Source organism: Humulus lupulus, chromosome 2, assembly GCF_963169125.1.
Source record: "Humulus lupulus chromosome 2, drHumLupu1.1, whole genome shotgun sequence".
In the NCBI taxonomy this organism is placed as follows: domain Eukaryota; kingdom Viridiplantae; phylum Streptophyta; class Magnoliopsida; order Rosales; family Cannabaceae; genus Humulus; species Humulus lupulus.
Window position 1 is genome coordinate 64,129,688 of NC_084794.1, and position 72,089 is coordinate 64,201,776.

Consider the following 72,089-nt stretch of genomic DNA (forward strand, 5'->3'; position numbering starts at 1 on the left):
TTTATCTGTTTTGTTATTTTTGTGTGTTTGTTTTTATGTTTACTTTTGTGTCTTACATTTTTTGTTAAGCATTTCTTGCTCTCTTGACAATGCACCATGATGAGGTACGGCCATTCTAAACTCTAATCTCTTGTAAATTTTAATTTATATTTATATTTTAACACATTGAGGACAATGCTTAAATTAAGTTTGGGGGTAGCGAGTTCAATGGTTGTTTACCATTCATTATGTTGAATATGAGGGTAGAAGTGTGTTAAGTTTGTTTTGAAAAAAAAAATTAAATATTTATATATATATATTGTTTATTGTGTTTTGTAAAAAAAAATTATTAAATATAAAAAAAAAATTGGTGATATTTTTCATTTTCAATGATAAAAATCTTGATTGAGTTTGAGTTTAATTCTCTTAACAATATGAATAATTTTTAAGCTTTGTCTTTAATTATTTGATCAATTTTGCTTGTAACAAAAATTACATTTTTCATAACAAGAACACTCTTATTTCCTATAAGTTTAAGTGAAAAATAATTAATGAAAACCAGTTTTTAAAAGTGAAATTGACAATTTAATTAATTACATAAGCTTAATTTTTATTCATAATAATTTTTTAGATTTATTTTCATTGTGCAATTTTTGAGAAAATCCTTTTTATATCACCAATAAAAAAAATGTTTGTTTTAATTTTTCTTTTGCTTGAGGACTAGCAAAACTTTAAGTTTGGGGGTGTGATAACTCTACAAAATAAAATTATTTTATCATATTTTATATACTAATTGTTGCTTAGTTCTTGAGTTTTTAATTGATTTGCTAAGTTATTAAGTAATTTTGAATTTATTGTGTTTATTTTGATTTTATAGATCTTTGTGTATTTTTATAGTTATTTTGTTGTATAATATTGTAGTTAATTATTTGAATTATTGTTGTTTAATTTGAGGTAAAAAAAGGTTGTATTATTGAACTTAAATGTTAAAGTTAAATTAAGTTTTAATTAATATTTTCTTTGAAATAATATAATTTATTTTATAATTGAAAATATTTTATTATGATTTAATTTATGTTTATTTTGTAGGGAGTATGTTGTATTATTGGTGTTTGAAAAGCCAAGAAAAATGAAGAAAACGTGTGACATTTTCAAGAAAGAAAGACAAAAAAATGGCATTTTTCCTAGGCCCAAGGAGGCCTGCCTAGCCATTCAGCCCACTGAAGCTCCTCTTGCCAGACCAGGCCCAAGCCACCAGCCCACCTTCAGTTTCCCCTGCCTATCTTCGGCCCAAACTCGGCCCAGCAACCGCCTGACCCAAAACGCCCAAGCCCACGCCCAGCCAGCTACCTCCCCAAGCTTCCTTGCTTCAGCCAGGCCCATGCCAACCAAAGCCCATCACGCCTGGCACCTCACCAGCCCACACGAAGCCCAATCCAACCACTGCCCTCTTCAGCCAGTTCGGCCCAACATCACAGCAGCCACCCAAACCACTGCCAACAGCCACAGCCCCTTCTTGAGCCCATAAATTGCCCAATGTCCCCTTGTCCTCTTTATCTAAAAATGTCATATTTTTACCCAAATTTTTCCACAAATTTTACTCCAAAATCATCATTACACCTTAAAATTTACTCCTATTTGCCATATTATTATTAGTTTAATTAATTTAAATTGATTATTTTAATACTCTCATTTTAGCTTTAAATAGGGAATTTTCAAGACCAATTTGGGGGCTTAATTTTTGGTTACCATCTTCTTTCTACCATTTTCTCTCTATCATTCTCTCTTCCATTTTTGGTTTTTCAAGAGCATTTTCAAGTATGTATTTTATTTATTTTGTAATTTCTATTCTAGTTATGTGCTTCTAATCTTTTTCATAAGATCATGATGAAGCAACTTGTAACTAGATAATATTTATGTTGTATGTTGATTTCCCTTGTAATGCAACAAAGTTTATGGGTTTTTCTTCTTCATATATGTCTTTCATCTTTAATGTCTCATATTTTGGATTGTTAGATAATATGCACTTTGTTCTTCATTGTGCAAAACATAATATTCTTTGTGTAAGATGTGTCATTAAATTGTACACATCCAATACTTAGAACAAAAAAATTATGTTTTGCCTTATAAATAATGTTATTTGATTTTTTTTTTTCATTAAGTTGATTCACATTAAATACTTTGAAATTTTATTTTTTGAAAAGTGAAGAAAAATCCTATCTTTTTAGAAGTAATTTGTGCTTAAAATTATAAATCTATTTGGAAAATGATAGTTTAACTTATTTTAACTATCACTAAAACTTGGGAATCAATGTACTTATAAATATTATTGAACTTACATTTTGTGGATTCTAGTATCTTAATAATCTTTCCTTTACAATTTATTTTCAAATCATAATTGGTTTACTTTGTATTCTCTTAAATAACTTTATTTTAAATCTTTTATTTTATGTTCAAGACATTAAATCTCATCAATCCTTGGAGCTAGGTTAGAATTTATTAATTTTGATTTAAAATAGTTTTCTTTTTTATTTTAGACAACTCCTTTGAGTTCAATCTCGTGCTTACACGAACACTATATTTCATATACAATTCGTGCGCTTGCGAGTTATAAATTTTTAAAACATACTTGTTTTGGGTCCATCAGGTGTAAAACCCAAGTTTGTGACTCCATAGTCACCCATCTAATTAGGGTGCAAAAACCCAAGTTTGTGACTCCATAGTCACTCATCTGATTAGTGCAAAAACCCAAGTTTGTGACTCCATAGTCACTCATCTGATCAGGGTGCAAAGCTCAAGTTTGTGACTCCATAGTCACTCATCTAATTAGCACAATCATTTACTTGGACTTATTTGCATGCATGAATAGGACTATTATTGCTAGGCATGCTATTATGATTTAGTGACATGTTATTACTTGTTCATGAGCATATTGAGTTTTCTTGCTGAGCTTCAGCTCACGGGTGCTATGTGGTGCAGGTAAAGACAAAAGAAAGCTGGATCATCCTTGAGTTGAAGAGCTTAGGTGACGATGTGTACATATGCGGTTGCTCGACCGCCACGGCCGAGGGTTTAAAGAAGAACTAGGGTTAAACCCTATTTTGCCGCTTAGGTCGGCTGGTTGTAAATATTTTATTGTAATTGACCTTTAAAATATATTTTCGGGATCCCAATGTATAAAGTAAATGTTTTAGTGAAACGTTGTACCTTTGACCAAAATTTTTAACCATAAATCGTTAATCATACTTAGTTACACGATTATAGCCAAAAGACTCGGTTAGCGAGTTTATCACTGTTTAAAATGCACACCGTAATGGTCTCTGGGTAGTAGTGCGTTACAGTTATATAATAGGAAATACCATACCACCAAACATAACAACAAGAGAAATAATTTCAGGAAAAATTATACTAGGTGTTATTGATTGGGTTGTTAAACAGTTTGGGTTGGTAGGGACGACACAGAACCATAAGCAATCGACCACAAAGGATGTTTTATCTTCATTGGCTAACAGGGGTTGAAATGTAGGACATAGTCGGGAGAAACTCCTCTGAGTCGAATGGACATCATAAGTGAAGAATAAGATCATTTAATGGATACCCTACTGAGGAAAGACAAGGAGATGATGAGAGAGTAATTTGTCGATGATTGTTGACAACGACTTATATGTTGAATAAGGTCTCTTTCTTAATGGAGTTGATAACCAGAAAGATCATAATTGTCATAATGTGAATGGATAAAGTGAGTGAGCAGACATATGAAGCTTGTGACATAATGACTAAAGTCAAGATTGATTTACACAAGGTGAAAGAGGAACTAGAGGGTGGGGATGAGTCTTATAAAGTTATAGTTAAGCATATGAATGATAGGAACATGTTGTAATTAGTGATGCACATGGGGTAGGGAATTGGCGAGGAGTGTTCCTCCCGTCCTCGTCCCCGTCCCCGTCCCCATTTATAATTTTAATCCCCGTCCCCGCCCTATCCTCACTTATTCCCCGTCAGGGATAGGGTGGGGAATCCCCTATTGGGGCAGGGAATCCCCACGGGAAACCCATTTATTTAAAAAAATTAATTTTAGATTAAAATTAAAAAAACAGTAAATTATATATAAATCAAAATATTATACAATATTTATGATTTAAAATACTAAACATGATCTCAAATGAAATTTAAAATATTAAAAAAGTTACTAATATATTAAAATAACACATAAATAAAGATATCAAATATTAGGAAAAATATATAATAATTTAAACGAGTCCCCGTCGGGGCAGGAAGTGTCATCCTCGCCTCCGCCTCATTAAACATTTGGAAATTGCAAATTATCTTCGTCCCCGCCCTATACCCCATTTAGACAGGGATTCCCCGCCCCATTAGGAGCGAGTCCCACAAAGAGTTTAGTGAACCGCTTTGATACCAATTGAAATTCCGTTTTTTATGATTACCAACTTAATTATTTAGATTAAATAATTAATTGTTAAACTGTTACAGAAATGTTTAAACAGATACCAAAACTGTTTGAACAGAAACCAGATATGTTTAAACAGTTTGTGACCAGAAGATAAAAACGAACATAAAGTAAAGAACACACGAATTTTTACGTGGTATCAGCAATCTTTGCAGATTGCTACTAGTCCACGAGGCCACGCCCAGAGAATGAAATTTATTAGAAGAATATCTAAATGATTACAAAACCAAATTGACTTATACAAATAAAGACTCCCTCTTGAATTTGTCGCAACTGTTGTAATCTAAACTTCTAATCAAATTTCTGAAGTGCTAAGATCTTGAACTCCCTTCAAAACATAACACTTGCACTTTTCCTCCCGAAAAGTGACTCACGAACAAGACTTCTCCCGAAGCTTGATGACAAAAGTCCAAGTGTGTTCAACCTGCACAATTAACACAAAGAAAACAATACAGAAGTACACTGTAATAAACCACTAAGAACTTGCTGGACTCAAGTTCTTCACATAATAAAAAGTCTCTCTAAAACTTGAAAAATATTTGGAAAATAATATACCAAGAGAGATAATCAAAAACCAACGACTTAAGGATGATTATATACTGTTTAGAATCCCTTTAGGTCGTGGAAAACAAATCAGAAATCAAACAGCCCATAAATGGAAAATCTTCCAAAACAGGAAAGTCAGAATCTGTTCAAACAGACTGACAATCCGTTCAAACAAAGTCATTGAACCTGGACAGTTTTTCAACCCAGTTTCCTTAAATAAATAAGGAAACAATATATCCTTTATGATTGCAAGCTGTACACGATTTCTGGGCAACCAAATCAGATAAACAAAATAAATACTAATAATTTCCATTTCAAGAAAAAGATATTCTTTTATAGGAAAATATATATTTATTTTATTAACACATAAATAAAAAATCTGAATATAGAAAGACATATTTCACCAAAACAAGTAACTACCCATTTTCGAAATTCACCACAAAATATTACAAAAGAGGAAACTACTAATTTCGAAAATACCCTTTTAATTAATTTTGTCATTATTGTCAAAAATGCCAATAAAGGATTTTACAATTAATGTATTTATTTGTATTTATTTCAAATTTAAATGATTGATTGTAACTTCCCAAAATAAGAGGAAGATATTCTGTCAACCAGGTCTATAAATAGCATGGGGAATTTCATTTGTAATCACGTAAAAATTGTACTAGAGAATACTCTGCCAAATTGCTTCCTGAAAAAAGCTTTGAGAGTATTGAGAGAAATAATATTGACTCGTAGACTAGACAAATTTTAACTGTTGAACCATGTAAAAAGCTTGTGAATTCTTTTATTTTTTCCTACAACATTGTTTAGTGCTCTTCATATCTAAGTTGACGAAAAACGGTATGGGGAATTTCATTTGTAGTCACGTAAAAATTGTACTAGAGAATACTCTGCCAAATTGCTTCCTGAAAAAAGCTTTGAGAGTATTGAGAGAAATAATATTGACTCGTAGACTAGACAAATTTTAACTGTTGAACCACGTAAAAAGCTTGTGAATTCTTTTATTTTTTCTACAACATTGTTTAGTGCTCTTCATATCTAAGTTGACGAAAAACGACGTCAACAATAGTACTTTTAAAAAGTTGTGCCAACTAGTGAGATTAAAAATATATAATTAATTGATTAGTTTCAATGTTTAATATATATATATTTAAATTTAGCTATATAACTTTAATAAGATGTAATTAATTAGTTATTTGTTTATAAGTAAAAATTTGAGTACTTATTTTGTTGCTATCAATTTTTTAAGGGAATTTTACAATTATATACTTAGAATCTAAAATATTTACAAAAATACATTAAACCAAATTATTTACACAAATACCGATGTCACGTCAGCATAGTATACCGGATTTTGAAAAAAAAAATTGGGAAATTCTGCTTCCCAAATTTTTTTGTTTTTTCTAGGTTGTAAAAAGTTACCTTTTGGTTGCTTGCGAAAGCAATAAGATACTAATTTGTCACTTTTTTTATTTAAAGTTTTATTTTTATATCATATTATTTCAGTACATTTTAGTTACCTCAAAAACCATTTGTAAACATCTTAATATACCAATTAGTTATTTTTATGTTATATTATGATATCTTATTATTTAAGATACATTTTGGTAACCTTCAAGCATATTTCAGAAACTAATGAGTTGTCATATAGTATAATAAGTTACCATATAGTTCATTAATAAAAATTAATTTAGTATACTACACAGTAATTTTTAAATAAAAACTTTTAATAGATTTTTTTAGTCACTCATGTAATTTACATGTCTTATTATTTAAGATATTTTTATGTTACCTTCAAGTCTATTTTAGAAACTAATTAATTATCATATAATCTAAAAAGTTACTCATATAATTCCAAGTTACCATGAATAGTTAATTACAAAATGTAACTATTTAGTAAATTGCATAGTTACTTTTAAAAGCTAAATTTTTGTTGCTTCTAAAATCATTTAAGATACCAATAGGTGACTATTTGATATATGACTAAATTTTTTGGTATGCCATAAATTTAAAGCAACCATCAAACTTAGCGAGTTACAAAAAAAAATATTTGTATGTTCTATTTAAAAGTTACCAAATAATATGCTAAAATATCTAATTTAAAAAAGTTACTTGAAATGTTTATAAAATAACTTTAAAATTATTTAGAATATTATATGTTATCTTTAAATGTAAAATAATAATACAAATTTTGTTTAAGTTTAAAATTTAGTTATATTTTTGTTAACAAAAGCATAAAAAAGAAACTAAAATTTTCATTTTTATTCTAGTCATCTTCTCTGGCGACGGTGAAAAAATATATGTTTCCCACATAACAAAATGATCATCTTGAATAGTAGGTCACGATGGTACCGCTCTTGAGCCCAACCAACTAGCAGTGTGGCTGGAAAAGATTTTTGAAGTTCAGGAGCAAAGAGAGAAAGAAAACAATGTTTAGAAAGAAAATTTTGAAAAAAAAAAGGTAGGAAGAAAGAGTAAATAAGTGAAAAAAAATGGTATAAACTAAATGTATAATTGTAAATAAAATAACTAATGTTATTATTGTAATTAATATACAAAAAAGGGTACTAAATGTAAATTTTCCTTTTTTTCATCACTTATTTATTAAAGGTTTATATTTTTTTGGACCTTGTATTTTTTCCTATTAATTGTTTGGATCTTGTATTTTGACAAATTACTTTTTGGACCCTATGTTTTGTAAAATGATGCAAATAGAATCTAAACTTGATTTTGATGAATAATACAATTGAATATAATAACATAGTTATTAAGCAAAATAGTTGTGCTTTTGTTATAATTGTGCAGAATATTTATGATTCTAGTTAAAAAAAAAACTTTGGTTGAAATTGGATTTAAGAGTCTATTTGAACAATTTTACAAAACACAATATCCAAAGAGTAATTTGTTAAAATACATGATCCAAATAGATAATGTGATAAAACGCATTATATTAATGATGTTGACCCGCGATTTGGCCAACGACACGGAGTCAGAAATACGACAATAAATGAGATGATAGTCAAGAATGTAATCAAATGGTAAAGAAATGACACAGATGATTTATAGTGGTTCGACCCCAATGAATGATAATGACCTACGTCCACTTAGTGCTATTATTGATGTTGAATCCAAAAGTCGTGATCAAAGAACTAGGGTTCTTGAGTTTCGCGAACCTTAAGAGAGTTACAACAAAACGATGGATAATCACCCTTTCACTCTCTCTATGAGTCTATCGAAAATTGGTTCAAAAAATCCCCCTCTCGTTGAGCCCTCTCATGCCTATTTATAGGCTCAAAAGGGGGGTTACATGGGCCAATGGGCCTTAGTTATCCTTAATATCCGCGTATCAAGGTAATAAAGAAGAAATAATTAATGTAGTTATTATAAAATTACAATCTTTTAAGGAAATAAACTGAAGCATACGACTAGTCTGGTCGCATCTAATCGTGAGATTTGATGAAGCAACAGGGAGCTGGTCGATAGGCGAACATCACCTCTTCCTTTTGACGCTGTCACGTGTCAACCACGTGTGAGAAATTCTTGCCACGTCATCAGCAGCCATTTTTGGGTAAATATTTGCCCCCAAGTTTATTTTACTGCGACCAGCATAAAGTAAACTTAGGAAACTGACCCTTCACATACCTCACCAAATCTGTCAGAGTCGCCCATGCCTTCTCGAGAAAGGTAACTAATCATGTCCAATCAAGTCTTTTTGGTTTCCCAAAAAAATTTCTGACGGCTATTGCGTTTCCCCATGCTTTGAAAAAAGTAATTCCTTGATTACCTTTTTTATAGTGCCGCGGTCAATATAATTAATCTCCCCAAGATCATTTTTTACTTTTTACTTTTCACTTATCTTCTCTTCTTCAAGAAAGAACTCTACACTTAGAGCCCAGAACACCCGAACAGTTCCATCGATTCATGGAGTTTCTTCCCAACCACTCAACCGCTCTTCCTCTTGGGGATTTGCATCCATTTCCATCCAAGTAAGCTTCTTGAATCTCTTCGTCTCTGAGATGCCATGCTTCATTTTTCTTGTATCCGTTTCGTATCTTGCCTCCTTGAATGTTCTTAACAAAAATTGTTTTGGGGTAAATGGGTATTGTGGTTGGCGTGTAATATGGTAGGAAAAAAATATTTTTGTTGGGGTTATGAATCAGTTTGGTAGTTAGGATCATAAATTTAGGGCGTAAAATCGAAGTAAAAATTTAATTTTTAGGCTTGTGGAAAAACCGAGTTTTTCGCGCCCCTTCAGAGTTGAAAAAGTTTTCTCTGAAAAACTTTTTACTTCTGCTTTTTAATCTGTTTCTCAAACTGCTTGTAGGAAACTTAGTGTTTTTGCTGGAATGCTGCTGGCCGTATAAAAGCTTAACTTTTATACGCGAGCAACGTTATTCCAACTCTCAACACAAATTTTTAGGCTTTAAGTTCTCATCTCCCCCTCTTTGTTCGCAGATTTTCATGCAAGATTCGTGGGGAGGTGAGAGACTAATTGACGACGACCTGCTCGCTCAACTGCTCATGGACGAAGAACATGTTAGGAAAAAATAGATTTGCCTCAATGGAAATCGATAATAATATTACAACTCTATGCAATATATTACAAATAATAATGATTGATTTAAAAAGAGTTACAACTCTATAACTGAAAATTACAAATAAAAGGAGAAGGAGATGTAAGATGATAGAAATAGAAAATACAACTCTATTACAAGATACAAATAAACTATAAGTGTTTGAACAAAAGGAATTAAACAGATTACAACTCTTAAACAAAAGGTACAAGTAAATAGAACAAGAAGAAATAGTAGAAAAGCAAATAGAAGAAAATAAGAACAAGAATAAAAACAATAAACTCTCACTCACACAACCAAAGTGAAGAGTGTTGGGGATCACCAACTTGAACAAGGTTTGAAACCTTTGTCCAAAAGCTTATTTCCCCCTAACTCAAGCACTAAGGGATCTCTCACAGATATTGGAAAAGCTTTCTGGAATTATCAAGCCTCAAGGTGTTTCTAGCCAAGTGCTCTAATGGATAGAAAAATTGTTGTCTTACAAGTGAGCTATAGGCTCCTATTTATAGAGTTTAGAGACACCCTTTGAATTTCAAATTCTACCAACCCTCATGGCTGTTACCAATGTTTAATTGGATTAATATGGAATTAAAAATGAGATTTGAGAGTTATTTGAGTTTTTTGAGCCGTTCAACAAAGATTGAAAAAACTGAAAAAATTGTTAGTTTTTGGCATGTGGTCGCGGCCAGAGACATTAGTGGCCGTGGCCACTAGCCTCTGTCCCACAGGCTGCGGCCACCGACCATTTTCAGCACTAAAAATGTGATGTTTTTCCAAACAGTTCCAAACCCTCCCAAATGATTTTGTAACTCCCAAAACACATTATTGAGGTTAAAATCATATCTCTAACAGCCATATCACATATGGCTTTATGAAATTCATCTCAATATTGTGTAACAACAAATTTACACAATAAAGGGTAATATTTGGAAGTTACAAATTTGTAACACCAAATATGTTACATTATTTGGATATATCTCATATATCTAAATATTGTAACTCTCTATTATATGTTACAATATGTGACACACTTTATCACATTTATTTAATCTAAAACATTATATTATAATATAATATAATATTATATTATAAAATAATATAACAGAACTGCCATCATTACTTATTCCAGATATCTCTTTTTCTCGAATTCCACCTAACAGACCTCATTCAAACCTTCCAGGCATGGGTAGAGTAAAATATACTGCCCAGAAAAAGAAACCACCAAAACCTTCTGAAAACCAGCCTGCTCCTAATGCTGAAATTCCCTTGACCAGCGGTAGAGCAGAGAATACTTCCGAGCCAGGAATCCAAACTCAAGCCCAACTCCGAAACGTTGTTCGACCAGATGTCGAATGGTACGTTGCCCCTCCTAGTCGTGTAACGATTAGGATGATTGCCAATTACATCAAGAAGTACGGGCTTCCTGGGGTGACCCTAGTCCAACCCACCAGAGACCAACGGGAAAATTTGCCTGGAGGTGCCTTCAGGGCCTGGTTGAGGTATCACATCGAGGCAGGAGTGATCCTACCTCTCCATCCTTTCTTTCAAGGAGTGGCCAATTATTTTGGGGTCGCTCCTTTCCAAATAACCCCAAATGGGTATAGAATGATCTTTGCACTCTATATCCTTTATAGTCATAAGAAGTGGCCGGTCCCCACGCCACACGAGGTCAACTACTTGTTCGACCTAAAATCCAACCCAACCAAGAAAACACGGGGTTTTTCCATTTCCACCACCAGGAAACGACCCGCACTTTCCTGAATGATACCACTTTTATATCCAATGTGGGGAAGTACCATCTAGAGTACTTTCTAACTACCGACATGGCCACCAACAACCTGGCCTTCACCGAAGGAGGTAATATCTTTGCACCCCTGGTCGTTTATTTTCCTTTAATTTTTCCTGCATTTCCTTTAGAGATTTAGTGCATTTCAGATCCGTGGCTGTGACCGGCTCTCACTCCAGACATGGAAGTCTGATCAGTCCTCTTGCCCAGCATGGCCGACATAGAGAAAAGCGTCAAACAGCTGGTCACAGAGGCCAATCTGAGGCTGGTCAGCCTTCTGGCACCTTACCAGGATGTGAGGGAATCTACCGCGGGGAGTGCCACTGGCGCTGAAGTCCCCGAACAACAACAAGATGTGTCACAACCCCCAATGAGGAGGGCAACAGGGGTGACTATCAATGAACCAACCGGCGCCCCGCGACCTGCTAGTGCACCGGCCCCTCTAGGGACGGGCAAGAAGAAGGCCTTCGAGCCTATTCTTGAGTCATCGGACGAGAACGGTACTGATTTTTCGCTTTTAGATAGTCTGCCTATTCCCTGTCACCTATTTGACGGTGATGGCAACTTTAAATACACACCTGCTTTAAATTCAGACTTCTTCAGGCCAGAGAGTGAGTGTAGCACTAGTAAAGTAAATAGTGTAGCGACCAGTAATTATAGCTCAGGTATTATACTTTTAATTTCTTTTCCCTTGTTTCCTAAACATAGCAAGCTCCTTTTATTATATTGTTTGCTTGTTTCTTCCTTGCAGGCATGCCTGCTGACCGAGCTATTGACTTGTACGCCAAATCGGCGAACAAGAAAAAATCCCACAAACGCCAGTCTGGGGAAGGCTGCAGCAATCCCTCTACGAAGAGGTCACAAACAGAAGACCCTCCTGTGCCTACTCCCACAAAGGAGAAAACTCATCCACCAGCTCCTACCAGAGAGACAACTCTGCCGTTTCCAGTAAATCAAGATCCCCCATCTCCGGTTGGACGGACTCCTTCACCAGCTCCAGCTGACCTTACGCCTCCAGCTTCCACCATCCAGTAGCCGGCTGGTCACCGAGAAGAAGCCTCGGGAGATGACCTCACGGGCATGGTGCTCAATTCAGCCAAAGATAGGTTGTCCAGAATAACAAAGCACCGTCGCAGCCGGGAAGCGATTCAAGAGACTGGCTCCATGGCGGTTGATCAAGTCTTCAACCGCGCATTGAACGAAGTGCTTGCTGTAAGTTGCTATTTTTATTGTACTTTATGAATTTCTTCGCCATTTTGTCCCTACTAACAATTTTATCTCTTTCTAATCGCATGGATTTCTTACCATGACTTCTGGCTGGCAAAGCTTGAGGACGCCGACTGCTCAATTTGAGAAGAAACTCAGCGATCAGCTTAGTGTTGCTGAGGCCCAATACGCTGAGCAACTCAAGGCGACTGAAGCTACTCATGTCGAGCAGCTGAAGGAAGTTGAGGCAAAGCATATTGAGGCACTTAAGGAAGCCGAGGCAAAGCACATCGAGGCGCTGCAAGTGGCCAAGGCCAAACTCGCCTCTCTCGAAGAGAAGTTGAAGAAGAAGGAGGCGAGCATTGTCAAGATCACTGCTTCCAAAGAGAAATATAAGGAGACTTCACTCATAAACTACTAGGAAGCCCACAAGCTCCAAGCTGAGCTGGAGATAAGCCGCAAAGAGGTTGCTGCACTGGAGGAACAAAATGCCCGCAACCTTGAAGACTACGAAGGGGCGGCGTTTGAATGCTTTTACCTATTCTGGAAAAGCAACCCCATCGCTGATTTCTTCTATCTTCTAGATCATATCAAGGAGGGGGAGCTAGCTAGGTGTGTTGCTCGCCTGGAAGAAGAAACAACTCCAAGGTCTCCAGAGATATCTTTAGCAACCGGCATTGAGGGTGCCCAAGAAGAGGCTGGAGTTACTGTCGACCAGCAGCAACAAAAATTACCACAAGACCCCCCGACTACTTCATAATCTATCTTTTCTTTTTATTTTTGAATTATATGACCTACGGGTCATGATGTAAAAATAATTTATGTTTTAACTTTTATTGCTGCACGAGCAGCTTTTCCCCTTTTTATTAAACAGTTACATCCGAGCAGTCACTCGCGGTGTAAAAGGATTCATTTTGATATTATAATATTTTTATGTTATTATAACATCTGTTCGCATGATCGAACTTAGCATAGTACTTTGGATTGATTCAACAAAATAATTTTTTTTTGAAAATTACTCTAAGTACCCTAGCATGCTTTCACTTATTTTGCTCATGTGTTTACATACCTTTCGATATGCTTTGCTTACTAGATGCCTTATATGCCCCCCAAGTGATTGAGGAGCTTTAGGTCCTTGGTCACTTACCTTGACCAAAACCTGTTCGAACATTACTGCTTGTAGCAAAGAATTTAAACGATAATATAGCAAAACAACACACATAATGAGCAAATACTTGTAATATATATAATAATTGGCAAGAATGACTGGATGCGCATAGTCCCTTTTATTTCTCGTAATAAATGGACAAAACATGTATGTACGAGTGATCAACAAAATGATCTTACACTTATAAGCGATCAGTCACGCAAAATGACTAACCTTTTTTCATAACTTGTAAAAAGTAAAATTAATACAAGCCAATTCTTTAGGAAGAATTGTTTATTGATAGTACTTGCGCAGGTGTTCTCCATTCCAATAGTGAGGAATGAGATCTCCATTTAAGTGTGCAAGTTTATAGGTGCCTGGATGGAGGACTTCTTCAATCTGGTATGGTCTTTCCCAATTAGGTTCGAGTACTCCAGCAGCCTGGTCGCGGGTCTTAAGGAAAACCCTTCAAAGTACTAGATCTCCGACATTGAATTTCCTTTCGCGTACTTTATAATTGAAATATCGGGCGACTTTTTGCTGGTAAGCTGCTACTCGGAGTTGGACTCGCTTGTGCTTTTCATCGAGCAAATCAATAGATTCCATCAATAGCTGGCTATTAGAGCCTTGATCGTATGTTATTTTGCGATGCGACGGCGGATCTAACTCAACAGGCAAAATAGCCCAATATCCAGAAGCTAAGGAAAATGGAGTATGACATGTTGCTGTTTGATGAGAAGTTCTGTACGACCAAAGGACTTCAGGCAATTGCTCTGGCCATGCTCCCTTTGCTTCCTCAAGTCTTTTCTTCAAAGTATCCTTTAGTGTTTTATTGACTGCCTCGACTTGTCCGTTTGCTTGAGGATGAGCGACTGAAGAAAAGCACTTTATAATTCCATGTCGCTCACAAAAATCTGTGAACAGATCACTATCAAACTGGGTGCCGTTGTCTGAGGCAATCTTCCTTGGCAATCCATAGCGACATACGATGTTTTCGACCACAAAATCTAGCACTTTCTTGGTCATTATGGTCGCGAGTGGCTTAGCTTCGGTCCATTTAGTGAAGTAATCAATAGCAACCACAGCGTACTTGACGCCGCCCTTGCCTGTGGGTAGAGATCCGATTAAATCTATACCCCAGACTGTGAACAGCCATGGACTTTGCATCTTTTTTAGCTCATTAGGAGCTGCTCGTGGAATTTTGGAGAACCTTTGGCATTTATCACACCTTCGCACAAATTCCATCGAGTCTTCATTCATTGATGGCCAGAAGTATCCTTGCCTTAGGATATTTTTTTATAAGCTCTGCCCCCCAGCATGGTCCCCACGGAAGCCTTCGTGGACCTCTTTCATCAATGCTTTGGCCTTCTGTAGCGTCTCAGAATTTTACTTAGTTAGTTAGATAGTAGTAGTTGTAGTATTTTAGATTCCGTGGATTTTGGTTCAAACCGGGACTTAGTTGGAAACTCCTAGCAATAGTTATGGATTTTATAAGTTTAACCTATAGTTTAAGAATATTAATTATAACATAAGGTTTGATTAATATTGCTGGTTATTAATATGATAATTATTATAACCTAAGGTTTAGATAGAGCCAATAAGAATATGATACTTGTCATAAGCATGGTTATTCCTAAGGTTTAGATAGAGCAAATAGGATTGTGACACTTGTCATATGCATGATTATTAAGGAATTATTATTTTAATGATAAAATAGGGGAAATATAAGATTTAGTCTTCACCAGAATCTGTTAGGAGTATGACATTTGTCACGATTTTATTTAATTGTGGATTAGGTTGTTATTTAGATTATTAAATAGATTTTCCCGTAACTTTAGGATACTGTAACTTCTAACCTATTTTTGACCTAGTTATGTTATGAATTTTGAAAAATAGTATTTCTAGAAAGTTGTTGATAATTGAATTAGATTTCTAACAGTATAAAGATCGTCTAAATCGGGGTCCTACAACTCCAGTTATGTTAAATTTAGTACAGTTGATTTTAGAGTTACGAGATTTAAGAAGTTAGAAGTTAGGATTCTATTATTTTTTTATTTTTTATTTTTTTTAATTTTTAAAAACCAACTTTGACTCCTTAGACCAACCTCTGATAGTTTTGATCGAGTCTTTAGCCTCCGATTGACGAATATTCAAATATCTTCAATAAAATTCATTATTTTTATTCAAGCCAAAAAGAAGATTTTTATTCCTAGAACTCTATAAATAGGACTTAGGACCCAGCCCTTTCACTTACTCTTCAACTATGATCAGACTCCAAGGTGCTAGTGAGACCATAAGAGTGATAAACACTTGGGTCGAGAAAAAGTTTTTCTATTCTTAAGCTTTATAAAACACTTTGGGAAGTGAGGTTAGAGTGTTTCGGTATTAGAGTTAGACTAATCCATAAGGTCAACTGAGGTACTCTTATTCTTAAGTTTCATTCTGTTTGATTCCTTAGTTTCTTTAGTTTTCATTCAGGTTCAAACTTTTGTTATGGTTTTGTGGTTATGATTTTAAGTTCTTTGAACTTAAAGTGTCTTTTCGGTAAGTTTCCTCTTGGTGGTTTAGTTCTATTCCTTTCATCTCTATCCTTTAGAAATACTCACTATTTTTATTGCTGGTTTTAGGAGTGTTCCAAGTTCCGCATTTGTTATCAATTATCCCGGTGTTGGTAAGGAAAATTAGATAGTTTAGTATTATGATCTAGTTTATGTAATGTATGATATAGTTTATGTTTGTATGACCTAACATTTCAGGTACAATAAAGGGGTAAGTGTGTCTGGACCTAAGGTGTCCAATGATGTATGACGGACTATGTCCGGTAGGCTCGGTTGCCAAAACTTTATGACAGACCTATGTCCGGTGTATGACGGACTTTTGTCCGGGGCTTAATTGCCACCCCTGTATAAGCACTTATCTTTTTATTATATCTGATTTGTTATTTTTAGTTATGATTATGATATATGACATATAGTTATGATTTATGATTTATGACTTATGACCTATGATTTATGATCTATGAATTATGACTTAGAGTATGATTTATGATTTATGGCTTAGATTATGATTTAGAATTATGACTTAAGATATGATATGATCTAGATGTTGTGTTTGTATGACTTTGGTGAATATATGTTATGTTTGATTATATGACTAACCCTTGTTTGTATTTTCCTTACTAGGCTTAGAAGCTCACTCCTTATGATGTTGTTATTTCAAGAAATTAAGGATAGAAAGGTCGGTGGCGAGTGGGACCTAAGAACTTCGTGATGTATTCGTTGGGGACCATATAGTTGAGCAAGATCAAGCGGGCCAAATTATTATTATTATTTTTTTAAAGTTTGTTTTATTTAAATGTTGCTCATTTTTATGTTAAAGACAAGTATTTTATTTTTATAAAACCATGGATCCATGTATTTATTTTTTAGTTTTTATTAAATAAAAGAGCAATATTTACGATTATGACCCAACGCTGTGTTCTCGATAATCTATGAGAAATTAGATAGTTTACACCTTCTCTTTTGAAATACATATGAGGTGTGGCATTGAGTATCCCCCTTCGTTACAAGACTCCATCGACCAGGATATATCTAGCAGCCTGTCACTGAAGGGTCCTAGCTCTATTTCTGTCCGCCGGTAAGATGCCCTTCGTAAGGTACTCTATGTAAGGTGTCATCCATGTATCGGCCGCCTGGATCACTAAAGATGTCTCCTCTGCTTGGATGCTTGGCACAGATAGTTGCTCAACTGGCACTATGTTCAGAGTGTCGGCATCCTTCGTGCTTGCCAATTTGGCCTAGGCGTCAGCATTTGAATTCTGGTCGCGAGGAACTTGCTGGAGGGTGTACTTGTCAAACTGTGCCAACAGATCATTTGCTTTATTTAAGTAAGCAACCATTTTTAAGCCTCGGACCTGATATTCTCCATTGATTTGATTGACCACTAGCTGGGAGTCACTGTAGATATCAAGCGATTCTATGTGCATGTCTCTGGCTAGCCGTAATCCAGCGAGCAGTGCTTCATACTCGGCTTCATTGTTAGAAGCAGTGAAGTCAAACCTGATTGCGCAGTGAAATCGATGCCCTTCAAGCGTTATCAAAATCACTCCTGCTCCTGCGTGATGTTCATTAGAAGAGTCGTCCGTGTATAACTTCCATGAGGGAGTTTGGTTTTGAGGCTCAGGCTCTTCATGTGCTTCTAGCTGCTCGCTATCTGGAAGCCTAGTGAGTTCTGTGACGAAGTTCGCCAGGGCTTGCCCTTTTATCGCTGCTCGCGGCAAGTAAGAGATATCGAACTGTACAAGTTCGATCGCCCATTTCAATAATCTGCCTGCGGCTTCTAGCTTCTGCAGAACTTGCCGTAGAGGCTGGTCGGTCAAAACCGTGATTGGGTGAGCTTTAAAGTAGGGCCGCAACTTCCTGGAGGCTAAGATCAAGCAATAGGCTAATTTTTCAATAGGTGGATATCGTAGCTCCGCTCCAATTAGCCTCTTGCTTACATAATAAACAACCTTCTGCACGCCTTCTTCTTCTCTTACTAAGACAGCACTGGCAGCGTATTCTATGATCGCCAAGTAGATGAACAAAGTTTCTTTATCAACCGGCTTTGATAAGATCGGTGGTTGCGACATGTGAGTCTTTAAGGCTTGAAAAGTTTGTTCGCACTCCTCAGTCCATTCGAATTTCTTGTTGCCCCTGAGTAGATTAAAGAATGGGACACATTTGTCCGTTGATTTGGAGATAAATTTACCGAGAGCAGCAATTCTCCCAGTTAAGCTTTGAACATCCTTGATCTTTGCTAGCGATTTCATATCGACTAGGGCTTTGATCTTCTCAGGGTTGGCCTCAATTCCTCACGAGTTTACTATAAATCCCAAGAACTTCCATGATCCTACTCCGAAGGAGCACTTGAGGGGATTCGGCTTCATCTGATATTTGTTCAAGATGTTGAAGCATTCTTGCAAGTCCCTTATATGCCCTTCTGCCTTCTTCGACTTAACCAGCATGTCATTGACATATACCTCCATGTTTGTGCCGATCAGCTCCTTAAACATGTGGTTGACCAGTCTCTGGTAAGTCGCACCAGCGTTTTTCAAACCGAAGGGCATTACTTTGTAACAGTAAAGCCCTGTGTCAGTCTGAAAGCTAGTGTGATCCTCATCAGAAGGATGCATACTAATCTGATTATACCCAGAGTATGCATCCATGAATGAGAGAATCTCATGCCCTGCAGTGGCATCGACCAGTTGGTCGATTCTAGGGAGTGGGGAACAATCTTTAGGGCAGGCTTTATTAAGGTCTATGAAATCCACGCATGTTCGCCACTTGCTGTTCAGCTTGGAAACAAGTACGGGATTAGAGACCCATGATGGATAAAATGCTACCCTGATGAATCCATTCTCCTTCAGCTTCTCGACTTCTTCTTTTAGGGGCTTTGATCTATCTTTGTCGAGCAACCTCCTTTTCTGTTGTACCGATGGAAAACTTTTGTCTATGTTCAGGACATGGCTAATGACTGCAGGGTTTATTCCGACCATGTCTTTGTGCGCCCAGGCAAAGACTTCTTGGTTTTCCTTCAAAAATTCCACCAGTGCTTGTTTTGTTGTTGACTCTAAGTTTTTACTGACTTTCACAACCCTGGTCGGATTTTCTTCATCGAGTTGGACCTCTTCAAGGTCCTCGATGGGTCCTATCTCTTCATCAAAATCCCCAAAGCGAGGATCTAAATCTCTGACCTCACTTTGGGCAACGCCCTATTTGGTGACATCATCACCTGATTGGGCTTGTACATCAGCCGCCATTTGCAACTCTTTTCTGGCAACTTCCCTCGATATACCTTTCTTTGCCTTAGTTATCGAGGCATTGTATCACTCCCTCGCTTCCCGCTGATTTCCCAACACGCATCCTATCCCTGTGTCGGTTGGGAATTTCATGGCTAGGTGCCATATTGAGGTAACGGCTCGTAGGTCGACCAAAATTGGCCTCCCAATTACAACATTATATGCCGAAGGACAATCAACTACTATGAAAGTAGTGAGTAATGTCTTGTTTGCAGGTGCATCACCTGCTGTAACTGGGAGCCTGATCGACCTAGTTGGGGCGAGCCCTTTGCCATAAAACCATAGAAGGTTTGGTTGCATGGCTCCAAGTCCTTGACGGACAATTTCATTCTTTCCAATGAAGACTTGTATAGGATGTTGACTGAGCTTCCTGTGTCAACCAACACCCTCTTAACCATCATGTTGGCAATATGAATGTCCTCGACCAGCGGATCGGAGTGCAGGAATCGTACGTGCTGGGCATCGTCCTTAGAGAAGGTTATTAATTCCTCCTCTGTTCGAGCCTTCTTTGGTGCTCGATCCTCCACACTCATTATATCGATGTCCTGGTCGTGGCATAGGGTTCGAGCGTATCGTTCCCTTGCCTTCCCACTGTCCCCTGCAAGGTGTGGGCCACCACATATGGTGAGTAACGTGCCTGCCACAGGAGCTGGCTGTAAAGGTGGTGATCGTTGGCATGCAGGCACCTGCTTGTTGCCATTTTGAGCCTCTTGCTGAGACCCTCCTGCGGCTTGCACATATCTCCTTAGATGTCCCTGCCTGATCAGGAACTCAATCTCGTCCTTCAACTAGTTGCACTCATTGGTGTCGTGTCCGTAGTCGTTGTGAAAACGACATAATTTTGTGGTATCTCTCTTGGAGATATCCTTCCTTATAGGTGCAGGTCGCTTATAAGGAACATTACAGCTGGTCGACTGGTAGACCTCTGCTCGACTTTTGACAAGGGCCATATAGTTGGTGAATCTCGGCTCATATCTATTACCTTTGGGGCATTTATTCTTAGAGGCTGACGGCTCATTGCTCGCCCGTTTTCCACCATTTCTGCCATTTCCGTTCCCGTTGCCGTTGCCATTGGGTTTCTCCGACCCGTTGGCGGCCTTGGCAAGTTCTTCCTTTGGCCCTTTGTCCTTCGTGGGCAATTTCCCCTCATTGGCAATCGCGTCCTCGAGCTTGATATATCGATCAGCTCGATCCAAAAACTCCTGGATACTTTTTACCCCATTCTTTCTTAGGCTACTCCAGAGGGGAGAATGGCGTCTAACCCCAGCAGTTAGGGCCGTCATTTTTCCCTCGTCCCCCACTGTCTTGGCTCCAACTGCTGCTCGCATGAAGCGTTGGACATACTCTTTTAAGGGCTCTCCCTCATTTTGGCGTATCTCGATCAGCTGGTTGGCCTCAGTGGGGTGTACGCGACACGCATAAATCTGTCCATAAAATTCCTTCACGAACATTTCCCAGGATACTATACTAGCAGGAGGGAACTTAAAGAACCACTCCTGGGCGATATCAGATAGTGTAGCGGGGAAGATCCTGCAACGGGCATCATCCGACACCTTCTGAATGTCCATTTGTATCTCAAATTTGTTGACATGAGATACTAGGTCTCTGTACCCATCAAAGTTTGGCAATATAGGCATTTTGAATTTACTGGGGGTTTCTGCCATAACAATCATTTGCACAAATGGAGTGCCTCTCCTTCGATCGTACTCTATGTGGGACGTTCGACCCCCGACCAGCTGTTGTACTACTTGGTTCAGGGCATCAATTTGTGCTTGAACCGCGTCTGGGATTGCTGGGGTGACCGGCGCCGGGGGAGCATACTCATCGTGTCTCTCGCGATGGTTGTTGAGCACGTCCCTCAAATCTTCATACCTGTGCCTCTGCTCGCTAACTCCTAGCCGATCAAAGGTGCTGTTTTGCCGAGGTTTTCCCCCAGCGTTATGGCTTGTCGGCCTATTTTCTTTAGGTGGGGGGCTCCTGCCTCCACCTCTTTCCTCATTCCTCCGATCGGCATTCCCTCTGCCAGAATCAACTTCATTATAGTCATGCCCGTCTCTAAACTATGGCCGACTACGGCGTGACTGGCTGTTCACGCTATTTCCTCCTCGGGCTGGTATTTCCCGAGCGTCAGGGGGAGGCCTATGCTGGTCGTTGGGCCCTCGTGCATTATTATGCTGTGGGGGGCCCCTGACCGCAGAGCCTGACTCATTGTTCCTTCTGTTGGCAGAAAGAAGCTACCCCCTACTCAGTGGATTTGGCTCTTCGTCCCCTGGGCGTCTAGGGCTGCATGGTGGCTGCCTCGACCAGCTTGAGATGGAGGTTGTTGCTCAGGATCCCGAATTGGGACATCATCCGGAGCCACAGGTGGCTGCTTCGGCCTTTGGGGGCTTACTGGCTGGAGTGGAGGACTTGGATTGGGAGCCCGCTATGGTGGCGCACTCGGTGGCTGATTCGGTTTAGAGGTCGTCACAGCTTGTCCACGAGCCAACTGAATGGCTGCCTCAAGAGCGGCCATGGCATCCCTCTGCCGACGGTCCATGTCCGCCTGCTGCTCATTCAACTCCTGGTGCTGACACTCAATTTCTTTCTGCTGCAGCGCCATTGTCTTCACTGCGTTCTCCTGATTGGCCCTCAAATTGGCCAACTCATCCTGCAACACCCCCAATGTTGCCATCAGCGTTTCTGTATCCAACTCCTCCTCTTCAAGCGCTAAATGTGGTTCATTCTCCGCCACATTTGGAGGAGGAGGTTGAGATGATGCAGCGCCAGCGGCTTGTCCAGCTCTTTTAGATGTCTTTGCCATTTGACTTTCTTACAGCTTTTTGAGTTCAACTCTCAATGAAAGCACTAGAATGTTGACCCGCGATTTGGCCAACGACACGGAGTCAGAAATACGACAATAAATGAGATGATAGTCAAGAATGTAATCAAATGGTAAAGAAATGACATAGATGATTTATAGTGGTTCAACCCCAATGAATGGTAATGACCTACGTCCACTTAGTGCTATTATTGATGTTGAATCCAAAAGTCGTGATCAAAGAACTAGGGTTCTTAAGTTTCACGAACCTTAGGAGAGTTACAACAAAACGATGGATAATCACCCTTTCACTCTCTCTATGAGTCTATCGAAAATTGGTTCAAAAAATCCCCCTCTCCTTGAGCCCTCTCATGCCTATTTATAGGCTCAAAATGGGGGTTACATGAGCCAATATGCCTTAGTTATCCTTAATATCCACGTATCAAGGTAATAAAGAAGAAATAATCAATGTAGTTATTATAAAATTACAATCTTTTAAGGAAATAAACCGAAACATACGACCAGTCTAGTCGCATCTAATCGTGAGGTTTGATGAAGCATCAGGGAGTTGGTCAATAGGCGAACAACACCTCTTCCTTTTGACGCTGCCATGTGTCAACCACGTGTGAGAAATTCTTGCTACGTCATCAGCAGCCATTTTTGGGTAAACAAATTATTTTTTTAGCATTTGAACATTGATTTTGTCAAATTCGTATCACTTTCAAGTTATTTTTATTTTAAATTTAAATCTTTTTTTTTTGTGATATTAATAATTTTTTATTGCTAAAAACAAAACTTCTTTTTTTTTTATTGCTAAAAAAGATTTTTTAAACGGGATATTTATCTTTAGAATATGTAAATTTTCAAATTTTTTATAAACGAGATATTTAGTATAAAAAATTACATTTGTATTTAATTAACAGTATACATTAACAAAATTTTGTCATTATGTTTGCGTAATATATTTTTTTCTTGAATGATTTACTAAGAAATTAAATTTGATTTTGAATTTGAATTTTTTCAATGTTTCCCCTTATTTTCTTTATAACAATATTATTTTTTTAAAATTAAATTTTTAAGGTCATGATTTTTTTGATATATATAAGAGTTCTTTTTCTTGAGAAATACGTAATACAGAATTTAATTGACACAGTACTATAAATTTGGGTCATATACTTTACTCTGCGTTTCTTTGAAACCTCAAGTAATGATCCCAAATTTTCTACTTTTACCTTAAGATTTCCAAATCCATCTTCTGTTTGTTTCTCGGGAAAGTTTTAATTTATAATCCAGAGTCTTCTTCTGATTCCGAAATAAGGAAAGGGAGAACCTTTTCGTCTTTCCTATTCAATGGCGACCCCTAAACCCCAGAGGTCACCTGAAGAGATTGAGGATATAATCCTTAGAAAAATTTTTCTGGTCACGCTCACTGAAACTGCCGAATCCGATTCCAGAATCGCTTACTTGGAATTGACGGCAGCTGAGATTCTCAGTGAGGGCAAAGAATTGAGGCTCTCTCGTGATTTGATGGAGCGGGTCCTAATCGATCGGCTTTCGGGTAATTTTGCTTCGATGGAAACCCCTTTTCAGTACTTAGTGGGCTGTTATCGACGTGCTCATGCCGAGGGTATGAAAATCGGATCGATGAAGGATAAGAATCTTAGGTCTGAGATGGAATTAGTGGTGAAACAAGCGAAGAAGCTTTCGGTTTCGTATTGTAGGATTCATTTAGCGAATCCGGAGCTTTTCGGAGGTGGGAATTCGACTTTGAGTTTGAATAGAACGAATGCTTCGCCGCTTTTGTCTTTGATTTTCTCCCAGCTTGGGGGCTCACTGGACAGATTTGGAGGTTCAAGCGGTAGTCATGAAATTCAGAGCCCACCTGGGTTTTTGGATGAGTTTTTCAGGGACTCGGATTTTGATAGCTTGGACCCAATATTAAAAGGGTTGTACGAGGACCTTAGACTTGATGTGCTGAAGGTTTCGGCTCTTGGGAACTTTCGGCAGCCGTTAATGGCTCTGCAGTATTTGGTTAGTTTTCCCGTTGGAGCTAAGTCTTTGGTGAATCATCCATGGTGGATCCCAAAAGGTGTTTATTTGACTGGGCGTGCTATTGAAGTGACTAGCATTTTGGGTCCTTTCTTTCATATTAGTGCTCTGCCTGATCATACTATTTACAAGAGTCAGCCTGATGTGGGGTGAGTGAGATTTTGACATTTACTCGCTGTATGTTTTGTTCATGTACGGTATGTTGCTTGTGCTTGTGGTAGATGCTTTAATTTCTATGTTTGCTCTTGAAAAGTGTTTTCATTTTTGGAACACATGAAATACTTGATTGTAGTAATAATATCGTTCAACTTCTGTACGGTGGATTTAGAGCAAAATAAGGTAATGTACGATAGATACGAGCAATGTCCTAGAAATAGAAACAGAATATAAACATTGTTGTTGCATTTGAAACTGTTGGCTATAGCTCCGTTTAAAGAAACCAAATGTAGACTTAGGTGTCTTGTACTTCTCCTTTTAGAAAGCAGTACTGTGCATATGAGTCCCTTTTGGTTTTCTCGATTCTCAAGTCCCTTTGTGGCTCAAGTTGTGAATACAAGGTATAACTAATGCATGTGTTAAACTTCATTTATGTTAGACTTTAACTCTATTGAGGTTTTTCTTTTCTTTTCTTTTTTTTTTGTCAAGGCACCATTTTTTTATGCATGAAACTATATTTCTGCATTTTTTTTAATTAACGGATATAAAAATAGTGTTTAAGAACCTTTTTTGTTTTGTTTTAAACACCAGTCAGCTGTGCTTTTCAGAAGCTTCAACTCGGCGACCAGCTGATCTGTTATCTTCTTTTACTACAATAAAGGCACACATGAATACCTTATATGATGGCCTAACAGATGTTCTTTTGTTACTCCTTAAGAATCAAGACACACGGCGGCATGTTCTTGAATTTTTTGCTGAGGTTATCAATAAAAATTCTTCAAGGGCTCATATACAGGTACCTTTTTTCCTTTATTCAATCTCCTCTTGAGTTGCTGTTGCGATTTATGTAGTCAGTCGAGGTGATAGGAGATAGCTAAAAATAAAGAAATATTTTAGGCAAATTTCCGGATGAAGAAACTGATGCAAGTCCTTCGTGCAACCTCTTTTTTGATCTACAGTTAACCATCTATGTCAAAGAGAGGAGGAGGGGAATATTTTAGTAAATTACCCTGTACTAGCTTCTTTTCCATGTGAAAGAATTCCTTTTACAAGCAGTTTATTTCAGTATATATATATGTGCGTGTGTGGAGAATATTAATTTGTTACCTGCACTTTTACATTTTACTATACATAATTTTTTTGCAGGTGGATCCCATGTCTTGTGCAAGTTCGGGCATGTTTGTTAATCTTAGCATTGTAATGCTTAGGCTTTGTGATCCATTTTTAGATGCAAATTTGACAAAAAAGGATAAAATTGATCCAAAATATGTATTTTACGGTGACCGTTTGGATTTAAGGTGAGAACTTTCATTTTAGTGTACATTTTCCCTGAGTAATGATGTCTTCTTGCAGTTCTAATTATTGGTTATGAACCTGTCTGTTTGTGGTAGAGGGTTGACTGCTCTTCATGCATCATCAGAAGAAGTGGCTGAATGGACAAACAATAATAGTCTGGGGCAGAGTGATGGTGAGAATCGATTACTGCAGTCGCAAGAAGCCTCCAGTTCAGGCAGTAATCCTTTTGGACCTTCTATCACAAAGTCATCATCAAGTGGAGAAAAAAATAAATATACATTTATATGCGAATGCTTCTTCATGACTGCAAGGGTGCTCAATTTGGGCTTGTTAAAAGCATTTTCTGATTTTAAACATTTAGTTCAGGTAATTAGGCATTATATTTGCATGGGCAAAGTGAATGCCTACCTTATCATAATATGGTATTTACCCGTTGATTTTTAAGTATTCAGTTATTAGGTTTCATCAAATTTATTTTGTAATAGTTCTTATGACTAAGGTTGGTTGAAACATGAAAGTAAATTATTTCCTTCCAGGACATCTCAAGGTGTGAAGATCATCTCACCACTCTCAAAGCCATGAGTGGGACGCCTTCTCCTCAGCTAAAACTGGAAATAACTCGTCTTGAGAAAGAAATAGAGTTGTTTTCACAAGAAAAGCTTTGCTATGAAGCTCAGATATTACGGGTAGGGAAGAGTTCTTATTCTGTCTCTGACTCTCTCCGTGTGTGTGCTTGATGGCCAAAATATTGAAGTTGATTTTATCATATAGATTTCAGTCTGTCTCTCTCTTCAAGTCTTTATTAGTTTATTGCTAGTTGATAATAACTTCACGACTTTCATTGAATTCAAAATCTGTTGCTTATCTTGCATTTCACTTTAGGATGGAACACTAATACAAAGTGCCCTGTCTTTCTACCGGTTAATGGTGGTTTGGTTGGTTAGCATGGTTGGTGGATTTAAAATGCCTCTGCCATCAACCTGCCCTACAGAATTTGCGTGTATGCCAGAGCACTTTGTGGAAGATGCAATGGAGTTGCTCATTTTTGCTTCCCGGATTCCAAAAGCTTTGGATGGGGTCTTGCTGGTAGACTCTTTGTTGATATGTTCTGTCTGGATTTGTGTTCTTTTTCCCTTATACATGTAATTTTTTAATGTATATGCTTGTTTTGGTAGGATGATTTTATGAACTTTATCATCATGTTCATGGCCAGTCCAAACTATATAAGAAACCCCTATCTAAGAGCAAAGATGGTTGAAGTCCTGAACTGCTGGATGCCCCGTAGAAGGTGCTTTCTTGTCTCTGCCTATTTATAAATAGGTCTGGATAATTGTACTTGATAAATTTTTTAGAAATAGGTTTGGGTAAGTGTACTTAAAAATGTTTTAGCTGAAGGTTACTCAGCTTTTTCTTGTGTTGCATATGCAGTAGTTCATCTGTTACTGCTAGCCTATTTGAAGGTCACCAGCTGTCTCTTGAATATCTTGTGAGGAATCTGTTGAAGCTATATGTTGACATTGAGTTCACTGGTTCCCATACTCAGGTAAAATGCACTCAATAACATATAATTTGTCAAGTGATGGGTTTTAAAGCGTTGTCCAGCCCGTGTTATTTCTTCTTCTTTACCTTTATATTTATTTATATATATATGCTTAAATATTTCTAGTACTCTCAAATTTTAATGGCTTAAAAGTAATTTTCAATTCTTCGCTTATTTGGTTGGTCTGTTTGCTGTGCAGTTTTATGATAAGTTCAACATTCGTCATAACATTGCTGAGCTTCTTGAATACCTGTGGCAAGTCCCTAGTCATCGTAATGCTTGGAGAAGGGTAGGGACACCTCACTTCACCCACATGTTGTAGAATACTTCATGAATTCCAAGTTCATTACATTTCTAACTGTCTTCGCCATCTGTATGTTCATAAATCTTTTTGCTGTTTCAGATTGCTAAGGAAGAGGAGAAGGGCGTCTACCTGAACTTCTTAAACTTCCTGATCAATGACAGCATCTATCTTCTTGATGAAAGTCTTAATAAGATTCTTGAACTCAAGGAGCTGGAAGCTGAGATGGCTAACACTGTTGAATGGGAGCGAAGAACTGAGCAAGATAGGCAGGAAAGAACCCGATTATTCCATTCCCAAGAAAATGTAAGTGTGATCTCTCTTCCATGACTTCCAGTGCTTTCCCCCACTCTTAACATTTTTTTCCCTTCCACATTTAATGGGTCTTGTCAAATGTATATTGTTGGCCTTTTACAGATTATACGCATTGACATGAAATTGGCAAATGAAGACGTGAGTATGTTGGCATATACTTCAGAACAGATTACTGCTCCTTTCCTGCTTCCTGAAATGGTAATATTTTTCTCCTTTTATCCAACACATTTGATTTATGGCTCTGATGTGATAGTCTTGTCATATTGTCATATTTAATTTTCTCATTTTATCCAACACATTTTATTTATAGTCTTGTGTGTGTGTGTACTGGTAGTTTCTAATTCTGTCACATCAGTTTTAAACAAATTATTGTTTTGTATTGCTACTATTTTCATACTTTTTAAGATCCATGTATTTCATCTTCTTTTCCAGGTTGAAAGAGTAGCAAGTATGCTAAATTATTTTCTGTTGCAACTTGTGGGTCCACAAAGAAAATCACTTACTTTGAAAGACCCAGAAAAATATGAATTTCGGCCAAAGCAGTTGCTGAAGCAGGTTTGTATCATCAACTAGTGTCCAATCTTCACCGTTGAACTAATTTGCTGGCATTACTTTGTTGTTTGAATCAGTCTGATTGCAAATTTAACCGAATGGTGAACATTTAAAAAACCTATTATCCAGTTTGAGGCTTCAAAAAGCTGTAATATTAACTGATTGGATTGATTTTTTATAAAAGAATTGATTTGTCATATTTCTATAGCCTCTATCTTAGGTGGACTTCTTGTGCTGAGGTTTTTTTAGGGTTTTACATTGGCATGTAATTTTTTTAAATTATGCTCAATCATTTTGGTTAGATCATGGTCATGTATGCTTAATTGTCTTTAACCAATACCTCAAAGATATTCTTTGAATGTTGGTAAGGTTGTTTGTCTTAATGAATTTTTCATTTTATTTATACTGATTTCTTGGGCTCTCTGGCGAAATGTAATGGACCTGTTTTTGGAAGGTAGCATCAATTAGTACTTTCTTCTATATGCTTTCCTGTGAAGTGAACGGTTGGATTCTATATACCTTCTGTAGATATCCAAAGCTGAAGTTGAACATGTCATATTTTTGTTTCATGCTTTGTAGAGCAATTAGTTTTGCAGTAGCACAACTTATTTATTCTACATCATTGCTTTATCAACTTTTCTGTGAACAGCAGATACTTGAAAATCGTGACTAACGTTTTGTTTAACAAATTAATAGATTGTCTGCATCTATGTTCATTTGGCAAGGGATGATTCAGAAAATATATTCCCTGCTGCCATTTCAAAGGATGGCCGATCTTACAATGAACAAGTAAGACCATCCAAGTTTTGAATTTTTTCAATCTTCTAAATTTATAGAGTTGACAGTCTAATAATTGGAAACCCCTTCAGTTGTTTACTGCTGCAGCAGATGTTCTCCGTAGAATAGGTGAAGAAGGCAAGGTGATTCAAGCATTTATCGAGCTAGGTGCCAAAGCCAAAGTTGCAGCTGCTGAGGCTAGGGATGCTGAAGCTACTCTTGGGGAGATACCTGACGAGTTCCTCGACCCAATTCAAGTATGTTTTTTTCTTTTCTATTTCCTCCACTTTGGATGGGCAGTAGAGATTACCATACCAGAGTTTTTATCTCCAAAGAAATCTGACAGGAGTTTTTGTTGTTATGGCAGTACACTTTAATGAAAGATCCAGTGATCTTACCTTCTTCCAGAACCACAATAGACCGAGCAGTCATTCAAAGGCATCTTCTTAGTGATAGTGTAGGCTTTCTAATGCTTTCGACTCCGCTGCTAAACTACATGAATGGAAAAAACTACATCCTCTTGTGCTAATCTATTTTATATGTAATGTGATTTGCAGACTGATCCATTCAACCGCTCCCATCTCACAGTGGACATGTTAATACCAGACACCGAATTGAAGGAAAGAATCGAGGAGTTTGTAAGGTTACAAGAACGGAAGCGTCATGAAGGCTTAAGCACGCAAAGCACCAAGACAACAATACAAACCACAGATGGACATATGCTAATTGATTAAACATTCATTTAGTTTTGAGATGATGAGTTCAGTTGCATACGTTGGGAACAAATGTTGGTTTAATTATTATTATTGTTATAGCAGTATATTAGATATGGATGGTAAGTTATAGTAATACTAATTAAATGTGAATGTTCGTATTTGTTTTAATTTGGAAATAAACTTCGTTTTATGCAGAAGACATCACATTATCAGATGATGAAATTATCTCGTTATTTGTGAAACAATTTTTGGGATCTACCTCTAGTTTTTTTCATGCCCCAAAGATGGAGAAAAAGAACCCACTTTACGTACAATATAAATTACATAACGCACTCACACTAAGAGAAACATTAAGATACTAAAATCTAATGCTAATTTAATAGCTATGGTTTGATCTCTTTCATCAGTAAATTTTGAGAGTAATACGTCAGTTTCTCGAACTCGTAACACTAAAGTTCCCTAATAACAAAATACAAAATAGAACAGCACAAGTGCCTAATAATAATGTTTAGCATTCCACATGCTGAACCTGACTTCTAGGTACACCACCATTAGCTATAAAGCTAAGGCCAAACTTCACTTGTCAAGTTCTTACAGTTCTCGACATTTCTTTTGATTCTATTGAGCACTTTAAATAGGTCTATGACTGGTCGCCACTTTGTGGTCACTTCCTTTCAGATATGGCTGAGGACTGAGGTCAGGATTCTTGAGAATCTCTTGAAAATCCCAAGTAAAGGCATACAAAAAGAGGTCGATCAAAGCTTTGGAGTAAGCAGAGTTGACTTCCTCTTGGCATACTCATAAGCGATGTTAATTGAACTTCTGCTATGACGTAACGAAAATTCTGCAAAAAGAATTTGACTTTCTTCCGGCGTAAGATCACCATGACAGCCCTGTAGATTTTGTGCAACATTAGAAATATCGATTAAGGTTCTCTAAGTTCTCCAAGTCTGAAAACAAAGACATCATTTTGTTTCTCTCTAGTGTTTGGGGTTCATTTTTTTCAAGGAAAGAACAATCAACAAAAAATAGCAGTCTTGCTTATATTATCATTACCAGGCGAGAAGTTCTGTCACATACAGCATGGTGCATAAGGATCCCTGCAGCAACTGAGACATTGAATGAGTCCACCATGCCATTCATTGGAATGCTACAATGCAAGTCTGATAATGCCAGGGCCTCATCACTTATCCCCCTGAATGGTAATTCGGTTCAAATAAATTAACCAAAAAAAGAAAAACTCTCTAATATACAAGAAAATAAATTAATAGATTTTCTACTCGCGAATTTAGGATGTAACCAGAAAAACCGATCAGATATTTCTCCTAGAAAAAACCACAGTAATAGCATAACATACTTCAAAAGATTAAGATAATGAGGGTATCATGCTAGCACCTAAATTAAAAAAAAATAAGAGACTGAAAACAAGAAAAAATTCTTAATATATGGAAGTCAAATTCTATATTCAATCATCAATCAAAATGAGAACAAGTGTAACACCTGAAACAAGAAGCAGGGACTATTACATTATACTTTATAGGATAACATCAACTTGGTACTTACTTGCTTTCATTGCCGACTACTATTGCAGTTGGAGAAGACCAATTCATATCATAGACGGACACCTATAAACAGCATTATTATTAGCAAAACATACACAAAAATTTGAAAACTTTCCAGGCTGATGATTGCTAACAATAATAACAACGGTTCAATCATAGAAAAATCTAGAGAATCAACAATACCGCATCCATTCCAACATGGGTAGTGGCAATTCGATAACCACGCAATTTGAGAGCCTCAAAGCACTCTTGAATGGAATCCCATAGTTCAATATCCAACCATTTCTCCGCCCCCATGCTAACATGGCGATTTTCTCTGTACCTACACAAAACAACTCCAGCAATGTCGAGTGGGTTAAGTACTGTAGCACAATCACTTGCATTGAACAATATCATCAATAAAAACAAGAAGCGAAAACCCTTTTCACCTCAGGCGTCGTTGCACCTTTTGGAGCTGTCGCAGGCGACGACATGGACGGACTGAAACCCAAGAGCGTCGGCAGATCGAAACGCAGCCGAAACGTTTCCAAAATCAGTGAGACCTTCGACCACCAGACAGACCGAGTAGCTCCGATTCCTCACCACATTCCTAAACCTATCCTTCCTCGAATCCATTATGTGTGGTCCCAGTGCTTCCAGTACCTCGCCGCTGCTCAGGTACGAGTTCCCGCACTTGAATCGGTCCAGGTAAGGGAACCACCCACCGCCACTGGGTGGTTTTTGTTGTTGTTCGAAATCAATACGCCGTCGTTCCATCTTCATGAGCTGAACGACGTCGTCTTTGTGAGTGAGCAAGTGCTCCACGTTGTCCTCTTGTGTTAGGGTTTCGAATTGAGCCTCGTCGTTTGAATCGGCCGGTTCAACGGAAATGGCGGCATAACTTCTTGAAGGAGCTCTGTGGTGCTGCACCAATCTTAGCCCTGGACAACCATGGTTAGAGGAAAGGGAAGTAGAGAAGCAGAGAGTGGGTGAATTGGGTACAGAGATGGAGGATGATAAGATCCATCTGTTGCTTCGGAGAGTGGAAGCTACGGAGGAGATCGATGTTCGGACTAGGGTTTTGCAGACCGCCATTGCAGTTACCAAGAGTGAGAGAGATTTGGCGCCAAAGCCCAGCACTCAGTTTCTAGTCGTGAGGTGAAACTGATAATTTTGCTGATCGGATAGGGCTTCAGTAAACGACAAGAGCCATCGGATAAACGACAATATCTCCTCGAAACGATGGATTATAAACAAGAAAGCACAATATTTTCAGCTGTGGTCCCAATTCTTTATACTTTGTAACACTTAGGTTTTAAAAATTGATTTTGTATCAATTAGGTTCCTAACCATTTCAAATCGTACCATTTAGGTCCTTAAATGCTATTTTGTTTATTTTTTCTTTAAAAATACATAAAAAAATATAAAATAAATGGTGAATCATTGTTAAAATATTTTGACATTTAATTTATGACAATAACAAACATCACATAAGAAAAAAATAATTTTATGGTATTTTAAAAAATATTTTTATTAAAAAAAATATTCTTACCTACATCAGTGTTTTATAATTAATATTAATAACTCTGTTATCTCAATTATCTTGATATTATCGATTTTTATTATTGTTGATTGCCTTTTTCGCTATCAACCTTAAACAAGAGATTAAAGAAATAAACAACAAGAACACAAAGATTTTTACGTGGTTCAGGCTATAAAAGAGTCTAGTCCACGAGTCTCTGGTATTAAGAGGATTAGAAGCTTGTTGAGGCAAGTTCCAATGGTGTATTCTCAGACAGCATTTAGATTGCTCTGAGTACAAGGTGTTTTCTTTTTAAAAAACCGAACCATTTACAATGAGACTTCCAGCCCTATTTATAGATACTGGGGTCGTTAATATTAATCATTCGTAATTAATGTACATTCTTCCCGTTATTGGGGGATTAATACAAATTCAATGCATTGGGCTACATTGAATAGAGACCACGACTCAAGCGAGAATCGCGGGGCCCACTATGGAAAAGTACCTACTTTATGGGGAACATGCCCTAGGTACTGTCAGGGCATGTTGTACGTATCTCCATGTCAGACGGCATAGTGGGAGTGCGAATTGTCGAGTCGTACAATCGACAACACTGTGGATGGATCGCCTAAAAGGTGGTAAAGTAATCCTCTGATGTTGTAAACCTGCATTGGCTGACACTTGGCTTATCTTTTAGATCCCGAGGACAAGGTCCTTGCCCTGGACGATAACTGATGGTAAGACAACCGTGGACTGCCAACCAGCTCTCGGGGCATGGCCTTGGAGGTCCATGTCCTACCTTTATCCGAGGGGATAATATCTAACTGAGAGATCAACCCTCCGAGGGCTGATCCTCAGGGTGTGGCCTCATCTGAAGAAGTACACGTCCTTGCCACATGTCATACTCGGACTGCCACGTGTCCTTGGGTGAAAACACGAACAACATTTGCCCCCCAAGTCTCTATTTGTCCTCGGACAGTGGAGACTTAAAACTAGGGAAAACTCGAAAAGTCCTCGCATAGAAACGTTTGGACTTTTGCTGACGCCACTATGAGATTTCCTGCCACGTGCTGAATCCCCATTGCTGGGCCCATCAATCTGTGCAATTAATGAAGGGTCAGGTTCGCGACCCGAAACGTCTTTTCCGTACCCTAGGTGTCCTTTTAGCTTATACTTGAGATTTCCCTTTTCCAATGCCAATGATCACGATCTGCACCTTTCTAATCTTCGACCCTTGGATCGTTCTCGAGTACCTATGTCCTAGGTGTTTACCGAGTTTTTCAGAAACTAGAATTATAAAAGATAAGAGAGCTTAGAAAGAAAGGAGTAAAAATTATCACACGAGGAATTTTACGTGGTTGAGGCGTTAAAGAGCCTTAGTCAACGAGTTAATTGGATTAGAGCTTTTAGGAGCTTAAGTAATGAAGTTTCTCTGAATTTCAGCTGAGTGTATGCTTACAAGAGAAATATCGGATCCCTTCCACAGTGCACAACTGTTCATATTTATAGGCAGTTGAGTGCTCTGGGTTTGGGCCGGACTAATCCGGGCCCAATAGGAGTATAAACATCATTTGCTCGCTGATGGAGGGTAAATACAAAAGATTTTATTAAGTAGAACACGCTAATCAGGGCCCATTGGGTCGGCCCTAGCATAACCACGCCATAAGGCCTATAGCAGTACGTAGCTTTAGTTTGGTTCGCATGGGCTTTTAAGGAGATCCGGAGGATAGGATTAGTCAGAGCAGTGGTGGTACGATTCTGGAATAACGACGCACATTCCGTATGTAACCTCTTCTGTAGGTTAGTTATGGGGAAAAAACTCCATGTTTCTTGGGGCGATGTCAGTATTAGGGACAACTTATCGCGCCCAACCTGGTCGCCAGGTCCGGGTTCATTTACTAACATCTCTCTTCATTCACCAAGATCTTGGTTCCTTTACCAGGATCCAGGGTCGTCTACTTCCGTCATGGTCCATTTTCACACTTGGAGGAATTAATATCCTTACTGCATTCTGGGTACATCACACGAAGAGTCCGGGAGAATGAAACACGCCAACCTCACGATCCCTTCTTTCGTTCCGGGACAACGTTTGGGATGTGTCGATATTTGGGCCGTCTGGAATCATCTCCGCTCCATCTATTGGGCCCAATCTGGGCCTTAGGTCCCTTCAGGGTGGCCCATGGACTAAAGGTACGAACCCGAGAAGGGAGGGAGGAAACGGGGATAACATTTACCCCCCAAGCCTTTATCTGTGCTTGCGCAGTGAAGGCTTGCTTCCTTTCCCGGATCAATTCTCGACATCCCGATTCGTTCCTCAAGAGACGGGTCCATTTTCGTGGGGGATCGATAGCGGGGAACTTGTATAAAAAGCATTTGAGTTAACATCCCTGATCGAATCCCAAAGGTCCGAACCATTTACCAGGACCCTGGTTTGTTTACCAGAGTCCATGTTCGTTTGCTTCAAGGCTGTTTGGATGATCCTCGACCTTTCAACTTCATCATGCTACACACACGTGTCCCCCTATAACTGGCATGTCGATGGTACTCGCGTCTGACAGATTTGGAGACAATCTCTTAATTACCGTGTTGGCAACCAAACGTCAGCATAAATTCTGAAGCGTCTCATATATACGAACGGATCCTTTGATATTTCTGCATCATTGAGGATCGCTGGATGGGACGACTTTTGAAATGCCTTTCCTTTGGACCGTTTGATCTAGGTGGTGCGAATCACGACTTGGGGAACCCACGATCCGATACTCGAGTGGGCTAATTAAAACCCCTGCGTGATCCGGGATCGTCCGATGTGGGGGGTCGTTCTGAACCGTTAGATCAAAAAACACGCTTTTGGTCCTTATAAATACCCCCAGACTTTCATTTACAAATTTTACACATTCTTAACAAACGAACCTGCAGAGAGAACTTTTTATGTCCGAGCTTGCCGACGAAATTCTCCGTCAATTACTCTATCTTCGTCATCGTCTCTTTCCGACGCGTCTGATCTCTGTGCCCCCGCCTGAAAGTGCGATCTCGAGTCGACCATTGGACGAACTTCTGTATCGCCTCCGCCTATTCAAGATTGTGATTCTGTCGTCATTATCGCCGGAAACATGTCACCCTCCACGATCAGCACTTTACAGTAAGTTCTCCAAACCTTTTACTTATGTTTTCTCGTGCTTATCATTTTGTTATATCGCTTTTATAGCTATAGGACTGTTAGAGTCAGTGCCACCATTTAGGGTTGCTCTGGGTGCACTAGAATAGTAGAACAAACTGTCTGGGTTGCCCTGGATCCTTTCAGGCTCGCGTCGTCCTTGAATGAATGGTAATAGAACGACTTGGGGAAACTTTAGAACCACTCTTCTTGTTTGTTCTTGATCAGGGTTCTGTAGATCTTTGTTGATCTCGGATCTGATCCAGAGGGGACTCTTCCAAGCAGTTCGTAGGAGAGCCCTCGTACCTTAACCAAATTTTTTGGGTTCTGGTGCTAACTGCTTGGTTGTTTGCTTCCTTTCCTTTTGTTTCCAGATCGTCAGTCATGAGTCACGGTGTCACCCTCCACCCAGAAAAGTATGTCCAAGCGGCCCCTTTTGTCTTGAAATGACATAAACCCTCAAGTGGCAACACTTGGGAGATGGACAGGGAGAAGAATTTGTTCTGGAACTATCGAATGCTGGACGCTCTGGAGAGGCATTTGGGAGTGGAGTCCACACCCGGACTTTTTATAACTGCCTGGCCAGGAAGGAGGAAAAGGCCCACACCAGCGTGGGCAAATTTGGGGCTTGGAGCATGGGCCATAACAACGCGGGAGCCACTCTCCCGCTTCACAACTATTTTGCGCAGTTCCTGAAGTTTGTGGGGATTGCGCCCTTTCTGCTCTTGCCCCAAGCTTACCGACTTCTCGCGGGATGGCACATCTTTTGCGTGGCGAGGGAGATACTGGAGCCGACCCCAGCAGAGGTGTTGTATTCTATAAGCTGGAACCGTAGCTTGATGCCAAAGACAAGACCTGGAACGACTTCTACAGACTAAAGCCTCACAACAATTATCCTGCTCCCACCAGCTCATGGTTTATGTGGGATGCCAGACACTATTGGTTTATGTGTAATGCCCCGAAATCCCTAATGCAGTTTAATGGCTGGATTAGTAGGTCGGGATGGCCATAATTGTTTAATTATGCCATTAAATGATAATATGCATGTCTATGTGAATTATATTATAATATGATGTTAAATGCATGCATGTGGGTCCACATTTGATTATTAGGGTGTTTTGGTAATTTGGCCTGTTGAGGGAATATTTGTGTATTTTGGTGCATATTGTGAGTTATGGATGAGATCCCATTATTATGGAGATATATTCGAGCTATTCGGCATGAGACGGTCTGATATTACAAATTAGCGGTTTTTCCATAACGGGGTCATTTATTGGGATATTGAGTAATGAGAATGTTTCTTTGATGATAAATTGGGAGTTATTGAGACTAGGAGGAAATTTTGGGAGTTTTGACTATTATGTCCTCGGGGGTGTTTTTGGGACCCCGAGCACTAGGTTTTATTTGAGGTTACTTAAGCCCGAAGTAGTTCGTCAGATAGAATCGTACGTTAGAAAATACTTTATCTCTCTTCCCATTAGTTCCTTTTACCGTTCGAGGCAATTTTGAAGAAATCTTGAGTTCTAGGAGTTGGAATCAAGCGAGGATCGAGGCATAGCGATCATAGGAAAGATTAGAAGCTTCTTGACCGAAGGATTTGACGATAAACAACCCAATCAAAGGTAATCTAAGTTTTAAGTTTTGAGTTTTTAGAGTTTCTAAGCTTTGAATTGGATTTTGTGAATCGTTGAGTTTTTGGTTCGTTTGAGCCTCGGGATTTGATGATTTTGGATCATCGGGATGTTTGGGAACTTTGATTTTTGGATTTGAAAGTGTTTAGGTATGTTTTTGGAAGGTTTAGAATGAAGAAAATCGAGGTTATGGCTAGTTTCTGGGTAGGGGTCGCGGCCCTGTTCTTGGGCGTCGCGGCCCAAGCTCGAAGAAGCTGGTGAAGGCAATTGGGATTGCTGGGCGCCGCGACACTGGGTAGTGGGTGTCGTGGCCCTTGCTCTTGGTGTGGCTGGGGGCCGCGGCTCAGGTAGGGTTTTGAGGCCATTTGAGTGTTTTGACCTCGGGAACTTGGTTTTAAGCCTCGGGATTGTTCCTACTACCTGGATTAGTGGGGTTCGATGTCCCGGAGGCTAGATCTTGGTTCAGGAACCTTTGTTGCTCATTTTATTGATGGAATCCCATATTTGGTTATGACTAGGTGATCGCTAAGGAACTTAAAGATTGACTGTTCTCAAGGGTCGTTCTTTATTCACTCTCGCTCGAATCAGAGGTAAGAAAACTGCACCCCATATGTGACATGCATGGTTAGTCATGGGGTATGTTGAATGATTAAATGTGGACATGGATTGTTTATTGAATGTTTAGCAAATCTTGCTCACTTGTGTGTGGCACTGACTCATTAGTCAGAATTGGCAAAGGTGTCAGTATCAACTGTGAAGCTGTAACTCATTAGTCAAGTTCGGCAGTGGTACTGGGCACTGGTCACATAGTGCTGACTCATAAGTCAGGAACGGCCTTAGCGTGTTCAACGCAAGCCAATAAAGATTAGATCTAATCAACATCTGCATTAAATGACTCAGAAGAGCATTAATGCCGAACCGACCTCAAGTTCGATGAATACTATAAGAGCTTGTCTAGCCAAAGGCTAGTCACTTAGAGCCATAGTGACTATTTAGTCACATGGCTGTGGGTGTTGAGCCCATGAGACTTACCCATCAGTCTCTCATCTATTAAGCTAGTGACTTATCCATCAGTCACTCATCTGTTTAAGCTAGTGACTTACCCATTAGTCATTCATCTGTTAAGCTAGAGACTTACCCATCAGTCTCTCATTTGTTTAAGTTGGTGACTTCCTTGTCAGTCACTCAGTATGGTTTACCAGAACCTCAAGTGTTAAATCACTCATATGATTAGAGCTATAAGCTCCTTCATGGTTATTGTAAACACAAAGTGATATTCACTCATCTGTTCAAAGCTATAAGTTCTGTATGATTATCATAATCATCATTTGATATTATATGATTGCATTATTGTGTTTTCTTGCTGGGCTTTGGCTCATGGGTGCTATGTGATGCAGGTAAAGGGAAAGAAAAGCTCACCCAGCCTTGAGTGGAGAGCTTAGGTGGTGATGTGTACATATGCGGCCGCTTGACCACCACGGCCAAGGAGTTCTCAGAGGAACTAGGGGGTTTACCCTATTTTTGTTGCTTAGGTCGGCGGGTTGTAAATTTAAACAGTAATGACCATTTTGATTTGTAAATAACTTGTAGATGTTTTTATGGGTCCATGAACAGTTTTATGTTTTAAATAAAATATATCCTTCCCTTTTGATTGATTTTTTACCTTAACCTGTTAATAACACCTAGAAGCACGTTTTTAACCAAAGGACTCGGGTAGAGAGTTAAATTCACGGTTCACCGTAACGGTCTTGGGGTATCCAGGGCGTTACATTATGACATCTGGGTTCCTTTTGGATAAGAACCCCACGCTAGTGCTGGACTTCCAACGAGTGGGTAAGTAATCTTTTTTTTCTTAGTTCAATTCGTTCTTTTCATTCTTTTTGTTATCCGCTTTTGACTTATAGTCCCGGATGACAGGACCATATGCCCAGACCCCTCTAACTCAGTCAATCCTTGACCGGAAGAAGTTCTACGCCCCTTTAAGCGCAAAAGACTTAGACGTAGGAGGCTACGTAAACACCGAAAACTTGCAGACAATTGGGATGTTGGCGGCCAATCAGACAATTGTGGCCCTTAGCCTCCAGGGGCTGCAATGCGAGAAGGACCTGACCTTGAAGGAGGAGTTGGCCCTCATCCATATTGAGGTCTTGGAAGCCACCGCTCGAGCGGACGCGGCGAAAAGGAAGAGGGAGCTGGCCCAACAAATGGAGAGGGCCGCCTCCGAGGAGCTGGATGCCCTCTTTGAAGAGGCTTAGCCGAACACGGGGGCTCCCGGGGCTAGTATATCGGGGCAAGGTAATTCACCTTTGCTTTTGAATTATGCTCTCCCCATTTTGGGGACATAGTTAGGGATAGACTACTTTATCGAGGCCACCTGTTCAGGGCCATTAGAGAAATGGGACCTCATCCCCCATCGTCGTAGACCCGAAAACTCTCATGTACTCGTTTAGGTTCCTTCAATATGGTAACTTTCTGGATCTGGATGACATGGGAGACTGAATTCATTCCTTCGCTTTAGGAGAGCTGAGTCGAGCCTAAGTTCTAGATAAGGGTTCGTCCCGGAGGACCTTAGACTAGTCTTTTAATGACTTATTATTCTCACTCGTATATTTTTCTAACTTTCTTTCTGTTTGTCTATTTAAGACGATTCCGACATGTCCAATCTCGTGGCCAAGATGAAACAGGCCATGGAGGCTCGAGCGGCCAAGGCCAAAGCATCGACCAAGAAAGCTGCCAAAGGCGCGCCCAAGAACAAGGTGCTGGACGTGATTCTCGGGGACTTGGTGCTGGAATCGAATGTGGTCGGGGAGGCCTCAGCCACGATCCCTCTTACGATGGTTCATACTGAAACTATCCCGTCCCATCCTGCTCAACCTCTGGTCATTGACCTGGAGCAGGAGTCTCTGGCGAGCCGGGGGTCAGAGAAAAGAGCTGCGGATCCGGCTGTTGGTGAGTCCGCGAACCGGGCCAAGAGGGCTAAGACCAAAGACCTTTCCTTGGCTGAGAATTCCTCCGGGGAAAGCCAATTTGCCACTCGGGAACTTTCGGAGGCTCCCATACTCCCTGTCAATCCGGCTCTTCCCGAAGAGGGGGGCATGATCTTGCGGGAAGAACGATCGAAGATGGTGTCCTGGACATGGGAAGATGACCGGGGCAGAAGGGAGGAGGTTTACCGGGCTCTAATGATCCGGCGTAAGGTGGATTTCACTGAGCGTCCAGCCGCTTTCAGTGCCCCTCAGCCGATTGTGGATCGGCTCGTCGCTGAGACTGGGTTTCACCCCAAACTAGGGCAGGACACAACCCAATTTTCCACGGATTTGCTGGAGCAGGTTGGGACTACCATGTCCAATCTTCAACTGAAACGGTACGCCACCTTGGCTATCCGGGACGCTTTGTTCATCTCCCAGGCTATTCGTCACCAGGCCACCGCTGTAAGTTATCTATCCATATCTTCCTCTGCTTTTTATATTTTTAATCTATGTGTTTTCTAACTTTGATTTGTTCCAGGATGCCTACTGGTCCATCGGAATGCCGACTTAGTGGCTGAGATGGTGATGAAGCTGGAGACGGGCCAGCTGGAATTGGAGGGGGATATGAACCAGCGTGAAGCCGCTAGGGAAGCCCTAGCCAAGGAGGTTGTCCAAGCCAAAGTGGATCGCGAGGAGGTTCCCCGGACTCGGTTCCAGCTTGAAGAAACTTTGTCCTGGAAGGAGGCTGACCACAAAAAGCTGGTGGACAGTCTGGAGGCAGAACTTCTTCGTGTTCGGGGCTCTGAGGCATCGTCTAAGATTCTCCTGGAGGCAGCCGAAGCCCAGTCTTGCCAGGATCGGGAGAAGATCACCGCTCTTGAGTCTCGGATACAGGCCCTGGACAATCTGCTTCAGCAAGAGGCAAAAATGCATGAGGAGGCCCTTCAAGGGAAATAGCAGGTAGATGCCTTGTTGGAGGCCACCTTCGACGAGGCTATCTACATGGCCTGGCTCCAGGACAAGAACATGAACCTCTTGCTTTACCCCGACCCCGTCGTGAAGAGAGCCGAGTTCGAGGCTAAGGAGAAAGCTGACGCGGAGCCTTTGGCCAAGGAGGAGACAGATGGGGCCAACCTGGAGGCGTCAGGACACGACGAAGTCTAGGCCCAAGTTTTTTACTTGTTTTTCTCTCCTTTTTTTTGTAACTCTTTTATGGACGTGGGTGCATCTAAGACAATTTTTATGTGTATCTATTTTTTCTTTTGCACAAGTTTTTCCTGTTTCATCTGTTAGAATCTCACTAAGTGTTTTACCACTTTGCATGAATGAGTCGAACGTTCGGTCTTGGTTCCAACGACCGGGACCATTGGGGAAAAGTTGTAGAAAAAGTTTATCTCATCTGGGGAGCCATGTTCGGGTCTCTATGGCCTGGAATGAGTCGTCCCAACTTCATTATATGGGCTCCAACGGCCTGGACCGTCGGAGATCTATTTTTAGATTTTAACTTACTAAATCGCTTTAATCCTGTTGTTCGGGTTCCAACGACCTGGGCCACTGGAGAGTTAACAACTATCACCAAATTTGTCTGTCCTAATTCTGATGTTCAGGTTCCAACGGCCTGGGCCACCAGAGATTAGTTGATTAGCTTATTTTGGACCTATGGGTAAGGTTCCCACGTTCTGTGCCATTTATAAGACTAATTTTAGATAACTCATACCTAGGACTCACGTTCTAATGGTTTTGGGCCATTATGGCGAAGACGTGAACAAGTATTTGGTTATTTGGGACCATGTTTGGTCAATTGGTTTTTAGGTTTTTTATACTCCTGGACCATGCTTGTCCGAGCAGGGACTAGGCCTGAGCCTTGCGTCCTATCGGGTCTGCACCCCCCGGACCATGTAGTCCGGGTGAGGACTAGGCCTTAACCTTGCGTCCCTTCGGGTGTGTACCCCCCGGGCCATGTAGTTCGGGTTAGGACTAGGCCTTAGCCTAGCGTCTTTTTGGGTTTGTACCCCCCAGGCCATGTAATCCGGGTTAGGACTAGGCCTCAGCCTTGCGTCCTTTTGTTAGGAGTTGGGTTTCCGCTACACCCAGTTTGTACGGTCCGAATTGGGACTATACTTTGCGTTTTGCATCCTGTTTGTTTTTGTTCCCAGACTTGTTCGTACAAATGGTTATACCCCCCCCCCCCCCCCCCCCCCCAAAGTGAGCGAAGACTGTAGTCTTGGGTCACTTGTTTGAAAAGACAGACACGAACTTTCATTTTTTACAATATTCCTTTATGATGTTTTGTACACATCATTTTCATTAAATAAGAAACCACCATGGGGCGTACATTGTTTAAAAGAAAAATTTTAAATAGGAACATGCCCTCCTGACTATTGATAGTATTTACGGAGGTGTTTCGCGTTCCAAGCCCTTGGGACCTCTGTTCTGTCAAGTCGCCTTAAGTGATACGTTCCCGGACACACTTCATGTTGGGTTTCATATGGTCCTTCCCAGTTTGGGCTCAGAACCCCCACTCCCGGATCTTGGGTTGCAGGGAAGACTCTTCTCAGGACCAGATCGCCGGTTTCAAACCTTGGACTCCTAACTTTAGAGTTAAAATGCCGAGCAATCTTTCCTTGGTACATCTTTAGCTGAACCTGGGACTCCTCCCGGATCTCTTCAATGAGGTCTAAAGATTCTTGGAGTAAGGCATGGTTTTAGGCGAGATCATACGTGTCCTATCTATGGGACGGGACAGCTGTTTCCACTGGGATGACTACTTCGCATCCGTATACCATGGAGTAGGGAGTGTGTTCGGTAGACGTTCTTTCGGTGGTTCGGTATGCCCATAAAACGCGGGGCAGCTCTTCCGGCCACTTGCTTTTGCAGGTTTGAAGCTTTTTCTTCAATGTTCTCGTCAAGGTCTTGTTCACGACTTCTGTTTGCCCATTTTCTTGAGGTCTGGTGACCGTAGAGAAGCTTTTGATGATGCCATGCCGTTTACAAAAATCAGTGAAGTGGATGCTATCAAATTGCTTTCCATTTTCGGATACGATCTTGTAAGGGAGGCCATATCGGCACACAATGTTGTTGATGACGAAGTGCAGGGCCTTTTTTGAGGTGATGGTGTTCATGGGTTCTGCCTCAACCCACTTGGTGTAGTAATCGACGACCACGATGGCATATTTCACACCACCCTTCCCGGTCGGGAGTGATCCTACTAGGTCGATACCCCACACCGCGAAAGGCCAGGGACTTGTCATCAGGGTTATTTCCATTAGAGGGGCTCACGGGATCTTCGCGTACCTTTGGTATTGTTCGCACTTGCAGACGTAATCGACACAGTCCTTCTTCATGGTTGGCCAGAAATATCCTTGCCTTAGGATTTTCTTGGACAAGCTGAGTCCGACTGTGTGATCTCCGCAGAAACCTTCGTGTACCTCGTGCATGATTGCACTCATTTTGGTCTCGGATGCATCAGAGGTATGGCATGGATAGGCCTCTGCGATAGAGTTTGCCTTCCATCATGACGTATCTAGGGGCTTGGTACTGAAGCTTCCTGGCCGCAGCCCTGTCCGTGGGCAACCCCCCGGTTGTTAAGTATTGGATGATAGGTCCCATTCAGGACGTGGAGTAGTCTATAGCGTTGATCGTGGGGGCTTGGATACTTGGTGCGGGAAGATGGTTGATCGGGACAAGCCCGAAGAGCTCTACCTCAGCATCCGTGACCAGTTTTGCTAATGTGTCTGCAAACACATTTCGCTCCCTGGGGATCTGGCGGATGGAATACTTCTTAAAGGGCTGAAGTAGCTCTCGAGCTTGTGTCACATAAGCAGCCATCTTTTCCCCTTTCATTTGGTATTCCCCCGAGATTTTTCTAACAACCAATTGTGAATCGCTATAGACCTCCAAACTTGCTCCCATACTTCTCGGGCCACACGCAATCTGGCCAACATGGCCTCGTGCTCAGCCTCGTTGTTCGATGCATCGAACAAGAAACGCAGGGCACTTTACAATTGGTGTCCTTGCGGTGACACTAAGATGATCCCGGCCCCCGCTCCGTTTTTGTTCGAGGCCCCGTCTACGACAACCTTCCATAAGGGTGCTGTGGGATCGATGGGATTGTCATCTTTAGTGATCCCAGTGCACCCCACGATGAAGTCGGCTAGGGCTTGCCCCTTCATTGATATTCTGGGGACATACGTAAGGTCGAACTGACTCAGTTCCATGGCCCACTTCAGGAGTCTCCCCAATGATTCTGGATTTTGTAACACTTGACGTAAGGGATGGTTGGTCAGTACTCTTATGGTTGGTCAGTATTCTGTTAAAAAATATTTCATGAGTAAAATTGTTTATAAATTATTTTGATGAAATATATTATTATATTAATTTTATGAAAATATGAAAACTTAACACATTCCTATGCACAACCAAACACAGAAAGTGATATTCCCAAGAATCATAGATAAGATTACAGTGCATAACCAAACACAATGATGTAAGTTTCCAGACTATCAGATTACCCTCTTCAACTTTCCTAGTAATATGAAAACTGTGAACTCCTCATACCAAATGGCCCCTAGGCGTCTAGGGGAGGGAACTAGTCCTGACCATTTATTATTTTCTCCCTCCCTTCTCGAATGTGGCCAAGTCTTAGAGCGTCGCTGGTCCACGGAGGAGTACCAAGATTACAAGGTTCTCATTGATGTGTTCCTCCGCAACCTGAGGAGGAAAAGGCGCCCTCAAGGCTTCGTGCCTCTTGACGAGTCGATGCCCATGCATGCCTCCTGAGTTTGTCAGTACGAAACCAACTTAACGCAGGAGATGTGTCGTCTCGTACGCAAATTTGCTAATACTGTCCTCCATTCCAAGGAGCCTGATTGTGGTGGGGCTCTCAAGGAGTTTTATCTTTCTTTTCTGCACATGTTTTATTCTGTTGTGGTTTTCCTTTCTTTTATCGTGACTAACCAGGGTGTTTCCTTTGTGCAAACAGTATGGGCCTATCTGACTTAGTGCATTCGAAATGTCAACGGGTGTCGAGGTCTTCTGAGATTGACATCATGACAGCTCCAACAACGGTGCCCACACCAACGTTGACTGCCCCAACACCTTCTGTTGTTGCTTCTACAGACCCTGCTCCGAGTGTAACAGTTGCTGGTGAGGTCATTGACCTCGAGACCTCCTCTCCCCGAGATGAGGGATTCTCCAGGAAAGGCAAAAAGATCCCTTCCAACCCCCCTCAAGCCAAGGTCCCCTGGTTACTCATCTTCCTGGAGCACTATGAAGATGATGACTCGAAGCTGCACTAGGAAGTCACCGAGTACTACAACGCTCGTATCGGGTAGGGCAACGAGAATGGTCGACTCTTGGCTGTACACTTGCGCAAGGACTGGCCAAAGGAACCTGTCATTCCTCCTCGCCGTGAATATCTGAAACCTTTCCTCGTAGGGAGAATATAAGACAAGGCCTTATCACTCAGCACAGAGCTCATGCAAGGACTAGCGGAGTCCTTATGCGAGATGTCTGTCAACAGCTTTGCCCGTTGCGACAATGACAATGAAGTGGCGCTGGTGGCAACCAGCCTCTACGAGGCTAAGTCTCTTAATTTATGTCGAAGTTCAGTGAATAATTTCTATCTTTTTGGCTAACTTGGTATTCTGATTTTACAGACTACGACCCTCAATCAACGACTCGGGGACCTAGCGCTGACACGGTCTCTCGAGTTGAAGAAGACTTGGGAGGAGCTGGCCCGGGTCCAGGTGGAACTTTCTCAACTCTAGGAGACCACAGTCCTCTTGGAGGAATATTCGTGGCTTCAAAAAGAAGTGGAGGACAGCAGGGCCTGTGTCCGAGAGGTGGAGAACCAACTGGTCACCGGGAGGTCAAAGTTGTTTGCCTTGGAGGAAACATCCTCCAAGTTACTGGAAGATGCCGCAAGCCGAATGCGGGCCATGGAGGAGGAATTATCCCAAGTCCGCGAGGAGCTTCGATTGAGCCGAATTGAGTTTCGAACCCGTGTCGATGAGCTGGAGAAAGAACTGGCCAAAGACCTCGACGTGATGGGCGAGGACATGTTCTTCGTTGCGTGGAAGAGCAACAGAGACATGGATATCTCGTCCATAGAGGATCCCAAAATGAGGACTAAGTTCGAGGCACGTCTCGACGCGGAAACTGCCCACGCGACTCAGGAGAGAGAGGGCTCAGCAGTGGGTCGTGCTCCCGAGGATAACCTGGTGATCGAGTTGGTGGTAGAGGTACCACTGGGCGAAGGTCCTTAGTAGCTTTGCCTTGTCTATAAATTTTTTCTTTCTAAACTAAATAGACTTGCGTGCCATAGCTTTTTGGGGTATAGACAACCAACGCTCGAGCCCCCGAGCACAGTTGTAATTATTTTTCCATTTAAAAACTACGCAGCTTGCACTACTCTTACTCCTTTGGTTCTTAGGTCTTATTTTGTATGGTTTGGTTCTATGAATTCAACGTAACTTACTTGCCACAAGAATAAGCACTCAAACCCTTTTACACTTGATTTGGTTCTATAAATTCAACGTAACACGACTGTCATGAGAATAAGAACTCAAAGCATTTTAGACGCTTGATTTGGTTCTATAAATTCAACGTAACATGACTGTCACGAGAACAATAACTCAAACCATTTTTAAACACACGATTTGGTTCTATAAATTCAACATAACATGACTGTCATGAGAACAAGAACTCAAACTGTTTTAAACACTAGGTTCTATAAATTCAACATAACATGACTACCACGAGAACAAGAACTCAAACTGTTTTATAAGTGATTTCAGCGTTTAATGTCTCTTGTAGACTCATAGTCCTAGAAGTAACTTTAACGCAAAATTTACCATTGGTCTAAGACAACCAGCCAACTCAAGGACCTCAGACTAACTCGGTGTCCTCTTGTGTCCCTGCAATCCAAATATTTGATCTTTCAGGAGTCCTTGCACATGAAATCGCCTGGCCCCCGAGTAAGCATTACTCGGGAAGTCAGCTAGAGGCTTCAACAATGCTTTCCGAATGCATATCTCGTCGCTTCCATGATCGTCTCACACCTCCTCGGGCTCGACGTCTTCGGGAGGTGATGTTAATGAGGTGTCCAAGCATAAATGATTCGGGCATCCGTCCTTATCTCGAAGATTAGTATTTGGTTATTACTCCTCAAGCGCGCACTGTCCTCGGGAGGTAACCTGAATCTCTAAGTTCGCGTTACACTGGTGTTGACCGTGTTTTTGGCCAACGATGTGTAGACGTCAAAAACGATAAAAACCTTCAAGAGAAATAAATGACACAGACGATTTTTATAGTGGTTTAGCCCCAATATGTTGGTAATAGCCTAATCCACTTAGAGTTGTGATTATAGATCTGCACTCAAGATCAGATGAACCTGGGTCAACTGAGTTTCTTCAGTGCAGATTACAAGAATACATGAATTCTCTCAAATACAAGTACTCTCTCTCTCTAGAAAATAAGAATTCAATCAAAAGTCCCAAAAGTCCTCAAAGTCCCCTTTATGATGCCATAAGCCTTGTATTTATAGGCTCAGGATCGTACAGATGATATCCCCCATAATCGGGATATTTTATTATTCTCATTATATTAAAATTACAATAATATTCAAAATATAACAATACACTAAATTTGTGGGATAAATTGAGAGATTCCCGCGTATGCCAAGATCGATTCTTGTTGAAGGCGTTTCTGGGAATCTTGACGTAGTCCTACTCCATCCAATCGATCCATATCACATTCAGTCTGGTCAGCCAAACCTTCACTGGGCAGACACGCACTTAACTGGGCAGACATGCACTTGACTGGGCAGACAGGTCATGACTGGGCAGACATGCACTTGACTGGGCAGACATGCACTTGGCTGGGCAGACAGGTAATGACTGGTCGGACATGGTCATGACTGGTCAGACATGGTCATGACTGGGCAGACATGCACTTGACTAGGCAGACATGCACTTAACTGGGCAGACATGCACTTGGCTGGGCAGACATGCACTCGGCTGGGCAGACATGCACTTGGCTGGGCAGACAGGTCATGACTGGTCGGACATGGTCATGACTGGGTAGACAAGGTCATGCCTGGGCAGACAATCATATGACTGGTCGGACAAGGTCATGCCTGGTCGGTCATGACACTTGACTGGCCAGTCAAAACTCTTCATTGGTCTACCGGGTCACTCCTAAGCCAGATCACTTTATCACAACTCTGAGGAGCCAATATATTTATTGACTATCACGTGTCATTTACGGACCATGCACTGCCACTTGTCACCTCTATTTTCACGTCATCGATCTCCAATTTTTGGGGATAACATTTGCCCCCCAAGTTTATTATACGATTTTCTCGTATGATAAACTTTTCTTCTAGCAAAATGTTCTTGAGGTCATTCAAAAGCTCCTATCCGGTCGATAACTTTCACGTAAACCCACGACTGAACTTGTCTTTTGATTTCTTCAAATCCTATTTTTTGATCTTGTTGCAGTATGTGTTTTGGATGAGAAATGGTGTTTGTGCTAGATGGAATTTAGGGCTTTGCTTTTCGGAATGGGTTTATGGTGAGGTTTGGGTATGGGACATGGGGTATGGCCGTTTGGCTATGGCTCTTTCTTTTGTGTAAAAAGTATGGTCCGATCGGACCATACAATAGCCCCTCGATCGCAAGGGCATTTGATCGGATGCTAGCTATACTCGGACTAGGGCCCTCGGACATGCCTCCTCGGACACTAGGTGTACCGCTCGGATGAGGCGCAACTCCTCGGACCCAGGCGCGCATCTCCTTAGACAGCAGCTTCATGCGCGCATCTCCTCGGGTGTCTAGGCTTCCGATTGGATGCACCGCCCAGCTCCTCGGCACTAAGCACGCCGCTCGGACCAAGCATGGCATGCCCTAGGCACTTGGCACGCCACTTGGACCAAAAAAATTTCTATTTCCAAAACTTTTTATTCACGCTCACCCTAGGGACCTTAAGCACTTTTTAGGCACTTTAGGCACAAAATTTATTTTTTCTCCATGCATGCTAAAATTTCACTACTTAGGTAAAAAAATTTCTAAGTAGAAAAATAAATTCCGCTCTTGTTGAATTTTATCTGTATGGTTACTCACCTCCCCATTTTTTTATTTTATGTAGAGGAATCGCTTCGACTATAGGGGAGGTGATAACCACACGCATTCTGATACTTTCATCCCGCAATCGAGCGATACTCCTCCAAGTAGCGACTCTTCGCTGTTGGTCATGCTCAACAATAGAGTTTCCTACTCGACCAGTGATACATGCTCAGCTGACTAGGGAAGTTGTATCCCTCCTGACCAGGAAAACGTTGCACCTGATCAGCTAGACTTTGTACCTTACCAGTAGTTCTCTTTTTTGTTGTGAAGACAATTGTTGCTTAGCAGCTTTGATATATTTCTCGTACAACTGAGCTGTTGGCATTTATACTTTACTTTTCTTTGTTAACTTAAAACATTCTACGTCTTTTTAGACTTAAAAAGTTATAAGTTTTTTTGTGAATAGTAAAGTCACTCTGATGTATGCCTTATATTTTCGCATGAGTACTTAGTTTTCTAACTTAGAAATTCTAGACATTTCATAAGTCCATACTAAGTATACTTTCTCACACTCTTATTGCTCTAACATTTTATGCGCATAATGTTTATTGTCACACGAATATCTGCTCCTAACTTGAAATTTTAAAAAATTCTAAGTTACTTAAGCTTTGTCAAACAAGTTAGCTTAATGGCATTTTTGGACTTCGAAAATTTACAAGTCAGCCTAAAAACAGATATATTAACTCATGCTCTTATTGTCTGTGTTAAATTATATATCAGTATACCCCATGTGCCCCCCAGGTGATCGAGGGTTGAAAGATCCTTAGTCACTTGCTACTTGACCGAATCTGTTCGAGCAGTTAATTACTCGTGAAACACATAGAATATATGGAAAATATTCGAGCAGTTGAACACTGCTTGAACGTATCGAACAGTTGAACACTGTCCGATTTTACCGACCAGTTGAACACTGCTCAGATAACTAACACACATGCATATTTGTAGCAAGAATCGACCACGCTGCGCGCAGTCTCTTTTATTACTCGTAAATTAAAAAGGACAAAACATGTCTAATAACGAGTCTTAAACAACCAAAATTGTTCAAAAATAAAATGACTGGTTAGCAAATAACCAACTCATAAACCAAACTTAATTAACAAGTTAAACAACTCGAAATCAAGCTACCACTCTGAAAGCGGTATTTAGAAATAATATATCCTTCGATGCTTGCCACTCCAATGGTTTCTGATCCTAGCACTCCCGCTCAGCATACTTCTCCTTTGCTTCATTGCTTTCCTCAGCCAAGTGTGGACCTCCACATATAGTGTCTAAGGTAAAGTCCACAGGTTCGGGCTGCAAGGGTGGAGATCTTTGTCGCTTGAAACCAGGATTGCTGCTACCTCCTTCTCCTTGGGGTGTCTCTGCCCGATACTTCCTCAACTTGCCCGGCCAGAGAAGAAATTCTATCTCGTCCTTGAGGTGATTGCATTCATTCGTGTCGTGACCATAATCTCCATGGAAACGACAAAACTTATTCATGTCTCTCTTCCTCATCTCTTTTCTGATGGGTGGAGGTTTCTTGTAGGGAACCTCTTCATGACTAGCAAGATATATTTCTGCCTGGCTAGTCGAGAGAGTGGTGTAGTTAGTGAATTGAGACTCATACTTGGTTGGCTTTTCACTTGAATTCAACTTTTCTTTCTTCTCCTTATGGTGGTCAGACCCGTTATTTCCTCGTTTCCTTCCACCAGAGTCAATTGATCCGCCTGGATTATTTATGCCATTCTCCTCTTTCTCTATTGCATCATCCAATTTCATATACTTGTCCGCCCGGTCAAGAAATTGTTGAAGTGTTGAAATTGGATTTCTATGTATACTGTCCCACAAAGGGCTCCGATAAGTTATCCCAGCAGATATGGCAACCATCTTCCCTTCGTCTCCTACAACAGTTGCTCTATTGGCTTCTCTCATGAATCTCTGTATATAATTCTTTAGAGACTCATCTTTTCCTTGTTTGATATCTGCCAAGTGGTTGGCATAAACTGGTGGAGTCCGGTCAGTGTTGAATTGTCTACAAAACTCCTTCCTGAATGCTTCCCAAGAGGTAATGGAGTTTGGCTTAAACTTCCAATACCATTCTTGGGCAGTATCCGACAATGTAGTCGGGAAAACTCTACACCGATAATCGTCACTTACTCCGAGCAATTCCATCTGGTCCTCGAATTTCCCAACATGTCTGATGGGATCTGCCTTTTCTGTATATACTGGGAGAACCGGTGCTTTATATTTTGCTGGTGGCTGGGCTGCTCTAATCCGGGCACAAAATGGGCTGCCACTCCGGTGGTCTATCGCATCTATCCCGGAAGGTCGTTTTGACAAACCTTGCACTGCAGCTGCTAGTACATCCAGCTGGGCTTGGATGGCTGGTGCAACTGATGAAGTTCCAAGTTCTTGACCGCCTGGTCGGGCATTACCATCTGGCGCGCTGTCGTCAAGTATTTCTACTTGACTGGCAGGGCGGTCCAGATTTTGCCCTTCGACCGGGACGGTCCTCCTCTTGTTGGTGATAACATCCCTTAGATCCTTCCGGGAAGCATGCTCTCCTGCCCGATCGAACACCGTACTCTTCGATTTCCCAAAGGGCTTACTACGCGGGACTTGCTCTCTCCTACTACGCTGCTGGTCAGGGTGCAGTAGAGGCCTTTCGGCACGCCCTGGGCAATCTTTTCCTCCTTGTTGGTCATTGCCCTCCTTTTCCTTTGACTGATCGGTGTGATGACTATCAGCCTCATCATGACCATGCCCATCTATGAATTGTGAAGTCCTCTTCTCTTGAGGAGTCTTGGTCTGATCCTGCTTGGGTGGAGTCTTTTTACTGCCCAACCGGTGACTTCCTAATCTAGAAGTCTCTGATCGGTGGCTCCTGGAGGGGGTTCTAGAGTGCTCCCTTTGCGTCGAGGCAGTTCTGGATCGGTCCCCATCATCTTCCCGACCAGGGGGGTTACTCCTGCTTCTGCCCGGTCCTCGAGAATCGGCTCTGTCAGTGGTCCTCCGACCAGCGTCATTATTTCTTGCTCCTTGGGTGGCTGCTTGTGCTGCGGCTTGAGCATTGGATTGGGCCAATTGGGTAGCCGCTTCTAGAGCAAGTGCTGCTTCACGATGTCTCCGGTTGACCTCCTCCTGTTGTTGTCTGAGCTCTTCACTTCTGGCCTCCATATCGTGCCTTTGCTGCTCTAACGCGGCTTTCTGTCTGGCCATCTCTTCAGCGAACGCCTCCTGTCTGGTGTGGAATTGTGCCATCTCCTCCTGGAAGGCCCCCATGGCTTCCTGGAGTTCTTCGACTTTTGGAGTCACATCCTCGAGCATGACCCTAGGCTCAGTCTCATGGTCTTGTGGACCAGGACCTTCTGATCTAGCAGGCTCTTTAGAGGAGCCTGTCTTCTTGGAGGCCGCATTGGTGCTCTTAAGCGCCATAATACTTCAGGGACCGTTTGTCTTTCTCTTCAGGCTCTCAATGAAAGCACCAAAATGTTGACCGCGTTTTTGGCCAACGACGTGTAGACGTCAAAAATGATAAAAACCTTCAAGAGAAATAAACGACACAGACGATTTTTATAGTGGTTCAGCCCCAATATGTTGGTAATAGCCTAATCCACTTAGAGTTGTAATTATAGATCTGCAGTCAAGATCAGATGAACCTGGGTCAACTGAGTTTCTTCAGTGCAGATTACAAGAATACATGAATTCTCTCAAATACAAGTACTCTCTCTCTCTAGAAAATAAGAATTCAATCAAAAGTCCCAAAAGTCCTCAAAGTCCCCTTTATGATGCCATAAGCCTTGTATTTATAGGCTCAGGATCGTACAGATGATATCCCCCATAATCGGGATACTTTATTATTCTCATTATATTAAAATTACAATAATATTCAAAATATAACAATACACTAAATTTGTGGGATAAATTGAGAGATTCCCGCGTATGTCAAGACCGATTCTTGTTGAAGCCATTTTTGGGAATCTTGACGTATTCCTGCTCCATCTAGTCGATCCATATCACATTCAGTCTGGTCGGCCAAACCTTCACTGGGCAGACACGCACTTAACTGGGCAGACATGCACTTGACTGGGCAGACATGCACTTGACTGGGCAGACATGCACTTGGCTGGGCAGACATGTAATGACTGGTCGGACATGGTCATGACTGGTCGGACATGGTCATGACTGGGCAGACATGCACTTGACTAGGCAGACATGCACTTGGTTGGGTAGACATGCACTCAGCTGGGCAAACATGCACTTGGCTGGGCAGACATGCACTTGACTGGGCAGACATGCACTTGGCTGGGCAGACAAGTCATGACTGGTCGAACATGGTCATGACTGGTCGGACATGGTCATGACTGGGCAGACAAGGTCATGCCCGGGCAGACAAGGTCATGCCTGGGCAGACAATCATATGACTGGTCGGACAAGGTCATGCCTGGTCGGTCATGACACTTGACTGGCCAGTCAAAACTCTTCATTGGTCTACCGGGTCACTCCTAAGCCAGATCACTTTATCACAACTCTGAGGAGCCAATATATTTATTGACTATCAACGTGTCGTTTACGGACCATGCACTGCCACTTGTCACCTCTATTGCCACGTCATCGATCTCCAATTTTTGGGGATAACAACTGGGTTTTCTCCAGGTTTTCTAGCTATGGGATATAACGACACTAGGGGTGCTTCGATTGTCGACTAGCCAAGCTCCCCATGTCACAAATTTCTTGGGGCCAAGTACAGGGTACTTGACCTTCTGTTCGCATATCGAGATCAAGAGACTTGGTCAGAGCTCCTTGGGCTCAGTGTCCATGAGAGTTGACAAAATTCTATTCTCGCACTACTAAGATTATCTAGCTCCTAGGTGCTAAGTTTTGTTCTTCCTAGAACAATCTTAGTCTTCTTGGCTAGACTTGACTAGTTTTCTAGGATTTTCTATTCTTGGGGTGGTGACGCTAGGCTTACTCCTCTTGACGAGCTTAGTTTCCTAGGTTATTCCCTGTGAGGCATGATGCTGCCCTAACTCCATGCCCCCAAGTTTTTTCTTGCACAACATTAGTTTCTTGTTCCATTATGATTAAACTTTCAAAAACACTTTCAATTTCACGTAAAGACACTAATTTTTTCACCAAACAATTTTTTGAATTACGATGCCAATGATGCATAAAATGTCACAAATTTCACCAAGTAACACAAACAATCACAAGAAAACAAATTTTTGATGTGGAAGATCAGTAAGAACCGCAACCACAGAGCATACTTATAACAAGAAGAGATTATAATATTTATATATATATATTTTTTTTTTTGTTATGATTTTTTATTTTTTTTGGTTTAACTTGTTCCCAGGCCTATTTGATTCCACTTACTCACAACTTAATAACAACTCCCTGAGGTTAATTAATAAGCGTGGATGGGAACTTTGCCAAATTTCCTTTAAGCAAAAATTGCTTATGTTGAAAGAACAAGCTTTGTTTTTTAGTTTTTTTTTTCAAGTATTTTCTTAAACAATAAAATTACAACTAACTAAATGCGATAATTAAGAAAAAAAATGACAATAGCAATAGTAAATAGTTATATAAAAATTAGGAGGCACTAATGCCATCAACTAAATGATCAACAAAAAAAATAAAAGCAAGGAGGCACTAATGCCATCAACCAACACTAATAATAATAATGATAATAATAATAATAAAACTTAGGAGGCACTAATGCCATCAACTAAGATAATAAACAAAAATAAAAGCTAGGAGGCACTAATGCCATCACTAGAGGAGATAGATTGTTCAAGTATGTAGGAGGCAAAAATTGCACTCAACTATCAAGTATGTAGGAGGCACAAATGCACTCAACTAATAAGTATGTAGGAGGCACTAAATGCCATCAACCACCAAGAAATATATATAATATAATATATAATAATATAAATAAATATATGTATAGCTTTCTTTTTTTTTCTTTTTCGATTTTTACTCTTTTTTTTTCAATTTTTTTTATAGATATATATATATTTTACTTACTTTACTTTTTTTTTTTTAAGATGATAGTGCAAATAAAAATAAAATAACTAATAGAAGACTTTTACTCACCTTGACACAAATTGTTTCTCTTCTTTGCAACTCCCTGGCAACGGCGACAAAAACTTGTTGATCCCAAAAGAGGGTGTTTTAATAATTATACTCGCAAGTGCACGAATCGTTTCGGAATATAATGTTCATGTAAGTACGAGGTCGAACCCATGGGAGTTGACTAACATCAAAAGAAACTATTTCAAACAAAGCAAGAAGATTCTAACCTAGTTCCAAATATTTGATGAGATTTTGCTTTAGAAAAATAAAAGACAAGTAATAAAAAGATTAATGATTAAATAGAAAAATGGTTTTCAAATGAGATATGTAAAATAAGATTATTAAGATATTAGAATCCACAAAATGCAAGTTCAATAATATTTATAAGTATATTGATTCCCAAGTTTAGATATAGTTGATATAACTTACACTATATTTTTTTCAAAATACATTTTTTATTCAAGCACAAGTTACTTTAAAAAAGGTAGGATTTTTCTTCACTTATATAAGATATAATTTTTAAGCATTAGTTGTGTTACAACCTAATGAAACTACAAAAAATCAAAGAGATTATGTTTAGGCAAAATATGATACTTATGCTCTAAGAATTAGATGTGAACAATTTAATGAAAAACATTTAATCAAAGAATATCATATTTTTGCATAATGAAGAACTAAGTGTAATATGCTTTAACAATAAATAATAGATGAAAAATACATATCTTTGATAGAAAAATCCATAAACAATGTTGCACAAATGGGAAATCAACATACAATAAAAAATACTATCTAGTTACATTTTGCTTCATCGTCATCTTAATAATCTTGAAAAAAGATTAGAAGCTCATAATTAGATTGAAATAAAAATTACAAAATAACATACTTAACATGCTCTTCAAAAGATGAAAAATGGTAGAGAAAATAGTGAAAAGAAGAGAGAAAATATGAAGTGTAGTAGAGGTTGAAAAGATGAAGAAGAGCCCCCAAATGGTCTTACAAGACTCTATTTATAGGCAAAATATGGAGATTAAATTAATCAAATTAAAATAAATAAATTGATTAATTTAATTGTGTTGGGAAGTGGTAGGATAAATAGAGTAAGTGTAAGAGTATTGGAAAGATGAAATGTTTGGTTGGGTAAAAGATTAGTGAAAAGCTAGGGTAAAAAAAATGAATTATGAATGTTTATTTAGGTAAGAAAAATAGAGAAGAGTAAATTGATATTTGAGTGAAAAACATTGGGAATAAAAACATGATTTTTTTTTGGTATTTTTGTGGCTGTGGCAGGGCGGGTTCGGCTGAGTTGGTGTTGGGCCTGGCTGGTGGTAGGCGGCCCAGAAGCTGGTGAGAAGAGCAGTTGGAGCAGGGGCGTTGGGGTGTGATTGGGCTATATGCTGAAGCTGATGGGAGATTGCTTCAGGGTGAGGTGGTGTGCCAGGCGGTTGACAACTGGCTGTTGAGATGCATCATGTGATGCTCGGCTGGGGTAGCTTCAGGAGGCAGGGGCAACACCCTGGGAAGGAACCGTGGGCCTGGGGTGAGCTTGTGGGCTTCGGACTGGGCAAAGAGTGGCAGGAGCGGGCCTGGGCTTGAGGAAGACAGGCTGGGAGGCTTCGGGCCCAGAGAGGCCCAATCCGTGGGGTGTTGAAATGAGATGGCCTTGTGCCAAAATTTGCTATTTCCTCTTCACAAATGCCACTTTTATTTCCTTTTCTCTTCTTTTTCAAGCATAAAAAATTGCAAAGTACATCCTACAAAATAAGTAAATAATAAATTAGAATCAAATATTTTCAATTATAAAATAACTCATATTAAGTCCATGAAAATACTAATTGAAATTTAATTTACTTTGGGAATTAAGTTCAATAAAATCACATTTTTTAACTTATAATCTATCAACACAAATTTCAAATAATTAAACTACAACATATTATAATAAAATATCTATAAAAACATATAAAACTACAATAAGACTAATAAATTAAAAATTACATAAAAACTTAATAAGTTAATAAAAAACTCAAGAACTAAGCAACAATTAGCATATAAAAAGTAGTAAAATAACTCTATTTTGTAGAGTTATCACCGCGGCATACCAACCTTACGTTGCGGCCCTACCTGCCCATCAGCCAGAAAATTCCTGTTTTCTCCCATCAAAACCTCATCAAACTCTTATCAAATCAACCAAGAAATCACAATCAATCACCAACACATCATTTCCACTATTTTAATCACAAAACCCAAGCTTTAAACCATTTAAAACCTCATCAAATTCCCACTTCTATAATCAAAACTTCAAGCTCATAACTAACACAGAAAAAAATAGAGCAAGGAACCAGAAAAATGAACTCAAACCTTACCTCAAGCTGAAGACTAAACCCTCTTCAATGGTAGAACACAATCCTAGACCCTCAAGCTCTAATTTCCTAGCTTGCATCCTCAAACTTGCTTCAAAATTTCAAAGGAAAGGAGAAGGAAGAGATGATCATGGGAGAGAAGAAGGAATGCTCTGTTTTGCTTCAGCTTTCTACAGCCTTCTAGTTCATATATCACCTAAGGTCAAAAGACCAAAATGCCCCTAGGTTAAGTAAAACCCTTCTAAAGCTAGCAAGGGCAAAATCGCCCTTTCCTGCCTATCTCGTTAATTATAGTTAACGTCCTTCAATTCCCATTATTCCCAATATCCTCAAATACTAATAAATCATATCCCATTACCCTTTAATTCTGGTAATGTACTAATCATCAAATTACCCCGAGACTCACCCCGAGCCCCGAAATAACCCCAATATGACCAAACCACTAGCTAGCATTCTAGGATCGCCTCATGCTGAATAGCTCGAACAAATCCACATAATAATGTGGCCTCATCCATAATTCACCAACATGCATGAAAATATACAAATATGCCCTCAACGGGCCAAATTACAAAAATGCCCTTATAATGAAAAATAGACCCACATGCATGCATTTATCATCATATAATAATATAATTCACATAATCATGCATATAATCATTTCATGGCATAATAAATCAACTATGGCCCTCCCGGCCTTCTAATCCAACAATTAACCTCATTAGGGATTTTGGGGCATTACAACTATTTCCTCCTTACAGAAATTTCGTCCTCGAAATTTACCTAAACAGCTCAGGATACTGATTCTGCATATCTGACTCCAGCTCCCAGGTCGCTTCCTCGACCTTGTTTTTCCTCCATAATACCTTAACCAAATGTATCATTTTATTCATGAGGACGTTCTCCTTTCTGTCAAGTGTCTGGACTAGTTGTTCCTCATAGGAGAGATTTTCCTCAAGCTCCAAATCTTTGTAACTCAAAACATGAGTCACATCAGATACATACCTCCGAAGAGCTGAAACATGAAATATGTTATGCATAGATGACAATGCCGCTGGTAAGGCCAACCTGTAAGCCACCTGACCAATCCTCTCCAGGATCTCAAATGGACCCACAAATCTAGGGCTCAGCTTGCCCTTCTCCCCAAATCTTCTCACCCTTTCCATGCGCGAGACTCTAAGGAAGACATAGTCTCCCACTTGGAATTCCACATTCCTGCGTTTGGGGTCTGCATAACTTTTCTGTCTACTTTGAGAAGCAAGCATCTGAGCTCTAATCTTTTCAATGGCCTCACTAGTCCTCTGAACTGCCTCAGGACCCAAGTATCTCTTTTCTCCTGTCTCATCCCAATGAATGGGAGATCTGCATTTAATACCATACAACATCTCATAAGGTGCCACCCTAATGGTAGACTGATAACTGTTGTTGTTGTAAGAAAGCTCTATCAAAGGTAGATACTTACTCCAGGATCCACCAAAGTCCAGCACACATACCCGCAGCATGTCTTCTAATATCTGGATCGTCCTCTCAGATTGTCCATCTATCTAAGGATGATAAGCAGTACTGAACTTTAACTGTGTTCCCATGGCCTTCTGTAAACTCCCCCAGAACTTGGAAGTAAAAGTGGGGTCCCGATCTGACACGATCAACCTCGGTGCTCCATGGAGGTGCACGATCTCTCTCACATAGAGATCTGCGTACTGGTCAAATGTATAAGTAGTCCTCACTGGTAAGAAGTGAGCTGACTTGGTATAGCGATCCACAATAACCCATACTGAATCATGTTGACCAACAGTCCTGGGTAACCCCACCACAAAATCCATCGTGATGTCTTCCCATTTCCACTCTGGGATGTCTAGAGGCTGCAATAACTCTACTGGCCTCTGGTGCTCAGCCTTGACCTATTGACATGTCAAGCACTTAGCCACATATTCCACTACATCCATCTTCATCCCAAGCCACTAATACAGTGATCTCACATCTTGATACATCTTCGTGGTTCTTGGATGCAAAGAGTAAGGAGTAGTATGAGATTCATCCAGAATCTCTTGCCTCATAACAGTGTCTAACGGAACACATATCCGACCCTTGTATCTCAATAAGCCCATCTCAGACACTGTGTAATCTCTGGATACTCCAACCAAAATATCCTCTCTAATCTTGATCAGCTGTGGATCACCCAACTGACCCTCATTTATTCTTTCCAACAGTGTAGATTGTAACATAATATTGGCCAATTGGCCCACTAGCAACTCTATACCAGCTTTGGTCATATCCTCTGCTAACTTTCTGGATATTATCCATGCACTATAAATTTGTCCCAGATCTTTCCAGCCTAAAGCATCAGCTACCACGTTGTCCTTTCCTGGATGATACAAGATCTCACAATCATAATCCTTTACTAACTCCAGCCAATGCCTTTGTCTCATATTCAAATTTTTCTGCGTGAAGAAGTACTTCAGGCTCTTGTGGTCAGTGTAAATCTCACACTTCTCCCCATAAAGGTAATGCCTCCATACCTTTAATGCAAAGACCACAACTGCCAACTCTAGATCATGAGTGGGATATCTCAGTTCATAATCCTTCAGCTGACGTGAGGCATAAGCAATCACCTTCCCTAACTGCATCAAAAAACACAACCCAAACCCTGATGTGAGGCATCACAATATATCACAAACTTCTCCTGATCTGTTGGAGGACTTAGAAATTGAGCTGTAATCAACCTCTGTTTCAGTTCCTGGAAGCTGTTCTCACACCTGTCTGACCACACAAACTTCTGGTTCTTGCGTGTCAGCTCAGTCAATGAAGTGGCAATCTTAGAGAACCCTTCCACGAAACATCTGTAATAACCTGTCAAACCAAGGAAACTTCTCACCTCTGAAGCATTCTTTGGCCTTGGCCAATCTTTGATTGCCTCAATCTTGGCTAGATCTACTTTAATCACCTCCTTACTGACAATGTGCCCAAGGAAAGATACATGAGATAACCAGAACTCACATTTCTTGAACTTTGAAAACAGTCTGTGTTCCCTCAGTCTCTATACAACCAACCTTAGATGTTGCTCATGTTCTAACTCTAACTAAGAATAAACCAGAATATCATCGATGAAGACGATCACAAATTGGTCCAAATAATCCATGAACACTCTGTTCATCAAACCCATAAAAGCAGTTGGGGCATTAGTCAATCCAAAGGACATGACTAAGAACTCATAATGCCCATATCTAGTGCGAAAAGCAGTCTTTGGTATGTATCCCTCCTTGACCCTCAACTGATGATAACCAAAACGAAGGTCTATCTTTGAGAACACCCTTTTTCCCTACAACTGATCAAACAAATCATCTATCCTTGGCAGATGATACTTGTTTTTTTATTGTTAACTTATTCAGTTCTCTGTAATCAATGCAGATCCTCAGAGAACCATCTTTCTTTTTCACAAAAAAAATTGGTGCACCCCAAGGTGAGAAGCTAGGTCTGATAAAACCCAAATCTAGCAGCTCTTGCAACTGTAGTTTCAATTCTTTTAACTCAGCTGGGGCCATTCTGTAAGGTCCTCTAGACATTGGCTCCATCCCTGGTGCCAGTTCTATCACAAAATTAATCTCTCTGTGTGGTGGCAACCCTGGTAAATCTTCTAGAAACACATCCAGAAACTCACAGACTAGTCTGGTCTCTTCTGGTCTCACTAGCATGACCTGAGTGGTGTTAACCACACTGGCTAAGAATCCTATGCAACCTCCTTGCAATAGGTCTCTAGCCCTCAAACCAGATATCATAGGTATACGAGGTCCATGCACAGTACCAACAAACACAAAAGGATCCCCACCTTCAGGCTCAAATGTGACCATCTTCCTTCTGCAATCTATGGTTTCCCCATACTTCACTAACCAATCCATACCCAAAATCATGTCAAAGTCAGTCATAACTAACTCTATCAAATCCACTGACAACTCTCTGCCCTCCACTGTCACTAGCAAAGATCTGACCCATCTCCTGGATACCACTAACTCCCCAGTGGGTAATAAGGTCCCGAACCCCACAGCATAATAATCACATGGTCTACACAGTCTATCAATAATTCTACTAGCAATAAAAGAATGTGTAGCACTAGAATCAATCAAAACAGTATAAGGGGTTCCATCACTAAGAAGCTGACCTATAACTACTGAGGGTGAAGCCTCAACTTCTACTTGAGTCAATGCGAACACTCGAGCTAGGGCCGAGCTATCTGCATTTTTGGGTTCTTCCTTTCTTGTTTTAGGGCAATCTTTCTTGAAATGTACCACTGCCCCACATAAGAAGCAAGCCTTTGCCCTACACTCCCCCAAATGGCGTCTCTTGCACCTAGGGCACTTTGGATAAGTCCTCCAGGCCTCACTGCTAACCTAGCGGCCCATTGAAATACCACGTGGTTGCCTATTAGAACCTGGAGTTGGGAAGGTATCAGGAGCCTTCCTCTTCTAATCACTGGGGCCTCCGCCCCTACCTAAACCCACAAATGGAGGACCTGTCCTCCTCAACTCTCTTCTAGCTGCATTGTCCCGCCAGATCTTGTTCTCTATGCTCTCAGCTGTAAGTGCCTTCTCAACCACTTGTGCATAGGTGGTAACTCCAGCCACAGTGGTGATACGAACATCCCGGGCTAATCTAAGTTGTAGCCCCTGGAGAAACCTCTCCCTTCTGGTCCCTTCAGTGGGCACTGGCTCCCTAGAAAAATTTGCCATTCTATCAAACTTCAGAGCATACTCAGTCACTGATAGACTCCCCTGAAGTAATCTGATAAACTTTTATGCTTTAGCAGCCCTGATGGCATCATTGTAGTACTTCTCATTAAACAGAGTCTGAAACTCTTCCCAACTCAGGCCATTGATGTTTTTGGTTTGGGATATAACTTCCCACCAAATTCGAGCATCCTCCTGAAACATGTATGTGGCACAGGCCACCCTCTCATTACCAGACACCCTCATGAAGTCAAGGATGATGGTAATCATACTCATCCATTGATCAGCCTTAGCTAGATCTGCACTACCCTAAAAAACTGGAGGTTGCTGTTTCCTGAACCTTTCATAAAGAGGTTCCCATTTTCTTCCAGCCTCAGGCAACTACTCAACTGTTGGCACCGATATAGGTGGTGCCTCAGGTAAACTGTTCCCTGCAGGAACTTATTGTTGTCTCAAGAGGCAGATTTCTTCTTCCTGCCTCAATACTCTGGCCTGTAAATCATTAAACAACTACTGTCAGTTATCAAGAGCTGGCTGTGGAACCTGATTCTGGTCATTCTCTTGACCCTGTCTGTCATTCTGGCCTTGATCTTCCTGGCCAGCTGATGAATCTGTCTGTCTTGGAATCATTCTTATATCTTAAACCTTGTTGCAATAGTCAATGCAACCAGTTAGACAGTGATAACTAAACCTCTTGCCGCTTCACGGTCCAAGATCAACAGATAATCACCCATATTCCACAATTATACAGATATACAAATGGATACATGATCATAACATTTAACATTTAACACGTATCAATTGATAATTCACAATGAACAATACTAATAAGTATGTTATAGCAATATCAGTACTAATAAGCACGTTCTTGCCTATGATGCAGTAGTTAAGGCCCAACCTTATTAATATATCTCATGTAGGCAGGTAAAGCATTTATGTTATATTTAAGCAGTTAAACACATAGCCACATAAATAATTACCAAACCATGAGTCAAGCTTCTCTTCAGTTGCGAGTGTACATGCCCATCTAGTCTACAGGAACCCTAAACCTTGGCATGCTCTGATACCAAGTTGTAACGCCCTAGTTACTCCAAGACCGTTACTGTGAACTTTAAACCATGATTTACTCGCTAATCGAGTCATTTGGTTATAAACGTGCATCTAGGTGTCATTAATAGGCTAAGTTGAAAAATCTCTATCAAAAGAAATGATATATTTTATTTAAAACATAAAACTGTACATGGGCCCATAAAAGTATTTTTCAAGTTATTTACAATCCAAAATAGTCATTACAGTGTAAAAAATACAGCTCGCCGACCTAAGCGGCAAAAATAGGGTTAACCCCTAGTTCTTCTGAGAAACACCTTGGCCGTGGTGGTCAAGCGGCCACATATGTACACATCGCCACCTAAGCTCTCCACTCAAGGCTGGGTGAGCTTTTCTTTCCCTTTACCTGCACCACATAGCACCCGTGAGCCAAGGCTCAGCAAGAAAACTCATTATTGCATGTATATAATATCAATTGATGATTATGATAATCATACTGGGCTTGTAGCCTAAATCAGATAAGTGAAGATCAATAAAGATTAGGATAATCATGCTGGGGCTTGCAGTCCAATTAGATATGTGACTATTAAGTCATACTCTGAATAAATGACTAATAAGTCTATCTTTAGGGCTCTGCACCCTAATCATATAATTGGCCATGGAGTCACAAACTTGGGCAACTGACTAATAAGTCAACCTCTAAGTATTTGTTCCCTGTATAGATGACTAATAAGTCCATCTCTAGGGTTCTGCTCCTTAAATAGATGACTAATAAGTCCATCTCTGGGGATTCGCTCCCTAAGCCATGTGACATGTCGGTCACCTTAGCCTTTTGGCTCTGGCTCTAAGTAACTAGCCTTTAGACTAGACAAGCGCTTTTGTTTTCATCGAACTTAAGGTCGGTCAAGCATTTCATGCTTATGATGATAATGCTTATGTCGATTAGATATAATCTTTTCGGATTGTGTTAAACACGCTAATACTGTTCTTGACTCATAAGTCAATACCATACGACCAATGCTCAGTACTACTGCCGAACTTGACTAATAAGTCACAGCTTCATAATCAATACTGACACCATTGTCGTTTCTGACTAATAAGTCAGTACCATTCACAAGTAAGAAAGATTGCTAAGAATTTAATATGCAATCAATGTCCACATATAAAGCACTCAACATGCCTCATTAATAAACATGCATGTCACATACTGGGTGCAGTTTTCTTACCTCTGGTTCGAGCATGGAATAATATAAGAACAACCCTTGAGAACGATCAGTCCTTAAGTCCCTTAGCGGTCACCTAGTCATAACCAAATATAAACTCTTATCAATAAAATGAATAATAAAAGGTTCCCGGACCAAGACTTAGCCTCTGGGATGTCGAATCCCACTAAACCGAGTAATAGGAATGATCACAAGGCCTAAGGTTTAAGTCCCCACAACTAAAACATAATTCTGGCCAAAAATGCCACTGAGAGTCGCGGCCCTACCCCACTGAGCCACGACTTGCCTCCCAAATAGAGGCGCCAACCTCTTCTCTGTCTGCACCTTGCGCCGCGGCATACCAACCTTTCACCGCGGCCCTACCTTCCCATCAGCAGGAAACCCCTGTTTTCTCCCATTAAAACCTCATCAAACTCTTATCAAATCAACCCAAAAATCACAACTAATCACCAACACATCATGTCCACTAGTTTAACCACAAAACCCAAGCTTTAAACAATTTAAAACCTCATCAAATTCCCACTCCTATAATCAAACTTCAAGCTCAAAACTAACACAAAAAAAAAAAAAAAGAGCAAGGAACCAGAAAAATGAACTGAAATCTTACCTTAAGCTCAAGATTAAACCATCTTCAATGGTAGAACATAATCATAGACCCTCAAGCTTTAATTTCCTAGCTTAAATCCTCAAACTTGCTTCAAAATTTCAAAGGAAAGGAGAAGGAAGAGATGATCTTGGGAGAGAAGAAGGAATGCTCTATTTTGCTTTAGCTTTCTACTACCTTCTAGTTCATATGTCACCTAAGGTCAAAAGACCAAAATGCCCCTAGGTTAAGTAAAACCCTTCTAAAGCTAGCAAGGGCAAAATCATCATTTCCCGCCTACCTCGTTAATTATAATTAACGTCCTCCAATTCCCGTTATTTCCAATATTCTCAAATACTAATAAATCATATCCCATTACCCTTTAATTCCCGGTAATGTACTAATCATCAAATTATCCCGAGACTCACCACGAGCCCTGAAATAACCCCAATATGACCAAACTGCTAACTAGCATTCTAGGATCGTCTCATGCCGAATAGCTCGAACAAATCCACATAATAATGTGGCCTCATCCATAATTCACCAACATGCATGAAAATATACAAATATGCCCTCAACGGGCCAAATTACCAAAATGCCCTTATAATGAAAAATGGACCCACATGCATGCATTTATCATCATATAATAATATAATTCACATAATCATTTAATGGTGTAATAAATCAATTATGGCCCTCCCGACCTTCTAATCCAACCATTAACCTCATTAGGGATTTTGGGGCATTACACATGGCATATGATGTTCGGATCAATACCAGTCATTTCAGAATGCGACCATGTGAACATGTTTTGGTTTTCTCAAAGGAAGCACACCATCGCCTCTCGAACTTCCATTTTCAAGCTTCCCCCAACTTTTATTTTTCTATTAGGGGTGAAGGTATCAAGAACTACCTCCTCTACCTCCTCTATCGGTTCAATGGACCTCTCCTCTTGAACCATCGGGTCCAACTCGTCAGGCCCGATCTCTTCGACAACTTGTACCTCCGATGCCTCGGGCTTCTCAGGGCCTTCTTCCTCCATCACCATCATAGGAGTTTTGAGGGAGACATTGTAACACTGTCATGCCTCTTTCTGGTCTCCCCGGACCGTGCCAATTCTTGCCTTATTGGGGAACTTCATGCACAAATGGCGGATGGAAGTGACGACTCCGAACTCCACCAATGCAGGTCGTCCCAAAATGGTGTTGTACACCGAGGAACAGTCTACCACCACAAAGGTGCAGTATTTGAAGGTTTGGCGAGGCACCTCTCCAAGCGTTATAAGGAGCTTTATCTGTCCCATCAGGATGAGGGCCTCTCCCGAGAATCCGTAGAGATTTGAGGCACATGGGGACAAGTCTGCCGTGGTCAGCCCTATTTTCTCAAAGGCTGACTTAAACAGGATGTTCACCGAACTCCCGTTGTCTACCAAAATCCGCGCCACTATTTTGTTGGAGAGTTGGCTCTCAATTACCAACGGGTCATGGTGCGGGAAATGCACTATCCGAGCATTGTCTTCGGAGAATGTTATGAGTTGTTCAGTCATTCAGAGCATTTGGGCAGGCAACTGAGCCAAAGCCATCACCTCATCATCGTGTTTCAAAGCTCGCGAATACCTGTTCTGCAAGCTTTAGGAGGCGCCACCTAAGTGGGGCCCTCCTAAGAGATGGTTCTTACTCGCCCATTCACCAGAGGAGGTCCTTGGGCCACTGGATGTTGTGGAACCACAAGAGCAATTGCTGGAACCTGTGGAGCAACAAGCGGTACGAGCGGTCCTGCCATGGGGGGTTGTGCCTAGCGCGCCCCACCCTTAGCATATTGGTGGAGATGTAAGATTCTCGATCTCATCCTTGAGCTGGCGGCACTCATTGGTGTGGTGCCCTATGTCATTATGGAAACGTCAAAATTTGTCAGGGTCCCACCTTTCCCTGTCTCTCCAAATGGGCTGCGACTTCCTGTAGTGAACGTGTTGCATTGTGGCCACGAAGATATTTTCTTAGGAGTCTACCAAGTCAGTGTACTCGGAATACTGCGAGACATACTTTTCGCCAGATGTGGCTCCCTGTTCAGCCTGTGCGGTTCCACTTCCCTTAGGCCTTCGACCCTTGCCCTTCCCCCAGCGTTTACTACTGCTGGGAGCTCGACTGGATTCAGGAGGCTGGGATGGAGCAGCAACTCCAGCACTAAATGCAGGCTGAAAAGCACTGTATCCAGTGGGCGTCGCCCCGTACCCTGCCGGAGCCATACTGAATCCAGGTGCGGGCATGGTGCTATAACCGAAAGGTGGAGCACTTTGGCTGGGTTGGACTCCCCCTAATTTCGGTTGGACGGGAGCAAAAGGGGAATATTGGATTCCTGAAGCCACGGGGCCAGGCATGGCCAAAGTAGGGAAAGCAGCGGGTACTCCGAACGTCCCAATCTGGGCATCCTCCCAGCTGATATATTCTTGTGCTTGACGAATGAAGTCATTGAGTCGTCGGCATCCCCTCCCCTATAGGTCATCCCAAAGTGGGGACCCCGCGCGGATGCCAGCTTGTAATGCCATCAATTGTTGGCCATCATCAACTCTATTGGTTCTCACCGCTTCCTCCTTGAAGCGTTTGATGTATGCCTTGAGAGTCTCGAAGGGCCCTCGTTTTCTGTTGGCCAAGACATTGACCTCGAAGCTTACCTTCCGAACTCCAATGAATTGTATTTGGAAGGCAGACGATAACTGATGCCATGATTGGATGGATCCTGGTTGGAGCTTTTTGAACCATTCATCTATTGGTCCCGTCAGGGTGATCGGAAACACATGACACTTAGCATCATCAGAGACACGATGCATCGACATTAACCTGTTGAATTTAGACAAGTGGTCTATGGGGTCCATGCCACTATCATAGGGTGGCATGGTCAGCATCTTGAAGCCTTGTGGTAGAGGGGCCTTGTAACGTCCTAACTCCAGGGACTGTTACTGTGCACATTTTAAACAGTGCTAAACTCGCTAACCGAGTCATTTGGTCATAATCGTGTAACTAAGTATGATTAGCGGTTTAGATGAAAACTTTTGGTTAAGATGTAACATTTCACTAAAACGTTTACTGTATACATTGGGATCCCAAAAATATAATTTAAAGGTCTATTACAAGAAAATATTTACAACCAGCCGATTTAAGCGGCAAAACAGGGTTTAACCCTAGTTCCTCTTTCAACCCTCGGCTGTGGTGGTCGAGCAGCCGCATATGTACACGTCATCACCTAAGCTCTCCAACTCAAGGATGGTCCAGCTTTCTTTTGCCTTTACCTGCTCCACATAGCACCCGTGAGCCGAAGCCCAGCAAGAAAACTCAATATGCTCATGAACAGTAATAGCTTGTCATCAAATCATAAGGTGCATGCCAAGCAATAATAGCCTTAATCACACATGCAAATACGTTCTGATAATGATGGGTATATAACATCAACCGATGATCATAATAATCATCCAGGGCTTTTAGCCCCAAATAGAAGAGTGATAGTTGTAATAGTCACTAAGGTGGGTTCCGTTCCCATTAGCCATGTGACGATACGGTCACCTGGGCTTTACAAATAAGTGATCCTTTTACTAGCTTAAACAAGATAGGTATTTGATGAAATAGTCACCAACATAAACCTATCGAGTGACCATAGAGTCATTACTGTGGGTACCGCTCCCTTAGCCATGTGACGATAGTCACCTAGGCCTTTGGCCCTGGCTCTGAGTAACTAGTCATAGACTAGTCAAGCGCTTATAATTTTCATCGAACTTAGGGTCGGTCTGGCATCAATGCTCCATATGAGTCATTCAATGCAGATGTTGATTAGATCTAATCTTTCATCGGCTCTGGGTTCATGGCGTTTATGCCGCTCCTGACTCTTAGGTCAGTAACACACGACCAGTGCTCGATACCGTTGTTGAACTTGACTAGTAAGTCAGTGCTTCACAGACGGATCTGGCACCATTGCTGATTCTGACTAGTAAGTCAGCACCACGCATAAGTAAGCAATGCTACCAGGCATAAATCATATGTCAAATATCTGAATATAGGGCATTCAATATGCTTACTTAATAATTGCTAGCATAATTAGGATCATGCACAAACATAGAGACTCAAGCTCTGATCAATCTCATATTTAACATTCATGACATGCCTTAACCACATATTTCTCGTGCATCACATGCATCACATTTAAACACTCGACATGCCTCAATAATAACCATGCATGTCATATACAGGGTGCATTTTTCTTACCTCGGGTTCGATTAAGAATTAGCAAAAGAACGACCCTTGAGAACGATCAATCCTTTGATCCTTTAGCGGTCACCTAGTCATAACCAAATATGGAATCCCATTAATAAAATAAATCATAAAAAGGTTTATAATCTAAAACCTCACTCCTGGGACCAATCATGTGCTCTCGGGACTCCCAAACCACCCAAACGGGGTAGTGGTACCATCCCTCGAGCCCCCAAAGTCATCCCAAACCCTAAAAATAGGTTTGCTGGAAAGTGAACTAGCATTGGGGTGCTGCTTGGTAGCGCTGGGGCGCTGCCCAAGTTAGAGAGAACCCCCAGTTCCTGCTCTGCCTAGCGCTGGGGCGCCACTGACAGACTAGAAAAACTCTGGTCTTCTCCCTTGCGACTTCCCCTAAAAACTAAGCTTCCAAACCAACCTCGAACATCATCCAAACATACCATTCAACCCCAAAGCTTCATTCATACCACAACCTCATCAAAACCCAAGCAAACTTCTCCAAAAACCTCATTGAATCCCTAACTATCCACTTCAAAATTATCAGCTGAAACTAATAGAAAAACAGGGTATAAACCAAAGATTTCCATGGCTGAATTTCTTACCTCAAGCTTGATTTAGATCCTCTTCAATGGTTGAACCAAGGTCCTAAGCCCTCAAGCCTTGCTCTCCTAGCTTGGATCCTCAAAGGGAGTCTAAAAAAAACAAAGGACGAAGAGGAAGGATGATGATTGAGAAGAGAGAGAGAGGATGATAATGATGCTCTGTTTCTAAGGTTACCTTCAGCTGAGGGGAAAGGTGACTAAGTCACTGATTTTGGTCCAAAATGACCATTACGCCCCTAGGGTCAAAACACTCTCCCAAAACCCATTAAGGGCAAAATAATCCTTTCACCACTTATCCCGCTAATCATAATTAACGTCATCCAATTCTCATTATTCCCAATATTCTTAAATACTAATAAATCACATCCCATTACCCCTTAATTCCTGGCAATGATCTAATCACCAAATTACCCTGGGACTCACCCCGAGCCCCGAAACTAACCCCATTATGACTAGACCGATAACTTGCATTCCACGATCGTCTCATGCTGAATGGCTCGAAAAAATCCACATATAATGTGGTATTATTTATAATTCACCCACATGCATGAAAATACACAATCACGCCCTTAATGGGCCAAATTACCAAAATGCCCTTATAATAAAATGTGGACCCATATGCATGCATTTATCATCATATAATAATATAATTCACATAAACATGCATATAATCATTTAATAACATAATAAATCAATTATGGCCATCCCGGCCTCCTAATCAAGGTCCTAAACCTTATTAGGGAATTTGGGGCATTACAGGCCTTAACAATGTGAGGAGCACATGGATCCACTTCTTCGTCTTTCGAGTCAGATTCATTGCCTTTCCGCTTGGCCATTCTGAGCATGATCCGCTTCAGATTTTCTAACTCTGCGCGGAGCGGGTCACGATCTCGATTGATGCTTTGAGTCGGGTTATCTCTTCTCCGGACATTGAGATTGTCCTGGAGGTCTGATAAACCTCTCCTGGGGGGCTCATGCCCTCCTGCCATATTGCATCTTCGGGCATTAAGGTTATCTCACAGGTTAGCCTGACCTCGAAACGCACCTTTATCCTTGGGACGAGCGACTTCGGTCTCTCTGTCGGACTCGATATTTTTGTTTACCGAGTACTGATACCACGTTCTCGGTTCTGCGAGGCATTCCTTGGGCAGATCCCTGGACTATTGTTCTTACTGGGCTGGTTAGGTCCTAATGGGACACCAGTTCCAGGCCTCGCGCGGTCTGTATGGGCGCATCGGGGTGGAACGCCCTGAG

General features: G+C 40.8%; 4 protein-coding genes across 5 annotated transcripts; 2 read left to right on the forward strand and 2 right to left on the reverse strand.

The window, feature by feature from the left end:
- Positions 1-10,755: 10,755 nt before the first annotated feature.
- On the forward strand, positions 10,756-12,394 carry LOC133814342 (extensin-like). Its single transcript, XM_062247314.1, has 2 exons — positions 10,756-10,849; positions 12,111-12,394. The coding sequence occupies exons 1-2, from the start codon at positions 10,756-10,758 to the stop codon at positions 12,392-12,394; spliced, it is 378 nt and encodes a 125-aa protein (XP_062103298.1).
- Positions 12,395-23,506: 11,112 nt separating this feature from the next.
- Positions 23,507-30,275, forward strand: LOC133817932 (probable ubiquitin conjugation factor E4). 2 transcript variants are annotated; one of them, XM_062250583.1, is made up of 16 exons: positions 23,507-24,549; positions 25,148-25,352; positions 25,703-25,854; positions 25,948-26,218; positions 26,389-26,538; positions 26,735-26,938; positions 27,028-27,140; positions 27,284-27,395; positions 27,592-27,681; positions 27,796-27,999; positions 28,111-28,206; positions 28,441-28,563; positions 29,257-29,349; positions 29,430-29,594; positions 29,705-29,794; positions 29,895-30,275. In XM_062250583.1, the coding sequence occupies exons 1-16, from the start codon at positions 23,702-23,704 to the stop codon at positions 30,069-30,071; spliced, it is 3,093 nt and encodes a 1,030-aa protein (XP_062106567.1). In that variant the 5' UTR covers positions 23,507-23,701; the 3' UTR covers positions 30,072-30,275. The 2 variants fall into 2 exon arrangements, with proteins under 2 accessions (XP_062106567.1, XP_062106566.1); XM_062250582.1 differs by having other exon boundaries at positions 23,508-24,549; positions 27,281-27,395.
- Positions 30,276-30,403: 128 nt separating this feature from the next.
- On the reverse strand, positions 30,404-32,740 carry LOC133817933 (uncharacterized). Its single transcript, XM_062250584.1, has 5 exons — positions 32,061-32,740; positions 31,799-31,937; positions 31,617-31,678; positions 31,110-31,248; positions 30,404-30,946 (listed from the first exon to the last, which is right to left on the reverse strand). Exons 1-5 carry the CDS (start codon positions 32,687-32,689, stop codon positions 30,809-30,811), a joined length of 1,107 nt encoding a protein of 368 aa, XP_062106568.1. The 5' UTR covers positions 32,690-32,740; the 3' UTR covers positions 30,404-30,808.
- A 35,233-nt stretch (positions 32,741-67,973) lies between these two features.
- On the reverse strand, positions 67,974-68,354 carry LOC133814344 (uncharacterized). The gene has a single exon (XM_062247315.1). It carries the CDS (start codon positions 68,352-68,354, stop codon positions 67,974-67,976), a length of 381 nt encoding a protein of 126 aa, XP_062103299.1.
- Between the last annotated feature and the right edge of the window lie 3,735 nt (positions 68,355-72,089).

Excerpts from the sequence above, each read along its gene's own strand:
- LOC133817933 (XM_062250584.1), bottom strand. The coding sequence starts at position 32,689 with ATGGCGGTCTGCAAAACCCTAGTCCGAACATCGATCTCCTCCGTAGCT. Across the intron at positions 31,679-31,798 it reads CCCATGTTGGAATGGATGCG|GTGTCCGTCTATGATATGAA; the intron begins GTATTGTTGATT and ends TGCTGTTTATAG. Across the intron at positions 30,947-31,109 it reads GTGACAGAACTTCTCGCCTG|GGCTGTCATGGTGATCTTAC; the intron begins GTAATGATAATA and ends CAAAATCTACAG.
- LOC133817932 (XM_062250582.1), top strand. The coding sequence starts at position 23,702 with ATGGCGACCCCTAAACCCCAGAGGTCACCTGAAGAGATTGAGGATATA. Across the intron at positions 27,682-27,795 it reads ATCGTAATGCTTGGAGAAGG|ATTGCTAAGGAAGAGGAGAA; the intron begins GTAGGGACACCT and ends TTGCTGTTTCAG. Across the intron at positions 28,000-28,110 it reads TATTCCATTCCCAAGAAAAT|ATTATACGCATTGACATGAA; the intron begins GTAAGTGTGATC and ends GGCCTTTTACAG.
- LOC133814342 (XM_062247314.1), top strand. The coding sequence starts at position 10,756 with ATGGGTAGAGTAAAATATACTGCCCAGAAAAAGAAACCACCAAAACCT. Across the intron at positions 10,850-12,110 it reads TGAAATTCCCTTGACCAGCG|GCATGCCTGCTGACCGAGCT; the intron begins GTAGAGCAGAGA and ends TCTTCCTTGCAG.
- LOC133814344 (XM_062247315.1), bottom strand. The coding sequence starts at position 68,354 with ATGCCTGGCCCCGTGGCTTCAGGAATCCAATATTCCCCTTTTGCTCCC.